Genomic DNA, 64,516 nt, shown 5'->3' on the forward strand with positions numbered 1-64,516 from the left:
TTGCTCATAAAATAATCTAGTTTATCTCTGTAGATCAAACCAAGATGAGGGTCCAAAAACCTATTTTATTAATTTTCCATTTAGCGCCATCATCAGGTCAAAATTGTGTCCAACACCTTGGTTTATGAACAAATACGGAAATATTTTCAATACTCTTTTTTTAAGCTCTTTTTCATTAAAAAAAAAGGCAAAACTTAAATTACATTTAATGATGTACATATGAAAACATCAATAAATTAATATAACAGAACAGAAAATAACTAACCATGACACTTATTAAACTAAACATCATCAGTGAAATACCTGCATTCTCTCTTTCTAGGTGACTTGTTTTGCTCTCGGTAGCAGTCAGTCGAGTTTCTTGGACTGAAAAACAGAAAACGTTTTTTGGAACAGTTAAATTAATTTCTTAAACAATTTCAATAACACAATGAGCTCTGATTTTTCATTAAATATAGCAAAATTATCTTATCCATAACATAGATTTTTAAGAATGTATTATTATACAGACAGACAATTACAGAGCAAACTGTTAACATGCACAACAAATTGTATACAGCATCTTGACTCCCTTCTTTTGACCCAATACACAAAAAATATACTTTAATCACTTCAATCTAACTGTAAAGGACAACATTATGAACACTCAACAGGAAAAGTAACCAGTCTTTACCAGAATTCTCTCTCTGCAGCAGCTGAAGGTGCACCCTAAGCTCCACCACCATGTCTCTCAGAGCCCTCACCTCCGCCCAGATGTCAGGGGTGGTTTGCTTCGTGGTCAGCCCGATCGATTCATCAGCTGTGTCTCCTGGAGCCGTCTCCTGAAACTCTCTGATCTCACCTACCTTGGTGAAACCCTCCCCCTGAGCCCCTGACCCACACAGACAGAGCAGCACCAACAATAAACCACAAACAACCCTCATTGTCCAGTGACACGTCCTGACAAAAGTGCAGTGGTACAGTTGAACTGTCTTATATAGTCTCCAAACTTCAGCTGGCTGAACGAATGGGAAAAACAACATGTGTCTTGTGTTTGATAGTTTGACTCAAGGCCTCAGATGGTTAAATATGATCAGAGTGCTGGTGAGAAAATACAAGCTGCTACAGACTGGTGGAACACTTTAACTATAATACCTTCTCATGCAGTCACAGCTGTGAATACACCCTGTTTATTAATACATGCATAAACAAACTCACTTATCCTAATGCTGAGGCCTTTTAGTGTGACTGAGGATTATTATTATCATCAGAGAAGGGAGTGTAACTTTTTTCTTCACTCTGTCTCACTACTTATCTCATTATAAATTAATATAAAAATGTCCTCGGTTAGAACACTGTGATAATCTTTAACATCTTATGTTATGATTTGTTTTCATATTGTAAATTATTTGTTGAATCATTGAAGCCCACAGAAAGTTAATATGGTCTCCATGTCCCTCTGGTGGCAACCCAAATACATAAACTCAATCTGGACAAAACACAGTCCTTCAGATTGCTGAACTATGGTCAGGGGTCAGAGGTCAGATAATCATGCATACACTCTCATTAGATATGAGATTTCGTTATTTTCTGGTGATCAGTGTAAGACATTAAACAACAAAACCTTCATGGCTGATGAGTTGCCTGAGATTTAATTGACCCCCTGTCATCTGAATCTTTCTGCTGAGTTACAAAGTGCACGCTTCATATTCATATTTAACTTTTAAATTGATTAATGTGCAGCAGATATGAATGCATTAAAGACACAGTAAACAGACATAAGTTAGAACTTTGTTTATCACATGGTTGTCATGTTTATACAACAATTTTCTATTAGGAGGAATTAACTGCATATCCACAAGATAGTGTACATATGTAAGAATCTGAAGTGTTCCTTTCAGATGCCAAGTACACTGCAACATGCTTATGAATGTAGCATGAATATTGTTCAAAGTGCCTCTGAAATATTTTGTCATGAACATTTTAAGTCTTACATTCATATCCATGAATGAAGCTCCACATTTTTAACTTTGGGTCCATAAGAGACTGACATTTCCAAAAGATGAGTAAAATTAGTTATTTGAACATTTTGTATTTCCTTGAGTTGTTTTGTACCTTCGGTGTGATGTCACATCTTCGTTGTCGTGCAATGTGCTATAGTTGTACTTTCTTATAGAGGTAGACAGCACCAGATATGTAGCCGACCTCCTCCTCTGACACCCCTCTCTCCCAGTCCTTCACCTCAGAGACTTCTACACAAGTCCAGAGCCCTTCGGCCTCCATCTGCTTCAGCTCACGCTCCAGGGCGGCTTTGTATTCCACGTTGGTATGGTTACTTCTGGTTGTCATGCAAACGTGGCCACCTGGTGGATTCAGGTCATAGTGATGTGGTGTTTTCGATTGATTAAAACTCACCTACAGTGAGGACGTACTGATTTACTACCAAGAATCAAAACTGCAGTAGAGGCAGCATCAAACCAAAAAACATATTCTCACCTGGTTTGGTGGACTTGCACAACTCTCTGACGACACCAACTGGGACCTGACCAACACTTAGTGCTCCAACGATCACAACCACATCAAACAAAGCTGCAGGAGGAAGTGACGGGGGGAAGATGGTAAGACAGTTTGCAGAAGTAGTGACAACAACAGAAATGATTAAGAATATTAAATAGCCATAATATCATGAAAGATAAAAGATTTTTTCAAAATAAGTCAACAAAGTCGGCTAACCTACCCCACTTGAGGATCACCTACTGAATCACAAAGATGAATACTCCTGTGACATAACTTAAACCATAACATTACCCTTCTGGACAGGGAGTGGCCCCTCTCCCAGCATGGACTGCTTCAGGTCCTGGTATAACCCGCTCTCTCTGGCCAACATCAACATAGCCTCGCTTCCATCAATCCCCACAAAATGTCCAAATCCATGTCTCTTCATCTGTACAACACATTTTGTTTTTAACAGTCATACTGGTCAAATCAACTAAAAACTGATAAGTGACAGGGTTTGTCCTGTTCTAATTTACAAGACCATAAAGGGAAAGGTTTTAAATAATGATCCAAACATGAAAATATATGAAGGGAGAGGAAATTCACTGGAAATACTTCTAAACTGAAACAAACCAGACATCAACACAGAAATCATATTTCATAGAAAAGAATTTACTTAGTCTGGAAACTCTGAGAAGAAGAAGATATAAACATGAAATTACTTATTACTGCGTCACGTCTGTATCTTGTGAGTTACCTGTTTGGCCACCAGTCCTGTGCCACAGGCCACATCCAACACTACAGCTGCTTCCCGATCACCGCTGAAATGGGATGAGATGCTGTTTACTGCCAGACTTGGTCCACGGTAGTCCAGAAGAGCCACATCCTACTCAAAACAGTTTTAAAAAAAGAAACAGTGGCTTTAAGCACAGATAAAGAAGGTAAGCATGAGCACGGCAAATCTTCATTTAGCTAGTGTTAAATGAAATTAGAAGACGCCTTTAATGTCTCCCTGCACAATAATATCAGTTAAACCAATCCTATAATTTAACTAGAGAAAAAAAATATGACCAATATTTTTGCTCTTTTCATCTTATTTTACTTCAATAAAACTCACCTGATCATAGTTCTCTGCCCAGGAGCTGTAGAAGTTGACCTTTTCTCCTGACGTGGTGCCTTCATGAGCTGCTAAAATGGTCGCTTTGACATGTTCAAATGTCTTACTGACAGCTGCCATCAGGCTACTAAAAAAATCTGTTCAAAGAAAGAAAAATACAGAAACAAGAGTAAATATTGACACATATCAGAACATTCATTATTGAGTTGAGTTGACAGAAAACCTTGCGGAGTCGAGGAGAGATGTGAAGGAGGATTCAGATAGATTTAAGAAAAGACGACCAACGTGTACAGACTCCCCCCCCTTCCCACACACACCCACCCACACACACACACACACACACACACATACGCGCGCTCACTAAGCTGCGTAATTATAATGCGACGGCGGTTGTTGTTGACGTCTGCCGTGATGATGCTACGTGAAGATGGACTACAAAAAGCGCGTCTTACACTTCGCCCCGTGCGTTCTTGGCATTTTGGTAACTTTATAAAAAGCTCTTAGGGTGACAGGCTGCTTCATACGCGGTGTTTCATTTCCGCAGGTCTTTCTTTCCTGCTGCTCCCTGTAGGCTGCACATATACGAAAACTGACAATTCACTCAATATCAATTAAACTGTTCAATATTATTTGTTCCTATGTAAAAATAGTGTGAATCTAACTGTTCAGTTATATTTTGCTTATTTAATGTTTCATTATTTTTAAAGGCCTATAGCTTGTTGTTTTTTTAATTGATGCTTCTAACTATAAATGTCGCCGCCGTGGGACTAAAAAAGGATCATCTTCTCTCAAGCGTGGACAATCTATATTATATTACTTATAAGGCAATAAATATTAGCCGCATTCTGAATTTCTACAGTGAATAAAAGATACAAGAAGATATTGGGTATCAGGGTCTTCCCCCAAAACAATTAGGTTTTTGACTCTGCAATTTCACATCAATGTGGACCATTATTATTATTGCTATAGGCCTCAATAAGGCCCAACAAGCTTGAAGAATAAACTTGCTATAGTTAAATAACTATTAAAGTATCTACATATCACAGCCTTCATGAAATGTTTGCCCTGTGAAATCATATTCTGTAAATCAATAGAGCAGATTCATAATACTCTAAAGTATTTTTTCATCATAAGCTATTTGTTCACAAAAAGCTGAGCTAACGCTGAGCCGTATGAATGTGAATCGCTCAGAGAACCTGATATGGGGAGATATATGGAGATATAGAGTGTAGGCAGCTTGTGAGAAGTACTGGTATGGTGAACGGGTGAGTACTGGCCCACTTCAAGCACTGATTAATTAGTTTAATTGCTCTATTACAATCAAATGCATACAATACTACCGGCTTGGCACCAATGTGTGTTCCCTGATGCAATGAGCCTTCCTGCTTTTATTCCCTGGGTTGTCCTGCAAAAATGAGCGGAAAAGATAATAAATGGATAATGAATGGCCAAAGTTTATACATCAGAATCCAAATCAGCTTTATTGGCCATGTATGCATACGCATACATGGATTTGGCTCGGTCAGCAGCTCCTGAGGCAGCTTGTACTTCCTGAGCTGGCGCAGGAAGTACAACCTCTGCTGGGCCTTTTTCAGGATGGTGTTGATGATGGGGGCCCACTTCAGGTACTGGGAGATTGTGGATCGCAGAAACTTGAAGGTCTCCACAGCGGACACAGTGTTGTTGAGTATGGTGAGGGGGGCCAGTGTTGGGGGGCTCCTCCAATCTATGACTCACAGATATGCATCTCATAGAAACATACTTGCAAATCAAATCATATTTGTTTTTGCATAAGTCATGATGTGTATACTTAATTCTGCACCAAAGGTTCCATTCAGCGTGGTGCTGCATTCAGGGCCACATACTACCTCCCCTAAACGCCTGGAAATGCAATATTTCCAACAACCAGTGAAGGCGGCAGGGTCTCAAATTCGTGCACATGCGCAGTTAACTTTATCCCAGGCTGCTATTCGTGTTCCCACCTGTAGAGTGACTTCGGAGTCAAAACAAAAATCTTCTGGAAAGTCCTGATATGTAAAAAGCAAGCTAACCAGCGAAAGCACGTAGGCACAGATAACGTTAGCAAAGTGGTTTCCAACTTTTAAACAACTTTGAATAGCTCCAAAGTAAATCCGTTGGATACATTTCATTATGGAGATCTCTCCAAAGTTCCGCTCTTTCCTCAACTTCTTTTGGTGCGTTTTCGTGGCATAGCTGAAAGGCTAACGTTGTCTAGTAATATCAGTTAGCTTAGCATTGGACTCCCCAACAAGAAGTCCAGCCTCCTGTGAGCCTTGTTGGACGGCAGACGTGTGTAACTTAACTCGCTGGTAATGGGCCTTATCTACATTTAGCTGCATGTTGTGTTTAACTAAGAAGTAAGCTAACGGTAACTGATGCTTTATTCCCTGTAAAAGCTTATTTTCAACTCAAATACCAAATATCAACTGTCAGTTAACGGTGGCTTGAATCTCTCCAAAAAGTTTAAACTTGTGAATAACATTGGAATGTTTTACTGTAGTTACTGGACGCATCCTTCTCTATGTCATGTTTTATCCCGTCTTGAAATACTTAAAATGTGTTTCCACAGGTTCCGTTGACAGCAGCACCCTAAAGATGTCTATCCTAGGATTAAAGAAGAAACAGCCGAAGACTTTCAAAGTCAAAGTAATCACCATGGATGCTGAAATGGAGTTCAGCTGTGAGGTATGGATTCATTTAAGCAAGCTCACTGAAGAATCGCCTGAAATATACTTGTTTTTTTCCATAAGTGCTGATGTGTAGACTTATCCAATGCCTTATGAATTGGTTTTGAAGTTCTAGTACCTGTGCTGAACGTAGAAGACGAGACTTTACTCACATCCACAACCATTCATTGTTTACATTTTACAAACACATACTTAGTGCAATAAGTCGCACGACTTCCTTGGAATCTCATCAGTCAGGGTTTCGCTCAGGGAAATTGTTGAGCAGATGTTGTGCATCTCATTTTGTGATCAATTTAGTTAGAAGATGACATTGTAATTGACAGTCATTAAATACATGGCACATGCTGTGTGAAATTGTGCCTCTGCTTTTTCCTCCTCTGATAAAGAGTATAGATGTTAAGTGAATGTGGTCTTTATTTCAGGCAAGATGGCACACCTCCGCTAAAAGATACTGAACAATCCCTCTAAAATCAGTCAAATCAAGATTTAACACAGCGAGTAAAGCGATATTCTGTTGAAATATAAGCTGATTTTAACAGGAAATAGTTATAGCAGCGCAGCTGCACAACAACACATTGTCTTTCAGCCTCTTAACCCACTGGTCTCTATGACACTTACTGTTGTTCTCAGGTGAAGTGGAAAGGTAAAGACCTGTTTGACTTGGTGTGTCGCACTGTTGGTTTGCGGGAGACCTGGTTCTTTGGACTCAGGTACACGGTAAAGGACACCTACGCCTGGCTGAAACAAGAGAAACGGGTGAGTGAAAAAGTGAACCTGTGAAGAGGATTCAAAAACCCATGATGCAAAGAAATAAATGAATTATGGTTAAAATGGTTTGCACAATGCAGATGATTTGTATGTATTGTCCAGAATTTGAAAGCTCAGGCTAATCTGAACTATGGGGCTGCAACTAATTATGCAACTCACTGTCAGATCAGTCATTTATTGTTTAGTCTCCAAAAAAATACCCATCACAATTTACCAGAGTCCAAGGTGACATATTTAAATTGAGAAACAGCCCAAAAGCAAAATAAATTCAGTTTATGAATTGTTTTAAGTGTTGCAAGTAACTAATTCATCATGATGTCACTAATCCTGGCATAACATTCCAGCTTTAGTGAGAGTCTGGTCTGTTAAACATTATTGTGCACTTTTCTTCTACTCTTTATTTATTTACGCAGGTCTTGGACCAGGAGGTCCCCAAGGACTCCCCCATAACATTTCATTTCCTGGCAAAGTTCTTCCCAGAAAAAGTAGAAGAAGAGCTGGTCCAAGAGATAACTCAGCACCTCTTCTTCTTACAGGTAATGTAACCAAAAACATTTCTTGTAAAATAACCTTTGGCCTAAAGACGCATTGATCAGACTTTTTCAGGGCCGGTACCGATTCGTGGAATTTGGGTATCGATCCGGCACCAATGTTTAATTAACAGGTTTTATTAAACGTCACTTGGATCATCTTTTTACGTCTAAGGCAATATCAGGCTTGACTTAAACAAAATATTACAAAGAAATACATACACTGTAGATATAACGGTGACTGTGTCTAAGTGGAGAGCAGGGCCGCCTTTCAATCAGTGGGTCGGCGGTTCGATCCCCGGCTCCTGCTCTACTAGTCTCATGTCAATGTGTCCTTGAGCAAGACACTTAACCCCAAAATTGCTCCCGTAGCTGTGCCTACGGTGTGTAGATAGATACTGAATTGTAAGTCGCTTTGGATAAAAGCGTCTGCTAAATGACCGTAATGTAATGTAATATAAATGTACTAAATTGTTATTTATTAAAGTGATGGCACCAGATCGCCTCATTGTCGACGATACCCCTTCCAGCCATTTGAGTCAGTATTGGTGAATATCTTCTTGGGCCTCATTGTTTAAAAAAAATAAAATAAATACTTTTAGAGATTGTGGTATCAGTTTTATTTAGGTAGAGAGAATTCATCTCCATGTTTTAGAAAACTGAATTCAAATGTTTTTACATTTCTTCAAATTCTTGTATAGGTGAAAAAACAGATATTAGATGAGGAGATATTCTGTTCTCCTGAAGCATCTGTTTTGTTGGCGTCATATGCCGTCCAGGCCAAGGTAAGAAAGCCATGCAAGGTTAATGTTCTCTCACTATCATGTTTGTCGTATCTCAAAAAACACCGTCCTTTAAAGTCCACCTGAAATTCACAGTTGATGCTTTATGCAAATAAATGATCGGACATTGATTGATCTTTATGCTAAGAAGCCCTCTGTGTATGGACATAACAGCACAGATGGGGCACATTCATACAGGATTAACAAGTGTACAAATAAATGTATCAGATCTATGTTATGGTGCAAAAAAAAATCTGTTTTATTTTCAGTTCGACTTATACGTATATATTTGAAGTTTTGCTAACATGCAACAGTGACATCATTATTTATTTCCTCGTCTCCCCGTCAATTTCATTCACAGTATGGGGACTACGACCCAAACTTTCACAAGCCGGGCTTCCTGGCACAAGATGAGCTTTTGCCAAAAAGAGTAAGTTTACATTACTATGTTTGACATTTGACTTTTGTAGTTCACTTGTATTGATTGTCTGTCTGGGGTACTTTAATGCTACAGCAGGTAGCCAATGTCTGTGTGCGTGAGCGCAGTATATAATGTTTTTCCTGTGTCTGTATTGTAGGTTTTGATGCAATACCAAATGACAGCCGACATGTGGGAAGAGAAAATCACAGCTTGGTATGCAGAGCACAGAGGCATCGCCAGGTAGGGCTGACCCAGAAATTATTCTGAAATCCGGCATGTTAAGAGGAATGAACCCCTTTTTTAAAAAAAAACGTGTCGTCCTAGATTCTTGTGTTAACCGTGTCGTGCTTTGATATCCTCTTCCTTTATTCTTACACTGTCCATACAGAGATGAGGCCGAGATGGAATATTTAAAAATTGCTCAGGACCTCGAGATGTACGGTGTCAGCTACTTTGCTATTACAGTGAGTGTGAATAACTGTGCCTTGATGTTCTGTCAGTTAAAGTACATTTTTGCAACCTTAAACAGTACCGTCATGTTGGTTTGCATTTGTCTTACACATCACATTGACAGCAAAATAAGAGGGACACAGACCTGTTACTTGGAGTGGACGCTCAAGGTCTTCACATCTATAACCCCAACAGCAAACTCAACCCCAACAAATCCTTTCCTTGGAGCGGCATCCGCAACATCTCTTACAGCGAAAAGGAGGTAAATGCAAGCAGTGGTCTCCGGTCTGTCTTCAGTCAGGACCTCACATCACTTTGGAGGAAGTGGAGAAATGAGTGCAATATGAAGTGCAACAACTTTTTTGATAGTTTAGCTGCATGTAAATTCCAAATCCATAATTATTTAGGAAAGTATGCTTGAATATTTCTTTGACTTTAAGTGCAAAAGACAACTTTAAATGCATAAAGCTGTTAAAAACATCTGCAACCGTTCAGTATGGAATTTTCACTCTTAACCAGTTGGCTGTAAAGGCAACAAAGCTGTGCAGTCTGTCGAAACTATGCTAAAAAGTTGTGTAGTGTAGTAGAAACTAACCTTTTTAATGTTCCCATGTTACAGTTCACAATCAAACCCCTGGATAAGAAGAAAGATGTTTTCAAGTTCTACTCCTCTCAACTGCGGGTCAACAAGCTGGTTGGTTGCCTCTTTGTTCATGTGAATGTTCAACGATAACAAAGTTAGATGAGTTATGTGAAGTAAGATATTGCCGATTTGTCTTTAGATCCTGCAGTTGTGCATCGGTAACCACGATCTCTTCATGAGGAGGAGGAAGGTGGACTCCATTGAAGTGCAACAGATGAAGGCTCAAGCCAAAGAGGAGAAGGCACGCAAGAAGGTCAGTGCTCTCTCTCAGCTCCACTACAGTAATAAGAATAACAGATTAGACATGATGTACACCATGCATACATATGTATACTACAGTCAGGGATCCTGGTTGATTGCCTTGGCTTAAATTGAGTTTCCTGGCATCCATCTAGATGGAGCGTCAAATCCTGGCAAGGGAAAAACAGATGAGAGAGGAAGCGGAGCGGGCAAAAGAAGAGATGGAACGAAGACTCTTCCAGCTGCAGGACGAGGCACGACTGGCCAACGACGCGCTGGTGAGAGCTTCATTTTTTGAGTTATTGTTGAATCTCCCAGACTTTAGGTGAGCTCCTGTTTGGGAAGAAAGCTTTGCATTCCTGGTGTTGATTGTCAGGACGATACAGAGCCAGATTTCTCCATCACGCTAAGCTCTAAACTACCTATACTAGTTTGTAAAAATGCTTTTTTTTTTTTTTTAATGTTCCAATGCATTTTCTCTAGTTGCGATCTGAGGAGACCGCAGACCTGCTAGCAGAGAAGGCTCAGATTGCTGAAGAAGAGGCCAAGCTGTTGGCCCACAAGGCTGCAGAAGCTGAGCAGGACAGGCAGAGGTTAGAGGTCACCGCCATGAAGACCAAGGAGGAGAAAAGGCTGATGGAGCAGAAGATGAGGGAGGCAGAGCAGCTGGCTGTGAAACTGGTGGAGCAGTCTGAGAGAAGGTCTGGAATCATCTCAACTGGTGTCACTTAAAGCATTTGTTTTAGTTAGTTAAAAAAAAAAGAAAGTGATATGTATCCGGAATAAGTGAAAGACACACACAGTAGTCTGCTTAGAATACTCCCAACTGTTAACTGCAATTTAATAACAGTGTCTTCAATCAGCCTCAAGCTAACCAGACCTCTTATTCCAGGTTGAAGGAGGCAGATCACCTGAAACAGGACCTGACCGAGGCAAAGGACGCTGAGCGGAGAGCCAAGCAGAAGCTGCTGGAGATCACGAAAACAACATACCCTGTACAGTGATGCTACTGCTGCATGTGTGCCCTTTGTGATGCCTTTGTCATTTCCTTTTGTAATTGTAATTCCTGTAGTAATTGTGTTAGCTCAGGCCATTGATTACCTGCAATCTTTAAAAGTAATTTATATTACATATTTCTAAAGTATGAGCATTTTCCCACAGAAAACAATTCAGCCAGATAAACACACCAAATGAGAAAATATAAGCATGAAAGCAATGTGCACCACCACCAACGGTTAAGTGTTTTGTTATAGATTGGATTTAGTTTTCTTTCATTTTGTGTTGTGACGGAGAATAACAGCTGTCAAAGGGCAGGTCCGGTGCTATACAAAATGTTTAACGTGCATTATGTTAAGCTTCATATCACTATAAATGTTTACTTCTACCTACTTGACATCCGTTTGCCCGTCTTCCAGCTCATAGCAGCCTACTCTGCTCCCCCTGCGCCTCCTGCACCTCCTGAAGCGGCCGACTTGGCATACGAATCGGCACCGTCGCGCCTCGACTTCAAGGACTCTGACATGAAAAGGCTGTCTATGGAGATCGAGAGAGAGAGGTGAGATTAACTCCCCTGCAACAACACTTTTAGAAAGACGGTACACATCTGCTCGTGCGTGATATCTTGACGTGCATTAACGCAGGCTGGAGTACATGGAGAAGAGTAAACACCTGCAGGACCAGCTAAAGGAGCTGAAGACGGAGATCGAGTCTCTGAAGCTGGAGGAGCAGCAGCAACAGGCTGGCGTCTACAGCCTCCGCAATGAGGCGAGGGGATACGTCCAGGAGCCCGCCTACGCACCTCACAGCAACGTACGTATGATCTTTGTATTATTATTACTAATATAAGTTTTACTGATTGGTTACCTGCCAGAATGCTTTAGAGTAAATAACCAGTGAATAGAGCTAATACTGTTAAATGTTTCCCCCGTTTCATCATAATGGGCTCACATGAGTAAACCACAGCCGACTTACTGCATTGGTAACACCAGACTTTCTATTCGCATTACCCAAAGCATTATGGGAACTATAGTGCCAAAAACATTTCTCTTAAATTGAAATAAGACAAAGGTGTCAAAATCCATGATAGATTTAATTTGACAGTATAAGATGTTGACTAGCCTATCAGAATTGTTGTTGTATATGTGAAGCACAAACATTCTCCTCTACAGTTAAATAAGAAAAAAAAATTCAGCCAAAACATCCAACAGTTTAAAGGGTTTCTGCTTTAAATATTCTGTTGTGGGGTGACAAAACATGTAGGATGTGGAGCATATGAAACAGTATTAGCGGCATCAGTAGTCATTTTACTTAACTGCGCACTTTGAGTTGCTCATCACACTGCAAATGCACATTTCTTTGCACCGAGTTAGGCCTCCTTTGCTATTTTAAACTGCTCATACCCATCTTTGTTTTGCAGCGAAACTCTGCGTACATGTCTCAGAGGGCCTACTTTGAAGAAGTGTGATCCTAGTCATGCAGTATGAGGAAGGAGTGCACCGGCTGTCTCAGCATGTTTGGTTATTGTTTTTTTACCTGTTTGAAACTAACGGACAGACACATACACCACGACTGTGTGCTATGGAGAGACTTTAAATGTGTCCTCAACAACAAACAGCCACTAGTTTGGCTGCCTGCACAGGTTGTCTTGCTAGGTTGTACCACCTGCTACACTACAGCACCTTCCACATTTCTTTTTATATATAAATATATAATGAACACACTAATGTGTGTATCCAACACTGATTCAGGGCATGGTGCTGAAGATGGATGCATTATTGAGTTGCTGATGTTTTCTTGTGGTTTTAAGGGATACTTAGCTGTAAGATGTCAGATACAATATCATAACTCAATGACAAGTTAGACATTCATGCCGTAACAACATTTTTGGGACAGGGATTGAGGTTAACGTTTGATACAAACAGGCTTTAGGCAAAAGGTCCTGCATTTACAGTAATTTGGTAAATTACCTTTTCAGGCTGGAAAATATTCTCACAAGTTCTAAATATCCTTACGGTTTTGTTAGTATGGTCATCCTCTTTCAAACCAGCAAAGTGTTTCTCAACCTTTGGAAAGTAGTAAATTAAAAAAAAACAAATGCCCAAATTTCTGACTATACATGTACCAAGCTATTGTTGAATGTAGCTTTGAATGCTAAACACACTTAAAAACAACTCTTGAGCATTAATATTTAATGTGAAAAAGTGACATTGTAATCTTGCGGATTAAAGTAATTTATAAAAGTAGTAATTTCAACACAGAAAAAAGTCCAAATCTGACGAGCTGACGTGTGCAGGGACAGTGTCTAGATGTAAGCGCTGTGTTTGATCTTTCACTTGTTTCTTTGCCATTTCTGTTACTTGGTTCACAGACTTCCTTCACTGTTCACAGCACACAGGTGCCTCTATTGTTTTTAGTGCCTCATCGTGGTAGTTCATAGACATGTATGCATTTACAAGCTTGAGCTCTGCCATTTCAAGTTTTTATATTTTGTACTCTAGACTGTTGATGTGCCTTGAACTTAATTTTTTACTATTATGATTGGAGTTACTACGGTTTTATTTGCTCTCATTGTGCTCATGTGTCTTAGCATTAGGTCCACTTTACATTTGGGGTTAATGCCATACCCTGACTGATTTACAGATTCATGGCATTCCTGTTTTTTTTGTTTTTTTGTTTTTTTTTTCTCGGCTCATGTACTTCTCAGGGTCAGTGTTGGAGACAATCACTGCAGGTAGAATCTAATTGTTTTTCCCTGAGAAACAGTATGGTATCCATTAACTTGTACCTTGTTGAACAGGCTGCTTTTATTTAACTTGGTTAAGTCCAATATTAATTCACACGGTAAAGATGATTGACAGCGGTGTGTGCACTGTATTTAACAAATATAAACTTAGTGAAAGTTTATTCTACTACACTCCTCATTGCATCCTCAAAACGGGAGAGGCTAGATGCAAATTGCACAGCCAGACACTCTGCATGTTGTTTATTTGGACCGGCCTGTCAGACAGACTTCTTCATGGACTGAACAGCGACAAACGATTGGTTCATTTTGCCGCATTGATATATAAATGAGGCCAACATTGGTTTTGTCAAATGTCCAAGTGGAAGTGTCCTTTTTTTTTTTTTTTTTTTTTTAAACCATTGCATAAGTGCTTCAATTTGTATTTTTGACCTTATTTATTTGTCCTATAAATCCTTAAATAACGTCACCATATGTGTTTTCTTGAGCTCATTGTGGGGAGTTAAATGTTTTATTTTTCTAGAATGGGATTTTCTTGCCAAATTCAAGTACTTGTACTCTAGGGGATGCCTTTTGTTTCTCACATGCACAACAAAATTGTGTCAATGATTTGATTTGTCAAATTATTTTGTGCATATAATTTCATTACAACAGTGATCATACAGCAATGTTTTTGTTTTCCTGATGTTTGTGCAGACACAAGTTATTGTCTCATGGACAATGATTTAATCATTCTTGCATAATGTGTCAGTAAATTTAGTAATCTTAACTATTGAGCGAAACATTTCCTCTAAATATGTTTTTTAATAATAGATCATTCTTATGAATTATTTATCTGCATATGAATGTGCATCAAATACACATTTTACAGACAATCCAAATGTCCAATTGGGTGATTGGCTTGGACCGTTGCAGAATAATTAAATCATGTCCAGTAACGGCAATTTGTACAAAATGTCATCTGAGTCAGTCAGTCTGCTCTTTACCACTGAGGTTTGACCATTTGCAATGATCTTGTTGCTGTAGTGCAATTTATAGATGAATTGCAACTCAATATTTTAAAATAACTCAGATGTTCCGAAAAGACCTGTTACAATTGAGGACTGAATGCTTAAATTTAGTGGACAAGTTTACACTTCAGTCTGAATTTAACAAGTATTTGCAAATTAAGCAAATTCATTTGTAACTAATATTACAGTTTGCATGTTCTCCCCATCAGTGTGGGTTCTTTCCGGGTTCTCCGGCTTCCTCCAACAGTCCAAAGACATGCAGCTTAGGTTAATTGATGACTCTAAATTGCCCGTAGGTGTGATTGGTTGTCTGTCCCGACATATCAGCCCTGTAATAGTCTAGTGACCTGTCCAGGGTGACGCATGCCTTCACCTAATGCCAGCTGGGATCACTCCTCCACATTTGAAGTCAAGAAAAAAAAACTAGATGCAGTTGTAGTGGTGAAGTTGGGAAATATTCAGGCTGTATAACAAAGATACAGACAAGTTGTTTTGTAGAAATTGAGAAGACTAATTTTCTTACCTGACCTACGAGAGAGAAACATTTCTCAGTGGGAACAGAGCGACAACTTATCGAAAGTAGTAGAACACTTCTACAACCAGAGACGACAAAACAGCAAGTATAGAACTACTGTATAAAAACTCCAGTATCACAATATATTTGTTCAGTTGACATGGAACAAAAGACAATTCAAGACGCAAGGTAAAACTTTCTCAACAGTTGTTTCACTAATTATCAGAGCCTGATACACAAGATAAAGGTGAGTTTGCAACATGGACACTGATGAGAAGCTGTTCACCCTCTTTATACCTTATAGTGATCTTATCTTGTGTCTCCTTTTCTGTTCATGCTCCCTCCAGCCTTTTTCTTATCAGCCTTGGCCTCTCTAATGGATAAAAATTAGCAGACACTCTGCCAGTTCTCAATTCTGAATGATCAAACGTAACATGATTACATATGCAGTAAAGGTATTCAACCGTGCATTAAAGATATTCAAACATGACATGTAGTTTGTGTGATGTGTAATTTCCCTCACAACATACACAATGCACAGAGGGCAGGGCTGTGCTAGCTGCCTCCAGTCTTTATGCTGAGCTCATCTCACTCTTAGGGAAAACAGTTAATAAGTGCATTCCCCCAAAATGTTGAACTGTAAAGCTTGCTTCAGGCACACAGGTACAGTAGCACCCACAATAAAGTCCCCCTATATCAAGAAAACAGTCAAAGCAATGCACAGTATTGTATCAAGCTACTGTACTTTTACATTTACATTCAAAACACTTTTTATAATTTGGCTGTTTTTTCTGTAAATGTTTTATCTGATTTGTTCTGTTTTGTGTGAACCCAAGATAAGGTGATGGTGGCAGGTGACAAATCATGAAATCTGACAGGGGATTGGTAGAGAAGTGTTCTGTCTCCATCATATCTTCTGTGAAAAGATATGACTATGAATGACCCATACCTTATTTAAAGAAATTACCGAAACCCCAAAGACCCTTTCTCCACATCAGACTGAATGATCCATGACTCTATGGAGAACTGCCCCCGTAGAGTCAGATGTCTGTACTTAGAGCAGAACTTTAACCTAACCTGTTTGTTTTGATCTATATTATTATTCAACTAATTTTTCATAAATTTCAGTTTATTTTACTTTTTTCAAATTAATTTTGAGTCACGAGAAAGGAAAACCTCAGATGGGGTAACTTCTTAGGCTCTTTTGAATCATTGATACCACAAAGCCCTCTTTAATGCCTCATTAATGATGTGTTCTTAAAAGAAGAGTTCACCCCACATTTCCTATCATATCTTTTCAAACTCAGTCTAAACACTGTTTAGAGGACCATAAAGTAATATACATTAGCCATTAGTCTTGTCCTTGAGTACAAAATAAGAGCTTAATGGGTTATTGTTTTTTTTCTTCAGACTCCCAAAAAAATAATACTTATTCAAATCCTGTATATATCTTGAACAGCATGATTCTGGTTTGTTGTGCTAATTGTATTTGTGTCTTAGTAATAACAGGTATACATATTGAAATATATGAAGGGAACCAACCACACAAGGAATAGTACTTTTTTTCTACCACCAAATGGTTTGGCACCTAAAAGTGAAGGAGGCCTTTAAATGAACAGTTGTAAATGAAATGTTATTTATTTATGTAATGAGTGTTGCTTGAGATTGTTTGTTGAAAGAATCACTATGCTCTGTCAATCCTACTTTGAATAAGATGCAGTTGTTCTGGGCTACGATGCCGCTAGTCATGTAGCAAAAAGCATCTCCTTTTTCAGTGGTGACCGTGAAGCAGCTGTCGTGCTGGATGTGGCCTGCGGTACTGGACTGGTGGCAAGGAGGGTAAAATCACAGCTGCAGAACAGACAGAAAACATTCTTGGTTGGTCTAGTGCTGGCTAAAAAAAAAAAAAATTGTAAGAAATAGAAGTTAAGGGGGAAAAAATTAAGAAATGTTCTGTTGGGTTAAAATTCAGGTAAGCGGTATGGATCCCAAACAGGCAGTGATCAGTCTATACAGGGTGTGTACACTATCAGGTCTAAAGTAAATAGTGTAAGACTACATTGTTATTCATGCCCATAATATCGCACTTAATGTCCCATCATTGTATATTATGCCACTTGTAATGATACAGAACTGATGCAGGGCATAAGAGACAGTAGAGAAAGAAAGAAAAAAAGAGAAAGAGACAAACAGATAATGAAAATGTGATCATTGATCGACATGTGAGGCTGACACAGAAATGTACTCCCATCTACAATGTTATACTTTCACTAATGAGAAACATTTAGGCTACTTTGACGAGTTGAACTCTGTAATTCCAATTTTCAAAGAGCTAAAAATATTCCCAGGAGAAGGAGACAAGGCCTATCGTAGTGGATCCACATTTCCTCGACAACCTGAGGGACAGAGAGTGAGATTAACGCAGAAGCCTGTACATTTAAAGCCTCAGAAACAGCACATGACGGACTGCAACATTGCTTATAGTCTCTAACTTTAGGGAAATAACTCAAACTACTGCTTCTTTGTTTATGATGGAATATTTGGTCTTCGACCAGTTACGTGCAAGAATCAAAGATTCTCCATACAGCCCAACGTTTCACCATCACAACTACACAGCGTTCACAAAGCGTGGCGGTCAAAAAGATAGTAATGCTCCTCCGTCCAGCAGCACCCAGTGAAAGTTCCTCCCTCTAGTGTAGCTTCAAGAGCCAAAGCAGCAAGGGTGACAGCTACTGGACTAATTTGGTACCCTACATATACACTTCACTCCAGAAATGGCTTCTGCATTATTGTATACAAAAATATTTGGAGAAATTATATTTTGACACTTTCACAATTTCTTGAAATTTAAACTTTCTTTCCAATTTGATTTGAATTCAAGAGAGAAAGCGAGACGGACATGATCAAACAGGGCAGAACAGAGATGGAATGGAGGCTCCATGGTAAGGTTTTTGTCAATAATGTTTTCGATTAAGTAAGATGCATTTCTGAGTATACATGTGCACATGTGAAAGTGTATCAACCACCTCCTTTTGATTCTGATGTCTGATTCGGCACATATATTTTAAAACTACTGTTTTCGATCCAGGCTTATGTTTTATTGATTTTACAACATGGAATTACTTTTTCTCAAATCAGTTTTCATTATCCAATTGGACCTCAGTGTGATGAAGCAGGATGGTTCTGGACATTTTTGGGGTATTTATGGAAGCACAGCTATGTTGGAGGAGGACCAAAAGAAAGGGCTGTACCTTCTAACTAGGTCTTAATTGTATTTTATGTAGGCTACGTGTTATGTCCATTTTGACATAATGAAACCATTTACCTATCGGCTACACTGCTACCTGCTCTTTTTAAGTGGTTACGTGTTCATGGCGTGTAGAGAAAGTGTTGACAACCTGGAATACAAAGCTGCTCTGGAGCGTGAGCTGAAGCAGATGGAGGAAGAGGGGCTTTGGAATTGTGTAGCTGTCACTGAGGTGGCTCATGTGTACTTCTACATGAAACTGTAGCACAATGCAGCACAGTGATGTGACATACCATATTGTGAGTCAGACAAGCAAATCTAGACGAAATATGCAAGGAGATACAACTACTCAATCTACACTTAAAATGTCAATCGTCGAGATTTTTCTTTTGACCAGTCTTTTACTGACTGACACTGATGTAAATCTGATAAAGGGACATGTACTAATAACTCACAATTGATGGTATTGCCTGTATAGTCTTCCCAAATAAATTCTCTCACACAAATGTGTGCTTTCGTTTGAGGAGTTCAAAGGTAAAATGCAAATGTGATGTGATCTAGCATGTTAAAAACATTGTTTACTGTTGGTATTTGAAAATGTCTAATATAAATCAACTAAATGCATTTGATGTGTGTTGTACTCTTCCTTTGGTATTATTAAAAATACGTGCTGGTAAAAATGTGGTGTCTTGTAGTGATCTCAAGGTTAACCACAATGTGACAGTGTTTGTATTCTTGTGAATCATTTTTACAATCACTGAGCCAGACACAGAACAGATTTCTTGTCCAAAAAGCATCCGTGACATCTGCTTCTCCAAGACTAACAACACTGTTCAATGCTCTGTTTAAATTTTCTGTGTGCAGTGTTTTTACACTTAGTAGGCTTCTTCCCAGGAAATGTTTTGATCTTTAAAATCAATGTACTCAATGTACAGATTAATACAAAGAAAATATGTAATGAAGCAAAAGGCTTACAAGCCAAGAATCCAAAAAAAAAACAGGCAGGAACAGCAGGCAGGTTACAAGTGAACAAAACTCCATGTGAGAACAAAGGACGAACCGACAAAGGGACTGGGGTGGTATAGTGACTGACTATAACGAGGGAAGTGAGAACAGGTGAGCAGGTGGTGAGTGCAGGAGTAAAGAGAGACAGGTGAAACTGATTAGGACAGGACAGACAATCAAGAGGAAGTTAAACCAGACATGAGCTACATGATACTTGAGGAGTAAACTTCAAAATAAAACAGAAAACCGACTAAACAAATACTCAACACCATGACACAACTAGCCTATTTGAAGAACAATGAATCGATGATCCAATGTATATCATTGTGTGATTCTTTAACTCTCATATTGACATCGTTTTCAACTACAGCATAAAAACTTGAACACACGATGACGTTCAAACGGAAAAAGTGACTAAATAAACTGACTCTGATCAGTCATGCATATTAAATGATTTTAATGCAATGCACAAAGGAAATAGAGGAGCTGCAAACAGCTGCCAAAAAACAGCACCAACTGTGGATGATGGTGATACAGCTCCAGGAAAAACTCCAAAAATAACTATTAAGTGTTGGAAAAATATTTTTCTTGATCGTGGAGTTTTATTGGCACCAGCATTCTAAAGTTCTAGTTTGATTGACACCCAATCACATAAATATTTATTTTCTATTAGTGTTAAAGTGTGTTGATTTCTTGTACGCTAATAGCAAAAATTGTGTCCTAAGAAAAACTAAATTTAAGCTAATGGATATATTCAACTGTATATATTTAGTATGTGGCCTGGAATTGGGACAAGCAGGACCTGAAACATGGAATGTTATTTTGATCAGATTTTCTCCACTGACCATGGGATGGCAGCGTTTCACAAAAGTAAGAGACAAGGATGAACATCAATCGAGTGTTTGCATTAAGTTACAGTGGCCTGTACCGCGGGGTCAGTCATGCTGTACACCTAAACATTGTTCAAACTCAGAGAACTTTATTTCATGTTTGTTGGATTACTTCAGTGTGGTTTTATTTATGTTTTATGTTTTATTTTATACTACTCTTTTCTCTATTTCCTCTTTACTTACTGTATGTATGTAAATGTATCCATTGCACAAAGTTCTCTCTAAAATAAAACTTGTGTATTTTGCATTTTAGACAACTGGCAGCATTAGATTAGATAATGATGCTATTGCACATTTAAATAAATAAATGAATAAATAAAACAACACATGTTCCATAAACATGACTCACTGAAACTGAGTTTGAATCCTCTACAAACACACTGTGCCTCTCTCTTCCAACTCTGCACACCTCCGCTGTAAACACACTCTCTGTCAAACCAGTTTTTCATGTAAATTTTAATAGCCAGGAGCTAGAATGAAAGCTCATGCTGTGTTCTTTAAAAGAAAGGCACTTTTCAGCTCATAAGTGACCTGTTAGCATGTGTATACATTTATAAAAGTGAAAAAGACCAGCTCAATCAAATTACAGTCATTTATTGAAAAGTATGAATGAAAATGTACAATTATTTGTCAATAATATCTGTACTAATAAAATAAACACACAATCAAATTTCACAGTTGTGACAAAATCACAATCTAAAAAGTGTAACTATTCATATATTGAAGTTTTTCATGGCTATATATCTCATCAAGTTAGCACATCCTTGGATTAAAACATGCATTGGTATCAATTTAGAGAAGGCTAACATGTGTTGCATATGTCACTTGATGCTATTAAGGTTGCTGCACATCCAGCAGAAACAAACAAGCTAAAAAGTACGAGCTGAAGTTAATGTGGATGGATTCATCCCCATTCATGCATTTAAATAGTGAGAAAAGTTGATACCAGTGTAGTGCCCCACAACATGTCAAAGTTAAAACCAACAATGTTCTTTAAATAAAAAAGATTTTAAAAAAAGACAACAATAGCATACTTCACGTGTACCTGGATTTAGTTTGTTACTGTTTGGTTTTAAGTTCTGTTTTAGTGCACATAAGAATTTAAAACTGCTATTCTCCTGCATATTGTGAATGTAGTCCAGACCTCCTTCTTTCATCTTTTTATCAAAGCAACATGTACAAAGTATAAAGACAGCTATATAAATACAATTAACTACTGTTCCTCAGTAAATTGTCACAAAATAAGTAAACTACTACTGCCAAATAACTCCTATATGTAAAACTTCTGTATTCTGTGTTTAAACACAAGTGTGTATGTGTGTGTGTGTGTGTGTGTGTGTGTGTGTGTGTGTGTGTGTGTGTGTGTGTGTGTCATATCATAGGTATGTTCTTGCTGGATTTGAGGACGCATCCTCATTTTCACTCTCCACTGATAAAATCTCTTCCATTTCTGCTCGTTTCAGCTGAGACTTTGTAGATGGTGCCTCACTGTTTTCAGACTTTGTTGAATCCAGTCTTTTCATCTGAGACTTTGTCGATGGTGCCCATGATCTTTCTGACTCCAGTTTCGAGTCCTGCTCAGGCCCATCCTCCCATGGAGGTCTTGTGTACAGCGGTGGCTTTGTTGATGCTCCATTGTCGCTTTGAGACCTGGGAAGCACCGCTCCGACAGGCTGAGACCTTGCTGGTGGTACTCTGCTGCTTTGAGGACCTGCCTTGCTGGACCCGTTGGAGGAGCGGACCACCAGGTAGCGGACAGAAGGGCTCTTGTCTGTGTTGTGGGCATTGAGGGGGCAATTTGAGCTGATGAACAAACCCCCTCCCAGAATGAGCAGGATGGAAGCTCCCCAGCCAATGTAGAGACAGGCTCCAATCTCCCTCCGCTGAGCATCTATGGAGGCGCTGTAGAACTTCCTCACCACGGACCCGGCCGCCCAGGATGTCGGAATCAAACACAGCAACCCTGTGACAATCAAAACTGCCCCTGCTGCTACAGCCACCTTGCCCTTGACGCCGCCTCCTTCTTCATCCAAAAAGCGAGTGCACTTCCCTCCGATGAAGGCCAGAATGAGGCCTGCGCTGCCCGTGGCGATAGCGAGGACAGTGAGAGCTCTGGCGGCCTGCAGGTCTGCGCTGAGAGCGAGGAGAGACTCGTAAGGTTTACACATGATCTGCCCTGTGCTCTGGACCACGCAGGTCATCCAGATGCCTTCCCAGATGGTCTGGGAGGTGACGATGGTGCTCCCCACGAAGGCCGTGACCCGCCACATGGGCAGTATGCAGCTGATGATGACCCCTGCCCAACCCAGGAGGCACAGGGCGCTGGCCAGCATCTGCATCCCCATGGAGGCCATGACGTAGGGGGGAGGGGGGAAGATCTCTGAAGGTGCTCAAGGAATCCTCACAGACCTTTGAAAAGTGCTCTAATGGTTTTATTCCTGTCTGTGGAGCTTCTTTTGCTTTCACTCCTGATGACTCTTCTCCTCTCTCTTATCTCTCTGTCAGCTTTTCTTTGTCAGTTTTTCTCAAAGTGTGATGTTGCCGTTCTCATTCGCCTCCATTTTTGTGCTTTCCTTCAGCTATTTTGTTCTTGCCACAGTTGCGATGTTGTAAAGTATGTGTCCCAGAAATGCAGAGCCCTGTCTGACTCGTTCAGTTGTCCGTCCAGCCTCCAGTAGCTTGACTCCGGGTGTGTCTCTCCCAGCCTCAGTTCATTTGTTTACAGCATACTTTTCCTTTGTCTTAGTCCCTCCTTCTTCGTATCCCTAACTCCTGTCAGTTTCAACCGCTTCCTCTCTCCCTCTCTCTCCCTGTTCCCTCTCTCTTTATTTCTCCACCTGAGAGTGCTCTTTCTTTTCTGTCACCTGAGCGGCTGTCTGTGTGCTACTGGTCAGGTGTGGATGCACCACACCTACTCTATAGGGAAACAAAAGGGGGAGGAGGCTGATGGAAAAACAGAGAGGGAGAGAATGAGAGTTGTAGCAGCGAAACCGTGACATCATCTATTCCCTCCCTTATCATCTTTGTCTGCCGAGAATATTTTAGTAACGATAAGCTTTGGATGAAGCAGAGAGAATGATAGGCCTCTGGGCATTCAACATGTTTACAAGATGCACACTCATGAGGCGCTGCATTGTTTTCTTTCTGCAGAAGTCAGATTTGATTTGATTCAAAAGTTAACACTTGAGTGAGCTCAGTGTGTGTGTATATGTATACACATCCTCTGGCAACGCTTTTGTGCATGTGAATAATGTGTGCATGCAGAATGTATTTTTGTAACAAAAGGAGCATGTGAAACACAATCTCATGAGAGAAAACCAGTTTCATTCTAGCAGCGCCTACTGCGCAGAGAAACCTGTTTGAAACATGCAAAACCCTCCCCCCCCCCCCCCCCCCCCCACACACACACACACACACACACACGCACACACACGCACACATACACACTACTTAACCTTTTAATACGGCTCAAAATAATCTTTAATTTTGCTGTCCTTCTAAAGTTCAGAGAGATACTTTTGATCAAGGGCGTAGGTTTTGTTTCAACATTGGTGGGGACACATATAAGGCAGGGGGTCTGGGGATCCTCTCACAGGACATTTTGAGTGTCAAACACTTAATTTCCTCCATTCTGATGAATTTCTATGCACCAATTAATGGTGAAAATGTATTTATTTAAAGGAAAACATAAAAATATAAAGGAATATAATGCAGGCGTTCTGTATTGCTTTCAAGTATTTATTCTCATGTATATCAACTTTTCTCACTAAATGTTATCTTTGCTGTGTTAACATGGTTTACTCTTCCCTCCTCTGTATGTTTTTCTTTTAAATGTGCATGTGGCACATTTCCCTTCAATGATAAACAAATCATTTTAATTCATTTATAAAACCCTGGACTTTTGCAGCTTGTGTTTCAGCAAGATATTCATTTCATTTTCAAAACTTTCTACACATGCAAAACACTTCCCACATATCTGTGTTCTCTTAGAAGTCGAGAATAAAGTCGCAATATATTGAGAGTAAAAATTGTAATATTAAATAATGTCGCAAGAAAACACTTCACGCACCTGCTTTTCATGTCTATTCGGTTTTTTTTCCCTCACAGAACGACAAACAAAATTTTCATTTTTTGCATAATACTTGTGTTTAAATCACACAAAAGAAATCTCTTCTTCTTGTGCTTATTTTACCAAGATAAAAAGAGGGAATACTATACACACATTCAAACTCAAAACGTACACAGTTATGACTCAGTCTCTTTGTTTATTTATCAACGTTTCTTTGGCAGGAAGCACACTTTGTCACACAACCTGTTAGTGAGGAATCTTTCAGCTACACTTGACAAACCTGATCCGCTTTACAGCAAGTGTTTTGGCACATGTCATCACTGTAACTGTAATTTTAAAAATGCCGTGACGAGATGGAAAAGGACTTAAGAGAAACGTTGTCTCATATGCTCACAAATACTGTATGTATTCTACTCAAGCAGCTACTGTGAATCAGTCACATAATCAGCAATATTCTAGTGTCATCGAGAAACAATAGAAAGTATCAGGCATTGACACAAAACAGTAACTATACATGCAAGTTTCATAAATATACAATGTGTTTCATATATAGCAGTCATGTTCTGATGTGTCATAGAAAACATGATGTATTAGTGAAGAGGACTAATAGACAGCATGCAAGGAAAACTGTGTGAAAGTGTGATAGTGTTAAATACTAAAACATTGTGTATTCACATATAGAGAATCTTAAAAACTTCACATTTTGGATTTTTATCTATGTTTTTAAGACTAAAACTTGCATCAAACAGACATGCTTAAGTTAGACTCATACTGCAAAAGTTCCTATCTACTTTAACCACATTATAGAGTATTATTCTAAATGGTGGAGTCATCTTCATTGGACAAACAGAAGACGAAACTTTGAAAAAAACGTGTCTCTTTCCAACAGACTGTCCCATTCTTGCTTGCCGCTGAAGATCTAAACGTAGGCCTTGCTGCTGTGCGCAGAGCTAGCCTTAGAGTACTTCACATCATAGTTGTTTTCATTTCTGGGGGGACAGGAGCTGCAGAGGAGGCCCCCACCCAGGAACAGCAGCCCTGCAGACCCCCAGCCGATGTAGAGCGAGGCCCCAAGCTCCCTCTTCTGAGCGTTGGTCATAACAGGGTTGTAGAAATCCCGAATGATGGTGTTGGCGGTCCAGCAGACGGGAATGAGCACCAAAAGGCCAGCGATGATGAAGATGATTCCAGAAGCGATGGCCACTTTGCTCTTTTCCCTTTCGTCATCCACAAAGTTGGTGCACTTGCCCCCGATTACACCGAGAAGGAGCCCAAGGACCCCGGCAATGATGGCGATGATGACTAGTGCTCTGGCAGCCTGCAGGTCTTGAGGTAAGGCCAGGAGAGAGTCATAGACTTTGCACTGCATCTGACCTGTACTCTGGGTCACACAGTTCATCCACAAACCCTCCCAGATCACCTGAGAGGTGACGATGTTGGCACCAATGAAGGCTGTGACTTTCCATGTGGGGAGAGCGCAGATGATGATGCTACCCAAAAAGCCCAAGACGGCCAGGGCCAAACCCAGAATCTGTCGTCCAGCAGACACCATGCTGAATCTCTGTTGGCCTCTTCAAAAAGGTAAGACTGTGTATTGCGGAAAGCTGGAGGGATTTACCCTTGAGACAGACAAAGTAGCAGGTGGAGGTTTTTATTGCCCATTTAGAGGAGAAGCTGACAGTGGATGCTTTACTTACAGGCTTTGCTGTTAAAAAAAAAAATTAGAGGAGGAGTTTGCCGCCGTTGCCTCTCAGCTGAAACTGGTTTGTGAAAAAATCTCACCTGACCAGATTGCTTCTCAACAGACATGCACACAGGCAATAAGGTCAAAACCACTGAAATACAGCACAGATACAAACAATGCTTCTCATCAACACACAAGCGGGATTGTTCTGTAAGTTTAAGAGGGAATTTGAAATCAGTAATGAGCACAGAACAGTGTTTGCTTAATAATTATGCAAAGAGGAACTTACCAAGTGATCAACACAAATGTCACTGTGGTAAGCCTCAGTTTCAGGGTCAGTTTCTACTTTATTCAATTGTTTGGTTCATGTCTGTGAGACCATCCAGTTGTGATTTATTACTCATGTCACTTTTGTTCATGTCACTTTTAAATACAAAATCACTTCTTAAATTCCCGAGTAAAGAAGTTTCTATTAAGAAATCGAAATCCTTCATTCACAGTGAATGTTAAGTCTCAGGTACTCTTCCGATTGGCACGGAACAATAGTTTTGAAATGGCTGCCACACAGAGCACCTGAGTCACACTTCCTGGATGATCACACTGCCTGTCGTTACTAGAAGAGTGTAATGACATTTCAATCAGGAGAGACAAGTGAATGATTAGTAGTTAACATTTATTATGACAGATGATGCGTTAATGAGTTGCACAGAAAATTCTTTGGCGCTTGAACTCGATGAGGAGATTTGTGATCGAGTTGTGATTTCCCTGAGCGGCAAAAGTATAAATCCCCCCGTGGAGTCCAGACACTGGTGGTGATGGTGGCTGATGAGGTTGATAGGATGATGAGGCTGATGAATCTGCGAAGATTGGGCGGAGATGGGGAGGTGGAGGGTTGCGAAACAGCAGCATGAACTACTGAAGGTAGAGAGACGGTCATATTTAAAGACAGACAGCGGCAAGATGATAGGCTAATGATGTCCTTGTGTCTTGTGCTATTGGCTAGAGACCAGCTGATCTAGACAGCTGATATCATGATTGACAGCCCCAAACAATAACAACAAGGAAATAATGTGTGCCTGCATGAGGAGTGATGGCAGATGTATGGTAAATAAGCTAAGGGCTTAGGCATGCATGAGTATAGTCTTCCTGTCTGAACTTACGCTAGAGCTTCATGTTTGTGTTTGAATGCTCACATAACATCATGCCTACAGGGCAATCCCCTCTGGTTCTTCTCCTTGCAGAAGGAGGTCAGCTGCAGAGCACCGCCTGTGGATGTGGTCAGAATTCACCGTGTGGCTGAGTGAAGCAGCAGGTAGTTAGTGAACTGTCCTGCAAAAGTTGTTCTTGAACACAAATCTGAAACTTAAGCACTTTGCTAACTTTGTGGCTCTGACATAGGAAAGCTATAGCTGACCTTCATTCAGTTGAACCATTATATTAAAGTGGAGTTTATCAAACCAAAAAGTAATATGAAGTAAAGATAAAGTCTTTTTCTCAGTCAATATAAAGACGAGCCAGTGCAACGAATCTGAAATTGTCTCTGCTCAATAAAAAGTATTTGTAGTATTTTTTATTTGATTAAATTCCTTTTTTTCTTTTAGAGTCAACTTGATATAATATCATATTTGTCCTTTTAATACATTGCTCGGAAAAACATGCTAAACATGCAATCCTAAATCTGCATTTTGTAATCACAACACTTATCACAACAATATCTCTGGAGGAAGAGAATGAATAGATAATATTTTACCACAGAAAATGTGTTATCTTCACAAATGTGTGCATGTCACTTCTCTTGATAAAGATAAAACAGAAATGGGAAACCCATTAACTCTATTTGATAAAATATGTGTTGAAAGAACAGAGCAACTCTATCAAGTTAAGCCCTTAACATACAGTTTTACCCTTTTATTTCCGCATAAGTAACTTTACAGTTGTTGAAATAATCTTACTTTACACTGTTGATATATGTCATGTATCATCTTTTGCAGTTCTTCATTGAAGTTTATGATGTTTATAAGGTTCAAGACTCCATAAATTAAAAAACAGCATAAAAATATACCAGACACCGAATGTTTTCTGGTATATTTGTAATGACTGGTCCACCAGCTGCTTGTATACCCAGATATCATGAGTAATGAAAAACAATATCAAACTTGATTATATCAAACATTAATGAACTTTAAACAATAAATAAACAGTGACCACTGTTAAGTGATTATTGTGTTCAGTCATTCTCAGAGAAATGATCCATGCAGATTCACAGATCCAGATTTAGGCCATATTGTAAAAATAATCACTGGGCACTGTTGAGGCTCTGCTGGGAAGGTCATGGATCCGATTTGGCTTCATTCCCATGAATAAGCCGTTCCCCTTATCTGGTGTCCCTGATCTGTTTGAGGCATTACGGCCAAATGTCCCCTGCTCAGATCCTGGTTGCGTCCCCTGAGGCTGATTAAACAGCCCACTCTGAGCTTTATTCAGGGAGGTATACTCATGCACTTGGGCGACATGTTCCAACATCCTATTTGGCGTACGTCCGTCAAACATCCTCGAGGTGTTTGGTCCCATGACATCAGACCTCAGAGTGGCCGCGCGGGATACAGCGTCACTGGATTGAGTGTAGGTGTTGTACGGTGCGTAGGAGTAGTAGGGAGGTGGGGTTCTCTCCTTCTCCCCACAGACGAAGCAGATCAGAGCACCGCCGAGGAGGAGCAGCACGGAGGACGCCCAGCCTATGTAGATGGAGGAGCCCACCTCTCTCTTCAGGGCTGCAGTCACCAAGGGGTCATTGTAGATTGAGATGGTTGCTGCTGCGGACCAGCTGACTGCAACCAGGCACAGGATGCCAGCTAAGACACACAGAGCTCCACCCAGCAGACACACCTGTATAAAATGAGGATATCACTGATACTATATAATAATTGATCAGTGATTCTGTGCAGAAGGTTTGGGACTACAATATATATTTAAAATAATTTGGATTGGCCTAAATTGTTTGTTGTTGAAGTATGATAGAGACCATGGCTGTGAATGCTGTCAAAGTGTATTTTTGCTATAGGAGCAGCTAAAGTCAGACATATTCAAACCCCACACATAGAGGCTTTAATTTTCCATTAACACACAGAAATAGATTTACACACACCTTGATATTTCTTTTCTTTTCATTTTTTTTTTTTTTTTAGGTTTTCTGTGTTTGAGTGCCCTCTACCAAGGCAGGATTACCAACCAGGCAGGCTGGTTACTGCCCAAGGACCCCAGACCATCAAAAAAGCCAGGTTCACTGTTGGCAATTCATTTGTGGTAATTTGATGAATTTACACACTTGTTTTGTTATATGTACCGCTAAACACCACCTAAACGGAAATGGAAAAGGCCTTGAGATGGCTCCAGCATTTTTATTTTGAGGCTCTGTTTTGCAGAAGGACCATGTGTGAAAATCTTGAACATTTGATGTTAATCCTACATATAGTGCATATCCAAAATACAGTAGTGTTTCTTCAAAACTAAGTGACATAAAGGATCAATAGCCCACAGCAAATTTTCCCCAGTTTGTTTTGTTTTGAGGACAGTACAATTTTAGGATTAAAAACTGAAATAAAGTCCTTGCTAAAATGTATGTTATTACAGTGTTGCCTAGCAAATCCCAAAACACCCAGCCTGCACGATACAAATACAACATCAGCACCTTTTTTCTGGAGGAAGAGGTGGTCGAAGGCTCTAAGGGATCCAATGGAGCGCCACTACAGTTGACTACGCCTCCTCCGAGGAGGGTGACAATGAAGCCCAGGAGGCCAGCAAGGATGGAGATCAAGGTGAGGGCTCGTCCAGCCTGGATGTCAGAGGTCAAAGTGATGGATGTTGTGTGTGTCTTGCACTGCATCTGACCTGTGGCCTGAAAGACACAGTGTAACCACAGACCATCCCAGATCTAAGACAGAGACAGAGGGAACCATAAGCGAGATTTAAAAATAACTGGACAAGATGTTGATTAAGTTTTGACGTAGGTGAGATGGTCCATAAACTCTGAATTGAGAAGCCGCATATGCTCAGTTATGCTTTGTGTTGGTGCAGAATAAAAAATGTAAAGACTTTTGGTATTTCATTTTTTGGTAAGTTATTTCGTAAGTTAAAGTAAGGTAACTGAGCAACTCAATGTAATCCAGCATTTAACTGTAAAAAAAAATCACTCACATCATATTCACTTCACACTTTCAGATTGATTCTATCCTCCTTATTTTCAGTCTGTAAGGTTAATTTTGTATTTTGTTCTTAATTTCTCTGTGTGTTTAAACTTACCGATTGAGCCGTCACAATATTTGCTCCCACAAAAGACGTCTCACGCCACATAGGCAGTCCACATGTCAAACACACTCCTAAAACACCCATCAGAACCAGTGCCAGACCCCCGATCTGCCTGCCCTGCCCTCCCATTTAAAAATATTCAGTTATGCAGCAATAAACTAAAACCCAAACTGATTTACCAAAAATATATCCGCTGTGCATTTCTCTTGTCTCGTTTTTGATGAAATGGAGAGTGAGCTGCTCGTCTCAGCTTTTATGGTTTGCTGTTACGTTCAGTAGTCAGATGACACAAAGATCAACAGAGATGTGCAAATATGGTGGAGACAGGCAACATGTGAGCTATCTGTAAATATACAGAGAGTATATTCAAACACCTCTGCGTTAGAACCAAATCAGGTTTTTCAGGCTTCATTCTGAATACTGAAAATGGCAAAGAGGGTCTCAAAGCAACATATTTCTCTCTTCTCCTGTCATCATGTATGCAGAGACAAGTAAAATAGTAAAACTGTATGGTTGCAGAGACACATTTCCCTGGCAGTTAAAAAATACAGCTTAATATTATTAATGAACATGACACCAGTGATTTTTAAAGGACTTTAAGTTGTTTATTTTTGCAGCATTCATAGTGTGCACTGCACATACTTAAACAATCACATATATTTAGATCTCTTTTTTTCATCATTAACATCCTAAAATATCACATTTTACAACTATTGGCTCAACCAGACTTCATTTTATCATTCTTCACTTTAAAAAGAACAGCTGTATGTCCTGGTCGTGCAATTTACTGTACACTGTGCGTCACTGTTTTATATTTTACATAGATTACTGTAGTTGTAAAATGTCAATATAGTGCATTTAGCTACGGTTGAAATAAATGTTGAAAAAGAAGCTACAATCAAAAACAAAGTCCATCACAGTAAACACATTACTGCACATTCTCAAATGGTCGCATGGCGTCGACGTGTCTTGTAGCCGATGTACTCTCCTCCTCATCCTCAGCATCGGTAGGTGCTACACAACACCCCTCCTCCAATGATGAGCAGAGCTCCAGATGCCCAGCCCACATATATGGAAGCCCCGAGCTCTCCCCTCCTTTCCGAGGTGGGCTGGGGGTTGTAGAAACCTGTGATGATGTTGTGAGCCGATAAGCTGACAGGAATAATGACCAGGAGCCCTGCTAAAACAAACACCAAACCTCCAGCCAGGCCAATATTAGCTTTGGCCAGCCAGTCCCTTGAAAAGAAGTTGGTGCAGCGGGCCCCGACCACAGTGAGCCCTAAGGCCACCACACTGACAGCGATGGAGACGCAAATCAGAGCCCTGGAAGCCTGCAGATCCTGTGGTAAAGCCAGAATGGAGTCGTAGGCCTTACACTGCGATTGACCTGTACTCTGGATCACACAATTCATCCACAAACCTTCCCAGAAGACCTGAGAGGTGATGATGTTGGCCCCAACAAAGGCGGTCACCTTCCACATAGGCAGTCCACAGATAAGGATGGTGCCAAGAAAGCCGATGATTGCCAAACACACACCAATGAGCTGCGTCTGCATTTTGCCAAAAAAGAGATCCAAGGCATGTATTTAATGTTCGCCAAAAAGTCAAAGACAGCAACGAAATCCACCTTTAGTTGAGCTGAAGATCATTTTAACCACAAGCTTTCACGCGGCTGTAAACACAGCAGTGGTTGTGTTTTGCTGTGTGGTTTTGCACTGCATGTGTGAGAAGGAAGAGCAACAGGGAGTGGACTTTGCTAGTTTGTGGATCAGGTTTCCTGCTTGTCCTGATTCCTGCTCACAATGAATAAGTAGGAGGAGAAAGCTGTAAACAAAAGCGCTCATGTCTGAAAGACTGCTTTGTGACCCAATACAAAAGGTTTAAATCACATATTTTAAATGGATCGGAGCAGCAATTTGAACCGTTTCAGAAAAGGCCAACTTTCACATATCTTCAGATCAGACTTTAAATAAGAAAATGAAATGAATGCATACACTTTAAAAAAAGCATTCTACTTGTACAGAGCTTCAGGGGAATAAAGCACACTGATAAATGGGAGGAAAAAGTAGAGAATATCAACACAACTAATACTCACAAGTGTGATTTAATCTAAAACCATGTGTTGATTATAATACTTAAGAGAAACTAGAAGATTTCTTGAAGTGTCATCCGGGTTTAAGAAATACTGCAGATGAACAAAACTCCACCTGCCAGCATGTTTACAGGAGGATATGTGGCAGATTACCTCTTGGTCAAACTAGTACAGATTAAACAGAATACATGTTCATTAAAGAGCTTTAGAGGTGATGGTAGCAGATTTGGTTACTTTTGGACAGAGCCAGGTTAAGTGTTAGCGCTGAAAACAATTTGACACCAATCTTACGAGAGCATCTGAGGAATGAAACTAGTTTTATATAGCTCTCTCAGAAATGACTATAGACCTCTCATGGAGGACTGACACATTACAATAGGGAAAGCACAGGTGTTAAATTTAATGGTGGTTGAATTCCATTTAGCCACTTTTATTTCAGGTATTCTGCATGCTGGCTCACTGCCACCAGACATTTTAATGGAACGGAGTCATCGTTAGTGTTATTAGTAGCACCCGTGCTTGTCCTATGACAAGTCCAATGCCTTGCTATGTGTATGGGGGGGGAAATCCCGCAGTGAAACGGCAGAACCACCATTTTGAGAATCTTGAGCAGTGAGTCAAAAAAAAAAAAAAAAAAAAAAAGTAAAAGTACTCACGAAAGAGTAAATGAGTGAAGTGATTCAGATACAAGAGCTAGTATTGGGCACGCTAGTTCACAAGTTATTCAGGACCACATGCTTCTCCTACCATGTATAAATTACATTAGTCATTGAGCAGACTCTACTATCCAAAGCAACTTACAATTCAGTATCTATCTATATACCGTAGACTCAGCTACGGGAGCAATTTTGCGGTTAAGTGTCTTGCTCAAGGACACATTGACATGACTAGTGGAGCAGGAGATCGAACCCCCGACCCTCTGAAAGGCGGCCCTGCTCTCCACTTAGCCACGGTCATAAATGTCTAAGACTTACTGAATCAGTTTCACACAACCCTGGCATAACTTCAGATGTTTAACCATAAAGACTTTAGGCTAGAAGTGAATTACTCTAACAGTTAGAGTAAATAAACTGCAAAGTAGTTAAATTTTGACACCAAAGTAAAAGGACTTAGAAAACCAAGCAGGGCACCTATACCAACTAGATTGAAGGAAGCCAAGAGCTAAGGCTTCGTAAAGCCCAAACCACCATTTTAAAATCTTTAAAGTCACCGTCATGCAGACGCCCCACAAACGAGAAATGTCAGTGATTATAATCAAAGTTTAATTTATTAAAAACAAAATCAGTAAAAACACCTTGAAATAAAGTTAAGATCATAAAACATTGCTTTGAAGAATTCAGTTCCCTAGAGCTAGACAAGAAAGCAGCCATTTTAAACATAGGCTCCTCCACTGGCTGCTGAGCGTGGGGCAGAATATTTAGCAGAGTATCCGCTATCGTCACGCCGGCGACAATGGCAGCACAGAAGTACCCCACCAATCAACATGAGTCCTGCTGAGCCCCAACCGATGAACAGCGCCGCTCCGAGCTCCCTCCTCTGAGAGTCGATCATCATGGGGTTGTAGAAGTTTCTGATGACCACGTGCGCAGACCAGGACACAGGGATCAGGCACAAGATACCACCGACAATGAAGAAGACCCCCGCAGCAATTGCTACCCTGCTCTTGGCCTCTTCATCTTCAATGCAGTTGGTGCATTTTCCTCCAGCAATAGAAAGCAGGATTCCCATTAAGGCGACCAGGATGGAGACCACAACCAGGGCCCGGGCCGCCTGCAAATCACGAGGGAGAGCAAGCAGAGAGTCGTAGACCTTGCACTGCATCTGCCCGGTGCTCTGCTTCACACAGTTCATCCACAGGCCCTCCCAAAAGGTCTGCGCCGTCACTATGTTGTTCCCAATGAAAGCAGACACCTTCCACATGGGCAGGGCACAGATGATGATATCGCCCAGAAAGCCGATGGTTGCCAGGAAGACGGCCAACATTTGTAGACCTGCAGATGCCATATTTGTTTCACGCTGAGCAGAAGCAACAAAAGAATACAGGCTCTGAGTGCTCACCTGCAACTCTTATACCCAAATGGTAGGCCCTGGCCTCTCCTGATTGGTTGGTCAAAATTGTTAAAATTGAAAACACCTGTGGTCATTAAGTTAGTCGCATAATTGTTAATCACCCACTGTCAAAAATGTGATTTTGTGAGGGATTTTTGTGAGATTGCAGCTGTTCTCATATCAAATGCTTTGTTTCAAATATAAAAATAAACACTTTCAATAAGTTCTAAAATACCTCAATGCACATCCTTGTTTAAATTATTAACCTGAAATATTCTTCAAATAAATACATTTTTATTTTCGTTATTTGTTCTCTTGATTTGTGACATTTAAGAAAATTCAAAACATTAGAAACGTCTCTGTGGTTTTGGTTTGAAGTGCATGTGATGACTTTAATCTGAGTAAATAGACTTATTTGCAGGTCTTGATTTCATCTGAACTATGAGAAGAAATAAGACTTGGAAGGATGCAGGTGCAACATTCTGCAATACATGGCAACAAAAAATATCTATTTTCCTGTTTTACATTTTTGAAGTATCTATAAAAGACCATGAACAATTTAATTGATGAATGCCTGTTACCACCTTATTTCATGCTCTTTTACCAGAGCAGCAATCAAGCTGAGTGATTCCACCTGTGCTGATCAGCCAGTGAGCATCAGGTGACCTGAGGAGTTCACTACTAATGAGACAGAGCCAGGCTTTTTTTTGCATTAGCCTGCATCACAAAGCCAATCAAGATAAGGACTATCACTGGAAAAGGGGGCGTTTGGTGCAACATTTGACTCTACTACTGCACAAAATAGACCGATCACATGCTAAATATCAATGGTTTTCGAAAAAAAGTGCTAATATTACCAAAAGAAAAATTGAGAGCAGGAAGTTTAGCCTCTGGCCCTCCTCCTCCTCTTTTATGGATAACTTGCGGACCCAAGTAGGCCAGAGCACACGTCGGTTTTACTGCTTCAGGTGACCTTAAATCAAGTAATTAATTTCACTTGCTGATTTATTTCACAGGGAATAGTACACGTGCAACACTCTCTTTCATCCTGTGGCCTCCACCTCTAGACCTTCAACAAAGAAAAGGATAAAGGTTTTTATCTTTTCTTGTAGTCCTGCAATGTTTATTGTTTACATTTAATAGTTAATTTTCTCCTCAGTTAGTTTTATTGACCTTTCTGAACTCATGCCCATACATGATGACGCATAGCTTTTGGTTAATACATCATACTCATTGTTTATTTGTTGTACATTACTTTTTATTTGCAGTGCACGCATTTGGTACATTTCTGTACAGTCACCATTTACTTTGACTTTACATAAGTTTGCTAAGTTCTTCTTGAGTAACCAGCGCTGAGAGTGCCTTTATTTGCTGCATTTCTCCAGGCAGGCTGGAGCAAAAGATTCAACCCCTAAATCCCAGCCTTTAAATACAGGAAGTGGCCAAGTAGAATGTACCAAGTGTCCACTACATCATGGAATTGATTGGTATTTGTAGTTTAGAGATTTGTTTATTTTGTTAGTACATTCATTTGTTTGTGTTTTTTGTTTTGGATACTTTGTGAAATATTTATATTGATTTTTAGTTTAGTTGGTCGTGTTTGTCTTTACCCTTTGTTTCTAAAATGGTTTGATCACCCATATGTTCCCCTTGTCTTCAGTCAAGTCATGTCTTCAAGTCATATTTTGTCTACATTACGTCAGCATGTTACAGGCCTAATTTTGTTGGTAGCATATTGACATTAGCATTTAGCTCCAAAAAACAGTAAGTATACAGCAGCACTAGCATAGCTCCATGACTTTTAGCTGTCTTTTTTGATTTTTCTGCTTGCTTAGTAAGTGGCTTTCAATTTTCACAAACTGTCACTTGCAGCAGTGTTTAAATGTTAAAACTGACTCGGTGTCCTGTGTTCTCGGCCCTTCTGGTGGTTTATTGGTTATTCTGACAATAATTCTACTAAAGATCGTTTGTAATCCTACTTATTGTATATTGTGTATTTGTTTTCCTCCTAAACACGCATGTGAATATAATTTTTCTCTCATTTCTCTATTATATATCTCAACCCCTGGTTGGGAATCACTATGCTTAATCCATTATTGTTTGACATGATTGGTTTGCAGAAAACTTCATGTTCATATTTTAGACAAAGCTTATATTCTGCAATATATTTTTCTACTCCATAAAGTTATGTTTTTTACTTTTCCCAACATCAGGCTTGAACCACACTGTTTGAACCTCAGAGCTCTGCTGGGGCGCCAGAGGGCCTCTTTGTAGGAGAGAAACACCTCTGAACTCAAAGGCAGCATGATGGATGTATACATGTGAGCACTGAAGCCAAAGCCCACCCAGAGGAGGGGGCTACTCAGGGGCATCTGTGAGTCATATAAAACTTCCTCACAGTGGGAGAGCTTTTAGTTGGCAACCCCGTGAAGAACTGATACAGAGCAAGAAAGAGAAGAAGTACCACCAAACTGCAATGGTATCTTTAGGGCTGCAGATTCTGGGCGTCGGGCTGGCGGTGCTTGGATGGATTGGAAACATACTAATCTGTATGCTGCCACTGTGGAAAGTGTCTGCTTTCATCGGGAACAACATCGTGGTGGCTCAGACCATCTGGGAAGGACTGTGGATGACCTGCGTGGTGCAGAGCACCGGCCAGATGCAGTGCAAGGTCTACGACTCCCTGCTGGCCTTGCCTCCGGACCTCCAGGCGGCTCGGGCTATGGTGGTCATCGCCATCCTGTTCTCTCTGTTCGGCCTGCTGCTCTCTGTGGTCGGGGGGAAATGCACCACCTGCGTTGGGGACAAGGTAGCAAAAGCCAAAGTAGCCATCTCCGCAGGCGTTTTCTTCATCCTGAGTGGGGCTCTGTGTCTGGTGACTGTGTCACTGCCTGCCAATACTGTCATAAAGGACTTCTACAACCCCATGGTCCCTGACGCCCAGAGGAGGGAGCTGGGTGCATGTTTGTACATGGGCTGGGGAGCATCAGGACTCCTGCTGATCGGTGGAGCTCTTCTCTGCTGTCAGTGCCCGTCAGGAGGAGACCGCTATAATGGAGCAAAGTACTCTGCGCCCAAATCCACAACGCCCGGGAAGGAATTTGTCTGAGTTGCTGCATTACATGAGGCAGCACTCTTCGAACAGAATCTGACTTTACACACAGTACAAACTTGTTACTTATGAAGTTGTGAACTAATTTTACTAACACATTGTGGGTATGTGACATGTTACAATTATGCAACATGTTAACATGAGTTAAGATTGAAGCTTAGCTCATTTCTTTTTACATTGTTTTGTGTATTAATTTCTATATTAATTTAGTGTTGGACTCTGATGTTTTCATCTCTTATTTACAACATAAGCACTTCAGAAAGAATACTTGTGTGTTTGTTGTGGGATTTATTTGTAATTTTTGTTTTCAGTCAGATAATAAACAGATTTTTTTGGCAACAATGTTTTGATGATATGACATGGTCACATGATGATATGGAACACAACAAAGCAATGTGGTTCAGTAAAAGTTTTCAGATAGTTATTCAATGTTAAATTCCAGGGAGAAATATTGCACTGTTTACACTGCTATAAAGTAACTGTTACTTTAAAGATTAAGATTTTTACACATAAAATGCATTGCATTGTTATAGATTAAACTATCAAAGTTGTTGTATGCTGTACAGATTGTAAAGCTACGTGACTATATGTAATAGTTACATTTAGCTCCACCTCAACCAGCTAAAACATTAAAATGTTGCTTTTACATTCACATCATAATCTAACATGCATATAGCACTGCCACCGGGGATTCTGCAAAGTGAGTACTTTTACATTTGATACTTAAAGTTCTTTTTTTATATTATACTTTCACTACAATTAAGAATCATTTTTAATGCAGGGTTTTTACTTGTAACTATTATTTGGTGTTTCAGCTACTAAGTAAAAGATCTCAATACTTATTCCACTGAAAAAGCGAAAGGTTACAGGGGTGTATATTTTTCTTCTCAGACTGGTTTCAATTGAAAATGTCTGTTTAAAAAAAAAAAAGAAAACCGTTAAAGAGGTTTAGAATATATCAACCTGACAAGAATTGGCAGATGTGCTCTTACTGGACAAAGTGTAAATATCCATTCTTTGGAGATATAAAACAGTTCCTTAGCAACAGGAATCCAAGCATACAAAGCGCACTGTTGTCTCTGGCAGTGACGTCCATTTTATTTAAGACAGAAACTGTAAATAACCGTCTTAATACAAGGGCAGTGATTACACCATGGCAAGCATCTCAAACAAATAAGAGTAAATTCCCAGGAGTCTAGCTCTGGATTCCTGAGTGCCTTATCACTCGTGCTTATTGAGAAGTTCAGTTTCAGTTTTATCACAGTGTTTTTTGCAGGTGAAGAGCAGACATGAGAAAGGATATGAACAAAGAGGCTTTATTTCCGACATCTGAAAGGCAATTGGAAGTCCAACAGTGATCATTATATAGTTGACAAAAATCACATCTGATTTCAACAGCATATTGTTTATTATTAAAATGAGCTTTTGAAAAATCTTTCGTGCAGATGTTTTGGCTTTCACATCTTCTTTGAGCAGCAGATAATATATTGTTTCAGCGTATAGTTTCAGAGAAATGTTACAGGTTTTCAGGTCTTAGATTCACAGATAATTGACAGCATATATTAACCTTTGATGGACACATTTCAAGAAAACAAAAAAAAGAAGAAAACAAACCACCAGACAATTTATGTCAATTTCATTTGTTTTTCTCAATTTAGTAAGTAATTCAAATTCTGAGATTAATTTTCCTAATCAACCAAATAGACAGCTTTCTTGTTAAGTCATCCATAAAATGTAATTTTTAAGAAAGAGATAATTCTGTGCAACTTTTTGGTTAGAGCATTAACTAATTTTAATGAAAATCTTGAGACATTTTATGCTGCAGTTCCAGCCAAAACACTCACACATAGTCAACATTTGAAGATGCGGTTCTCACAGGGGCGAACTTAGCAGGTATGTAGGGTCTTGTGCCATCCTTTGGGGGGCAGTTGTTACAGAGCAGGCCTCCTCCCAGCAGCAGCAGCCCAGCGGAGCCCCAGCCGATATAAAGTGCAGCCCCGAGCTCCCTCCTCTGAGCCGCAATCACCATGGGGTTATAAAAGTCCCTGATCACTGCGTGAGCAGACCACGACACTGGGATCATGATCAGCAAGGCTGTTATTATGAAGATCACTCCGGATACAATGCAGGCTTTGGCTTTGGCCACTTCGTCCTCCATGCAGTTGGTGCACTTTCCTCCAACCACGGCCATGAGGACGCCGAACACCCCGACGATCACAGAGATGACCACCATGGCCCTGGCGGCCTGCAGGTCTTGAGGTAGCGCAAGCATGGAGTCGTACACCTTACACTGCATCTGTCCAGTGCTCTGGACCACGCAGGTCATCCACAAGCCTTCCCAGATCACCTGGGCGGTGACGATGTTCGCCCCAACAAAAGCGGTGACTCTCCACATGGGCATGGCGCAGGTGATGATGGTGCCCAGCCAGCCGATGAAGGCCAGCAGCACACCCATGATCTGGAGGCCCTGAGAAGCCATGATAATGCCACTGCAGCCACGACTCAAAAGGTTGCTCTTACAGAAATGTTCCCGTCTCGAAGATTATTAGATTCTGAATGCATATAAACGCAACAGGGATTGTAATTGCTCTCATATACTCCACGCTCACACCTGCTCGAGGAAGAGTTTGCAGTGCTCTGAGGCTCTGAGGTCCCACTGTGAGTAGATGACTGCCTCCCATTGTGGTTCAAACTTTCAGGGTGGAGTTTGTGGGCTCCCAGACAAAAGAGGAAAGCTGAGACTTGATATCCACAAACCTTGTTCTCTCTCTGTTCATTGTTCCCAGACATACAAGCTTTGTTACCTCAAGCAAGACTTTGAGACTGGGAACAATGACTCCAGATCCCACCTGTGCTCACGCACGCACGCACGCACGCACGCACGCACGCACGCACGCACGCACGCACGCACGCACGCACGCACGCACGCACACACACACACACACACACACACACACACACACACACACACACACATTCAGATCAAGTCTTGAGCAAACACAAACTCTAAAGACTTTAATCGTATCGGTCAAAATAGATTCTTAGAGGAATATATTCATATATTCCTGGCATTATTTACTATCTTAATAATAGAAAAGTTGGTCCTGTGAAGTACAAACAGCTTTGCCCTAAAGGCTCACAGCTTGAACAAAGACCAGTTTCCAACCACCTTGACTGTTTTTTTGCCACACCTAAACCTGATTTACAAGAAAGTCACACAATAGAGGACTCTCAAACGCTGTGAGGGTTTGTTTTAAAATAAAAAAAGGATCCTTGTTTAAACATTTGTGTCACTAAATGTGAAAAAAGTACAATTAATATTAAAAACTGTAAATATTTTGAATTTCAATGATATTAATATTGATGATATTGATATGTTCCATTTTAAGAGCACTGGATGAATTATGTTGGTGAAAATAAAAAGCAAGCACAAAAGATGTCAGATTTTTAAACAAAATATTTATTTACAGTTTAACTGGTACATCGTGAATCTCATACATGGTTTAGAAAGACAACCCACATTCAGCTTTTTCAAATTAGGTTATAGAATATTCATACGACTCAGAAAAGACAAATGACTACTATTCATATCAACAACCATACACATACAAATAACTGTGTTAGCATATACAATTGAATTTACTCCTTGGGTGTGATTCTTTTCTCAATGTTTATTCCCATCAAAGACTCAGGAATACTTTTTGCTCAAGTAACATCCTGGAATATCAACACACACACAACCCAGTAGCACCAGTGCATCTGTCCCAGTAAACATGGCTTTGTGGATCTATTTACAGACTTTCAGATCTGTTTCAGACAAAATCTTTCCCGGACGCTGGTGCTGAAGCCTCTGATCTGGCAGCTTTGTATCTTGCAGTGTAGGAGTCTTCATCCTTAGGAGGGCAGTTGCTGCAGAGTATTCCCCCTCCGATCAACATCAAGGCGCCCGCCCCCCACCCGATGTAGAGCGCCGCACCCAACTCTCTCTTCTGGGCGCTGACCAACAGCGGGTTGTAGAAGTCTTGGATGACGGTGTGGGCCGTCCAGCAAACAGGGACAAGGCAGAGGACCCCAGCTATGATGAACATAACTCCAGCTGCAATGCCCACCTTGGTCTTGGACGAAGGATCCTCCACACAGTTGGTGCATTGCCCCCCGGCTACGCTGAGCAGGATAGCAAAGACGCCCACTATGATGGAGACGATGGTCAGGGCTCGGGCAGCCTGGAGGTCAGTGCTGAGGGCCAGCATGGAGTCGTAGACCTTACACTGCATCTGGCCTGTGCTCTGGTGCACACAGTTCATCCAAATACCTTCCCATGAGGTTTGTGAGGTCACAATGTTGCTGCCGATAAAAGCGGTGACCTTCCACATGGGAAGGGCACACACGACGATGGTGCCAATCCAGCCCAGGATCCCCAGAGCTGCGCCCAGAATCTGTAACCCAGCGGACACCATCGCGGAGAGCTGATTTCTTTGAGTTGCTTCAAATGAAAGTCTTTTTAAACAAATTCCTCTCTAGCAGTGTGGTAAGCCTGGGGGTTGTTTGTCTCTTTCTGTGATGGATGCAAGTCCTTTGTTAGTCAAGTGAGTTTCTTAAATGGGAGAGGATCCAGAGGCGCAGGTACATATGATCGCCTTACTGAGAGAGGAGGGGCCATGGAGGAAAAACAGCTCACCGTCATCAGTCCCTGCTCTTCAGGTCCACAAACCCATAACCTGTTCTCCCTCCCCCAACCGCCCTGCCTGTCTCACTAAGTTTAACAAAAGAAAATGTGAAAATATTGAACACACAATTCTAACACAATATGAGCATCTCATTGAAGAAAAAATGATGGTAACAGAACATTTGTTTAGTTCATCTTCCCTCTTATTCCCCCTCCCCCATTTTCAGTTTCACCTGAAGCAGCAAGAGGGTGGAGTAACGTCCTGAGTGAGAGATGACTCAGTCTGTTTTTAATAACAATACCTTTCTAAGGAAACTTCCGACAGACCAAATATGGTCTGCTGCTCGGTGATTTTGCTGTACAACACCTTCATAAACTACAGATGACATACTGCGAAGAGTCTAAATAAATATTTGGAATGTCTTCACAAAAACTGTGTCCATTTTACCGCATGAAAGATTGTGGTTTCCATTGAAGTCAAGTAAGTTAACAGGTCTCGTGCTTCCTCGTCACTTTTGACGTTTTCAATATTAAATCAATACCACGATCTTTCCCTTGAACAAGCCTTGAGTATTGAAGCATGAAAGTAGTAATAATAATAATTCCGTAATTGCTACGAGCGGAGACGCTATTGCAAGATCAGATATTGTAGGAGAACAAATTTAAAATACATTATCAGTGAACAGTCTTCTGTATGAACATTTTGCAGACATGTTTATTAAAAACATTTCCTCTTTATGTTGATGAAGAAACATAGTCTGGGATAAATCTTGTTTCCTTTTCACATATTTGTTGTTGACTTTATTTTTGTATTCTTTTTTGGGGGGGGGGTCACCTTTATTTATTTAGGAAAGCAATTTCAGGTCTATTTTGCTGCCTGTATAAAATCTTTCTAAATAATTGTATATATAACAAAGGTTGGAAGGTTGAATATCATGTCAACTATTTGATTTGGCTCACAAAATATTTACTCAATTGTAATTTTTTTTAAGACATCCTGTTTCTAAAGCATTTAAAAGCTAATTGTCCGTCTTTGTAAAACGCTAAAACAATAATGCTTTTATCAGTTAAGAATTTGAGACAGTCAAGTCTGAAACGTTCTGAGAGCTCACCTAATGTGGCTCATGATGTGCACGCTTTGATGACGTCATTTTCTGGCATGTGCACACCTCACACCTGTGTCACTACGGCAATCATGCATTAGCCTTACACATTCACACCTGGAATCTGCTGGCCACCGAGCAGCTCCACTGGAGGGGTTAAGGACCTTGCTCAAGGGCAGCTCAAGGGTTATAAAGAGGGAGGGGCAAGCACTGCTTTGCACTCTCACCCAGATTAATCCTGCAGGTCTTGGGGATTGAACAGACGACCTTCCGTTCACAATTTGTTGTTGCAAATTAATTATATGTGAATGTATTTTTGAGAAAAACCTGTTTCTAAGCAATCCTTTTAATGGTCTGTAGATTTTGCCCTCTTCATCTCATTTCTCACTTTGAGCCAGGAAGTGACAGCTGTCTACTTTAAGCTTTAAATAAACACTTTGTATGAAATTTAAATAATTGTGATGTCTTTTAAATATCAGGTATTCTTAAATGATCAACATTACATTATGGTCATTTAGCAGACGCTTTTATCCAAAGCGACTTACAATTCAGTATCTATCTACACACCGTGGACACAGGTACGGGAGCAGTTTTGGGGTTAAGTGTCTTGCTCAAGGTCACATTGACATGAGACTAGTGGAGCAGGAGCTGGGGTTCGAACCACTGACCCTCTGATTTAAAGGTGGCCCTGCTCTCCACTTACCCACGGTCACCCCATCAAGTCTGAAAGTATCATTTATAAATGATACTTTCAGACTTGATAATTTAAGAATTTTAAGAATGTTAAGAAGCAAGAGTAGGAGTCTCCATTACAAACTAACACATTGGCAAATGTTTTTCTGTCAGCTATATACACTCCACAGCTGAGCAACTTGACTAACTCAACCTATTAATACACATGATGTCTCCCTTGTTGAAACTATTGTCTATCCTTTGGGTCAAACTTCGTATGGTTTAGAAGGAGACATGTTGATGTTGGTCACAGTAAATGTGTTGTTAGCTGACGTGTTTATGTTGACAAGCTGCACAACTTTTTTAATGCTCTGGTTTCGCACCCATGTCAAAACATTAAATGATTACTGTAAATGACTGGGGAGGAAATCACACTGACAAAGATCCTTGATCCTTGTCACATTCATCATTATTTTTGATCCATACACAGACAGACACACACACACACACACACACACACACACACACACACACACACACACACACACACACACACACACACACACACAATCTATTCTTTAGATTTGCTCTAAAGCACACAATAAATGTGTACCAAAGAGAAAGAAAAAACAGCTAATTGAGATTTGGTGAGGTGATAAACATATAGCCAGAGGTTGGCACTAGGTGGAACTAGAACTGTATGGAATCATTCAAATCAAAAACTTTATCAGATTGTGTCCAAAATATACAGTCTTGTTTTTTAAAGACGTATCTGTGTAAAAGGCAGAAACATTTATGTGCTTCAGTGTATTTAACAGCAGAGCTTCTTCAATTCTCGATGCTGTTGTCGACAGGTGTGTACACAGAACGTATACTTGCAATTAAAAGGTTTTATTAAGGAAGTGCGAAGCATGTGACCTCTGATAAACGCAGGTCCAATGTGATTTCATGAGGCTCCCTGGGTTTAGATAATTATAGAGTCCCTGAAATGGTGAAATGGGCCTTTAGTCATTTTGTTACTTTAAGTAACAGAATTGCATTTCTCAAAACAAATTGAAAAGTGAAAAGTGAAATAAAGGCTTTGAGAGAAGCTCTGTTATGTGCAGTCTGTGTGTGTTCTGTGAATCAGACTGAGGGCCGATTGTAAGTGTGAACATACAAGGTTGTTTTGTTCATACAAGATCACAGGAAAAGAGATATTTCTGGAAATGGGCGGAGTGGGGAAGGGTCAGTGTTATGATATATGATATATATACTGATAGGTCTGGATTTAGGGACTTCTATGTTGTAACCCTGATATGAAAGAAACCCTGTCTGCTATTCACCGCTCTTCCCAAAGGGAGGCAGCAACTTCTTCTTTCAAAACGTTTACTGTGTGTGTGTGTGTGTGTGTGTGTGTGTGTGTGTGTGTGTGTGTGTGTGTGTGTGTGTGTGTGCGCGTGCGTGCGTGCGCGTGTGTTTGGTGGAGTACACACCTTAATTTCCCTGAAAGTCACTAGTAGGTTTAAACCTGACTAAGAGAAAGCTTTTTTTTAATGCTGTTAGTTTATTGTCATGGAGTCCGGTGTGAACCTATACATTTAATTTCATATGTCCACAATGCAGCAATAAAATACACAACTCTGGTTTTGTTTGGAGGTTTCTGCACAAAGGGAAAGAAGGATGTCTGGGGTGGTGTAGCATCGCCCAGTGTTCAAACAGCTTTTAATGTGTCCATAAATCTTGAAGCAGCCATTAAATCCAAGGCTACTTCTTTCAAAAGACTTATTACTTAGTAACAGAGAGTCCGCTTACAGAGCAGTATCGCCACCGACCAGTGACCTAATAAAGGCTGCCAGTGGAAATCCCCATCTCTCTTTGAAACGGGCAGTTTGAAATGAAAGGCTGGTGATTGGCTAGGAGATATTCCTCCTATATTATTTATTATAAGTGTGATTTTGACTAAAAAGATTGGTGTGTTCATTAGCAAACTGTTTCCATTCTTTAAATATGGGGTGTAACATCTTTAAGAGGTCCTCTCAGGCCAACAGTTTCTATTGAATTAAACTTCCACTATCTCATCTAGATAGACAGTTTAGGAGCTTGTCTTCTTTAATATAATCGAAGAAGAGGTTTCAGTTTCTATTGTAGTTATGTACAAGTTTTATTCTTGTCAACTGTGACTAGTGTGCAATCTACCCCCTCTGGCGGAAAACTTTTTTTTTTAAACAAGACCGTGAAAGTTACTTAAGCATATTTTTACTAAAGTGTTATTTTGAATAATTTGTAGGTTAAATGGATATGCAGGAGAGTACAACAAAGCGTTAGGGCCATTGCAGGTTAAAAAAAAATGGAGCTGGGAAAGGGAGGTGATCTTTAGAGAAAAACAAACAAAGTGACACATTTTATGAGAAAGGACGGCCTCTGAGTGAGGCGAAAGTCCTGAAAGACATAAACTTGTTTTTTGTTTTCCTTCACGTTCATTCTGTGTTCTTTTATGAATATAATAAATACTAATATTGTAGAAAGTACAGTAAAGTAAAAACTTACAACTTCTATCTTTGACTATACACAAAGACATGTCATTTATCTCAGCAAGGATAACACAAAACAACCGTTGAGAAGATGTTCCTCCCAACGCACTGCATTACCATAGTTACAAACTGACACTTCAGTAGCTCTGCCCAACTGTCACTGTGTCAGTGTGAAGGGAAGACAACAGAAAAGTCAAATGACATAACTGCTTTGAGCCACAGATAAATACCCTGCTTAGCCTGCTGCTGAAAACGGCTGTGGATGGATGGAGAGTCAGCTCCAATAATATGTTTTGCAATCGTCGGCTCAAGTTATCGCAGTGTTTAATGGTGGCATCTGTGGTGTGATGAGGTGGATCCAACCTTACAAAGTGAAGTGGTAACAAATATACCCCACTACGTTTCGCTACCATGATTTTGCACTCTATTTTTCAGTTTTTTTGGCATTCATTTATGACTTTATAATTTCTCAAATTTGTGAGGTTTTTTTCTCATAAATTTGCCACTTTAATCTCAGAGAATGTCTACTTTTTTTCTCATGAATTCACGACTTTAATCATGAACATTTCTGAGTTTTTCTGGCAATATTACCCCGTCCCCCAGCTCCGTAGTTATTGTTTTACCTAAAATTGCTTTAATGCACCATTGTATAAGTGCTACAGAAACTGTATCATTAATGACAAAAGTCCCCTATTTCTTCTGCATGAAACCTGTACAAACGTGGACTAACAATGCTCAGTTAACCAGAACACAACAATGCATCAATAACGCTGTAGATTAAGTAGCAGAAACCGCAGCCTGTTGCTCCAGCTATAGTTACGCTATAACTTAGTAGAAATTGGTTACACCCATTACACCATACATGTTAGTTACAAAGTAGACTTAAAATATAAAATGTACAACTCCCCCGAGCAGGTGTGAGTCAGTTACTATCACAACGGAGGGGGAAAAAATTGAAAGAGGAGAGGGATTGATATCAAGAGTCATGAGTGAGACACCATGCTGCATTCACTTGAGATGGGAATTATTGTTGGCACTACTTGGTTAATACTGAAACGTGTGTGTGTGTATATTACAACCATCCTCACAAAACATGTATGTACAGCAGAAGCGATTTATTAATGATTGTTGAATTCCTAATGAGGTAACAGACAAACAGCTTGTATTAAACATCACACTTCTTTTAATTCCTGACCCTTGGTTAATGGTAGTTTTTCTTCCGTTTTACCACTAGGTGATTTTTTTTTGCTACGTTGAATAAAAACACACAAATAATACATGTACTTTAGTTTCAGAGCAGGACAGTATCAGTACTTCCTGGAAGGGTATTTCCGTAACTGTCTTCCCTCCTGTATTCAGGTTAGCACAGTGTGATCAGTGTGTTGGCTGTAGTTGCTGACCCATGCACCTATCTGAATTTCGGTTGGCAGTTGACCAAATAGATAAACCTGTTATATATACAGTCTGCATTCTGAAATACCCTCTCCAAACACACAATAGGATACGATGATATCATTGGTGTTTACTCTGCAGCTGGAGAGAAGGAAGAGCTCACAATTTCACGAATCCACCAACCCACACAAGGAAACAACGGGGAAATGGATAATCACTCTGCTATCTGAAACTCATTTATCAACTCTTGTGAGAGATAGAGCCACCAATGAAACTCCACCAACTGCACAAATATATATGGAGTTGTTACAGTATTCGTAAGCAAAGAGCTGTTTTGATACCATGAAAATTATCTTAATTATTAGCAGTTACCAGGCTGTAAATGTATTTTACGACAAATATATATTTAGCCTGCCCACATCACTAAATTTTTCTAGCAGTTTGATTTGGTGTGATGCTGGTGTCACTAACAACTAAAACAACAACAACAACATAAAACTAACCAATGAGAGCTCTGCAGGCAGCATTGAGAACGGGGATGCCATTCTGGGCCAAGAAACAACGGTTTTCATCAGGTTTGGTCGAACCAGCCGATGTAGGGACAATTTCCAGAGAGGGATAGTGGTCAATGAGAAGTAGAAGGAAAAGTTTTGCATGTCCAGAGCATCACTCGTATCTTTGAGTGAGCTCCTTTGTCTTTACATCGAAGGGGAATCAACGGTAATGAGATCTAAAGGTGTTGTGAAAAAGGTAGCCTGTACACTCATCTCATCTCATCTCATCTTCGTCCGCTTATCCGGGATCGGGTCGCGGGGGCAACAGCTCCAGCAGGGGACCCCAAACTTCCCTTTCCCGGGCCACATCAGCCAGCTCTGACTGGGGGATCCCGAGGCTCTCCCAGGCCAGTTTGGAGATATAGTCCCTCCACCTGGTCCTGGGCCTCCCTCGGGGTCTCCTCCCAGCTGGTCGTGCCTGGAACACCTCCCTAGGGAGGCGCCCAGGTGGCATCCTCACCAGATGCCCGAACCACCTCAACTGGCTCCGTTCCACGCAAAGAAGAAGCAGCGGCTCTACTCCGAGTCCCTCACGGATGACCGAACTTCTCAACCTATCTCTAAGGGAGATGCCAGCCACCCTCCTGAGGAAACCCATTTTGGCCGCTCGTACCCGCGATCTAATTCTTTCCTAGTACAGCCTGTACACTGTACTACCTAAAGACTGCGGAAGATAGCCAAGGCCTTTGGCTTGCCATGACAAAGTGTCTCAAACATTGTTGGGCAAGTCTGCCACGCCATAACAGTCGTGTGGAGAAAATACAGTATTCGTTTTAGAAAATATCTGTATACGTGTAGACAGGGTTTAATTAATTAATTAATTAAAATAAATTGGTTTAGAAACACAACTTCAAATGCTACTTTTGCTCTGTGCAAATAAAAGAGTGTGCACAAGACACTGCTTGCTGGAGTACACACTGTAGTAGTGCTGTTGATCAGCGACTCCAAAGTCAAATATTTCTTGATTAAGCATGCAAACAAAGAATCTGATAGTATTGACAGTCAAATATGATTTGAAATGATTGTTTGTTTCCTTCCTAAATACAAAGATAATCTCAATGAATTGCCTTTCATCAGGCTTTATCTTATCGTGGTTACAGTGTTAACCATTCTTTAGCAGACATGTAATGTTGACTAATGTTGAAGTGTGATAATGTGATCACGTATACCAGATAAAAGTGTCAGAGTGTGATAGTGGCACCGGAGTGATGACTTGGACAAATCACAGTCAACCATGTGGGAGAATATTACATTTAATAGTCCAATATTATGGAGCGCACTGAAATATGTCATTTCATATTTGTTGCTGATTTGATCAGTGTGTCAATGTAAAATCATGAACCAAAACACTTTTCCATTTCTGCATGACATTTCTTACATTTTGGTTAGTAATTTTGTTGTTTGCTGGTTTTATGTTTATCATGTGGAGACTGTCTGATCAAAGACAACCCCATGTTAAAATGTTGAAAAAGGATACTTCTGTTGATTTTACATATTTTTCAACGATAGAGTGCTGCAGGAATGTTTCCTAAAACCTGGAAATGAGTTCCCTCGTCTCGAAGTTAATGGCTTTTTTGAATGGCTTTTTGATTCAAAAATTTGATGTGATTGGATGTCAATACCAATAGTAATTATTATAGTAAGCACATCACTCATGACTTTTGAAGCTGTCAATGGAACCCTGGTGCAGACCAAACAACGGACCCAAGACCGTCTGAAAAGAAGGATCTATCTCTTCTTCCAAGTGGACTCTGGTGTGTTTCGTTTGTGGTGTGAAAGCAAACAAACCAATCACAGCCTGATTTTAAGCATAATTTCAAATGCTTAACTACAAATAAATTCATCAGCTGATCATGAAATCTGTTCAGGACGCAATCCTAAAATTAACCTCAGTGCAGGTCTTTTTTTTCCCTGATTAAAATGTCAAAAGCTGTTCACCATTAAAGATTCAATAGTAATACGCCTCACGTGTGTGTCGTGCGCTCCCCAATGTTCGCAAAACGCGTTTGCCCCACTCATCTAGAAGCATGCAAAGGAACTTTTGTTTGTACAGCCCTGTCGCTACCATTATTTATCGCATTGATTTGCAGTCGAATAACACTAAAAATGCTTATAATCAGTTATCAATCAGGAACATTAAAGAGCAGCATAAACTTCTGTCAGTCACTGGGATTTGACTTTCCCAAGTGAGGATGCAGGATGAGAATGTCCAATAAATGAGTTACCTGTCAGTAAGTAAAACTTTATTCATATTACATTACAAATTCTTTTTTTGTAATAATCCAAAATCCAATGGAAAAGTCCATCCCACTAGCTTTTTTTTATTTTTCTTCTTTGTAATTCCAGTGCAATGCTAACTTTCAGGTTAACCTAAAAAAATACGTAATCCCTGTTTGTGTTGCTATTGTGCTCACCACTCAACCTCACAATCGCCGCCCAGTCTTTGCAGATTCATCAGCTTCATCATTTCATCAGCCTCCTCAGCCTACAGGTATCAGCAGAATCATCAGCCAGAACCACCAGTGTCTGGACTCCATGAGAGGATTAAAGATGTTCTGCCTTGACTTTATTATCACATATCATCTCTTACAAGTAATCATCTTTTTTCATTCACTTGTCTCTCCTGATTGAAATGCGTATTAATCCAGAGCAGAAAATAGTCCCCAGAAAATACACTTTTTACAGAGATTTGAGTTTGCTAGAAACTACAGTGCACAGCTGTTTTAGGAAAGTACTGAGTCCTTTCTTTTTTATAAACTGTACATCTGTGACCCATTTAAAAAAAAGATTTTAATAATTAGTGGGCTTGGTGCTATGTGTCACAAACAGGGAGGAGAGGTCAAAAGCTACTGAAACACATTGTTGGATTTGGTCTTTTCATAGGACTCATGTTTCAGTATAGTTTTTATGTGTTTATCACATTGTTTTTGCTTAAATTTTGGTTGTGTTTTTCCCCAACATGAAAAACAAAACATTGGCAGAAAAAGTTGGTTCACAGAAGTCACATCTATCAAATGTATTTGTAACATTTCTAGTTTGTCATTAACTAGAATTTTACTGTGTGATTACCCATCGCCTGTGTGACCCAGCGGAAATGGTACGTGTTATAAAAACGGCTATATTAAAAACTGTCACATCATGTTTTTGTCGAGGCTATGAAAACATGGCACATCACAACAAAAAAGAATGGAAACAGAAAATATGTAACAGAAAACAGATGGAGAAAGTCTGCTTACATTTAATATGTGCCGAAGTTCTCTTCCTCAGTCTTACTCAAACACAATCCCACGCTATGCAAACACAAACACGCACACACACACACACACACACACACACACACACACACACACACACACACACACAGCTATTAGAATACATGTTTGTATATTCCTTACGGTCTCATGTGGTCACCTATCAACCACATAACAAGCTCTGCTTGGCCACTCATTACCTACTGACAGCAATAAAGCCGACACACCCAGAGCTACCACGGGCAAAAGGTTAAACCATAAAACTACTCCTCATTTAAAAAAACACACACACGAGCACCAACACACCCAGGTGGTAAATGAGGCCAATGCCCAGACCTCACCTGATTGGTTTAGTTTGACGAGTGATGTCATCCCTTAGGAGGGCTTGACCACTTGGTAATAAAACAATGCACAGATAAGGGTCATCGACTACTTAAGAGCAGAAAAACAGAGGAAACAACGTCTGAGCGGAGAAAGCACACTGTGACAAATCAACACTTCTGGATTCAGCGGCAGGTGCAGTAGCTACAGCTTGAGGAGGGGACATACCTGGTGGAAAGAAGGGTCGACAAAGTGGAGCTTGAAGGGCAAAAGCAAGAAGGCCTTTAAGTATTAGCTGGAAAAAAAAGAAAGACAAGGAAGCAAGGAAAACCAAGAGAAAGACAAAATCATATATAGAGGTACCGAGAGGAGAGGAAGGACTAATAAAGGAGCTTTTGATCCAAAAGGGGGCACGCTTGTCTGAGTGCACTATGGTGTCTTTTGGACTCGAACTGGTCGGCATCATTCTGTCAGTGCTCGGCTGGGTGCTGAGTGTGACCAGCTGCGCCTTGCCAATGTGGAAGGTCTCGGCCTTCATTGGCTCCAACATTGTCACAGCTCAGGTGTACTGGGAGGGCCTGTGGATGAACTGCGTGTTCCAGAGCACGGGACAGATGCAGTGTAAGGTCTACGACTCCATGCTGGCTTTACCTCAGGACCTGCAGGCTGCCAGGGCGCTCACCATCGTCTCCATCATCGTGGGGGTGGTGGCTCTCCTCATATCTATGGTTGGAGCAAAGTGCACCAACTGCATCGAGGATGAAGGGGTTAAAGCCAGGGTGATGGCCGCTTCAGGGGGCGCGTTCATCACAGCCGCTCTGACCCAGCTGGTGCCCGTTTCCTGGTCAGCACACACCATCGTGGTTGAGTTCTACAGTCCACTCATCCCCTCTGGTCAGAAGATGGAGATCGGGGCAGCGCTGTATCTAGGCTGGGCTGCTGCGGCCCTGCTGCTGATTGGAGGGTCCATCCTCTGCTGCAGTTGCCCTCCACAGGAAGAGAAACCGAGGTACAGCGTGCACCCTCAGAGTCGTATGGCGTACTCCGCCGCACCGAGGTCAAACGCTCCAAGCTCCTACAACAGGAGGGACTACGTGTGAGGGAAGAGTACAGGGCCGAGGGGGGAGTAGGAGGAAATGTGACCTCCTTCATATTATTTTCACTTGTATCTTGCTTATTTGTACATTGTCAATGAGCACAGAACTGAAGCTAAATAATAATTAATGGTAAAATAGTCAACCAGCTTGAGAATATTAAGGATCATAGATAATTGTAAATCTGCAGGCAGTTTTTTAATACTTAAAAAAAAAATACATTTAAAAGCTCTATACAGATGTTTGATGGTTCTGTTTACATTTACCATTGGTCTAAATCAAGTTTAAGAAGACGTGACCAAATATGGTAACAGAAGTTCACAAATTTTGTCTATGTGGTCAGTTAAGAGACTTTATCCCATATACATATATATATATATATATATATTTATTATTTGTGCTTATAACATTTACGATGCTTTATGAATGCTCCTCATTGTACTGATCAGTGTGTAAATATCAGGTATTATACTGTCAAATTATTATATAAATAGAGACACCTTTGTGACCTAATTTTTTTTGCTATTATTACAAAATACAGTCATAGTGACGGACGTGAAACAGTTGGGCAAAATGGAGCTCACATTGGACTCCAAAGCAAGGTCAACATGGCGGAGTGGACTGTAAAAAAGATGTATGTAAAATAGATATTTGGTTTGGTGACATTTCAATCTCACATTTTCTATCTCAGCGCATTAAGTGGGTGTGTTTAGACATTGTATACTAAGGTTGATGCTTTTATGGCTTTTGATGCATTAACATTGTACGTGTATATCAAGAGAACATTTTGAGTTTACTTTTTGGATGCAAATGTTTTGGTTTTAGATCTACTGAAATTATTGAAATAACTTAAATAATAAAGTAATAAAGATTTTCACTGTGAAACATTATGTGGGCCTAATTTATCCGGGTTCTTGTTAACAATGACAAAGATGATTAACAAATGTTTAAATAATTGAGAGAAAAGGCCATGATAAATAGTGACATATACTTTAGAAATAAAAGTGGAAATTCAAGTAACAGAATTAAGATGAACAAGTTAAAGATATGAGCACATTGTTCAAGAACTGTATTTGTTTTTTTACCTTTTTCGTTTTTTTATCTTTTATAGCATTTTACATAAACAGGATGAAAAAAGGGTGTTGATGTTTTACAGAGTTAATGACAGCTTTGTGCGTCAGAGTTGTGTGTGACAGATGATTCTCTTTTAGATTGTGATGTAAAGGGGAAGTCCTTTCTGTTTGGTGTCTGATCTGCAGAAACCAATCTCTTTCCTCTTTTGAATAGTCAAATTATCCCTCTGTGGTCCGGCAGGTGTGCTCAGGTGGCAGAGCAGCCTGTTAATCCTGCCCCAGGAGCATTACTACACACAACCTATTTCTGCTCCTCTGAACAACACTAAACAAACCTCTTTAACTTAAGTAAAAATACTTCTTCCACCACTGGGTGTTACTATTCAGCACGGTCCCTTATATTCTTAGATGAGTGTAAAAAAGCAATATGTGTAGAAAGGCTCTATTGCAAGTAAAATGACATTAAGTCCTGCATTAAAATGTATTATTATTTGTTAGCATTTGAATGTACTTAAAATATCAAAATGAAAAGTACTCATTATGCAGAGTCAATTTAAAATATTATATATTATATTATTGGATAATAGTAATAGTAATATGTACATCACGTTAATGTCAGCTAGTATTTTAGTTATTTTATTGACTGCAATAAGTCCAAACTTAAACTATAATAATACATCATCATTTATTAGTTGATTTTATATTATATCATCCATCTATATATTATGTCAGCGAACTGAATCCTCTCTAAAATAGTGGAAATATAAAGTATCAAAAAAACGGAAATGCTGAAATAAAGTACAATACCTCAAAATTGTACTTGAGTAAACGCACTGAATTACTTTCCACCACTGGTGACACGATAATGTGTACATATGTACACATGTGTTAGTTTGAGCTTGCATTCTTCCAGTATGATAACATCTGACTTGGTTAAATATGGAGAATATATGTTTACTAGCAAAAACAGAAGCAGCTTCGGCTCTTGTTTTGGTAACACAAGCAGCTGGTCAACACAGGTGTACTGATACAGGTCGCCTTCAGGTTATCGCTGTTATCTCTGCAGTAATGCATCAACTGATGTTGTTACATCAACACGATGGTACGACAAACAGAGCCTCCCTGTTGTTCAGCCTTGGGGATCGTGTGTTGTTGCTTTGTGAGCTCGAGACTCATAATGTGAGGACATTTGTTTCATTCGTGTGTTTGACAAAAACACTGGATCAGCCTGTTGGCGATGAACAGTCGTAGCCCTGTGAGATTTAGGTTTGGAGGTGAGTGATGTCTCCAAAAAAATAAAGAAATTGCCCTGATGTGTAGTCCTTTTGGTAATGACAAATTCATTACCTCAGAGGTGCTTGCTTGTATTTTAAAACCGACACATTTACTGGAAAGGACAGTGCAAATATGTACCAATCATTGTGTTAACAGTTAATGACAAGCTAAAAACAAATGTCCTTTAAAATTTTTACAGAACAAAAAAGAAAAATCCTTATTTTCTAAATTAGTGTAATTTTTTTGATTTATTTGACTAATCTTCAACATGGATTCACATAATACCGCAAGCAAGTTTTTTTTTCTTCTTTTATACAGAATACTCAACCACATGTGTTTCCAGGGATCATTTGGTCAGAGTAAAGAGTTCAACCGATACTGAGAAGATCCCGCTGTCTATATGCTAAAGGTGTCTGAGAATCAGCCTATCATGTTTTCTCTCTGCTCATATTTGCTCTGGGTGCAGTTATTCCGGTTTCCAGCAGAGCTTTTGGGATTGTTTTCCTAACAACGAATCCTGACTGTTTTAAGACTGGGACCAGGAAGTAACGAATAGTATCAGAGGCACAGTCCGAGTGTGTGTGTGTGTGTGTGTGTGTGTGTGTGTGTGTGTGTGTGTGTGTGTGTGTGTGTGTGTGTGTGTATTTGTGTTTCCATGCTTACTCACAACAAGCTTTCCATGTATAGCCAGAGGCTGGAGCTACCTCTCCTACCTGTTTGGCACTGTGGTTAATTAATGCATGCAAGTCAGTGCAGGGAACTACACATAGTTCTTTTTTGGACCATATTAAACAGAACTTCCCGTTCCCTTCTCTCAAGAGACAGCCATCTTACTGGTGGCCAACCCCCACCAAACACAGACACACCCTCCCACCATCACATCCCTCCTCACCCCTCCTGCCTCCAGCTCCCCTCCTCCACTATATGTGCACAGGTGGTGTTCTTTTTTTTTTGTGTAGACGGCCTCCTTTTTGACATCATCACCGGGGGACTCCTCCTCGCTCCCCTGAGGTATAAAGGATCTCTTGGTCCTGTGGCAGCATCTCATAGCAACATCACACCCTCTTACAGGTGCTCACATTTTTCAAGGACGCCAGAACAACAGAGGAGGAGGATCTTCACCATAATCTTAACGTTTTGTTGTAAAATCTGTGGACTCAATTTTAATTTTGTTCTGTCACCAGACCAAGAGCCAGCATGTCAATGGGCATGGAGATCGTGGGCATTGCCCTTGGAGTTATTGGTTTTATCATTGCAATAGTTACATGCGCCCTGCCAATGTGGAAGGTGACGGCTTTCATCGGAGCCAACATCGTCACCGCTCAGACCATCTGGGAGGGTTTATGGATGAACTGTGTCATCCAGAGCACTGGCCAGATGCAGTGCAAGATCTACGACTCGATGCTGGCCATGCCTCAGGAGCTGCAGGCCTCCCGAGCAATGATGATCATCGCCATCATACTCGGGGTGCTGGGGGTCCTGATCTCCATCGTTGGCGCCAAATGCACCAACTGCATCGAAGACGAGCCGTCCAAGGCCAAAGTGATGATCATAGCTGGAATCTTCTTTGTCCTCGGCGGCATTTTGGTCCTCATCCCCGTCTCGTGGACAGCCAGCGTCATCATCCGGGATTTCTACAACCCCATCGTGATCTCAGCGCAGAAGAGGGAGCTCGGGGCATCGCTCTACATCGGCTGGGGAGCGGCTGTCCTGCTCCTGATTGCTGGGGCGATGCTGTGCAGCAGCTGCCCGCCAAAAGAGAAGAAGTACAAGCCGCCCCGGATGGCCTACACCGCCCCGCGCAGCATCAGTGCAGGTGGAGGGTACGACAGGAAAGACTATGTTTGAACGGAAGTGTCTGACAGATTGATTTGGAAAGCAAGATGAAATTCAAATGTTTGTTGCACATGAGTGCTTTTGTGTGTCTGTGTTGTAGTTTGCTGTCTGAAACCACAGGGTGAACCCCACAAAAAGACTCCGAAATGAAGATGTGTGTACAACTATTGATTTTTCTGCTTTGCCTTTGGCTGACATGTTCATTTACAGAACTTTAAGGTTTTGCTCTGCTATTATGCAGCCGGTGTGTCTTGTTAAAAAGGCTCCTATTTTCCTATTTAACTTAATTATTTAGAATTTTCTGAGAACATGTATTTATGCTTTAACTTCTGTGGCATTATGTGAATCTGAAACTGCTTCTGGTGAGTGTGTATCGCTATATCATTAGCTGTCGGCCTGCTGGTGTCGTGTTTCTCTGAAACAGTCAGTTAAAATGCTGTGTGTCGCTGACAATGACAAGGAAAAGCTCACTCTCATTTTACATGGATTTGGTTGTGTGATTGTTCAGTGTGTGTGTGTGTGTGTGTGTGTGTGTGTGTGTGTGTGTGTGTGTGTGTGTGTGTGTGTGTGTGTGTGTGTGTGTGTTTGCATGTAATATTTGCTTAGGAGAGTTTCTACTGAGACTGAAACTAAAGATGGATCCATGATATGGCCTCAGGAAACAACTTTATCTCCCTCCTCACAGTTTCACTGTTTACGGACATCACTGTTTCAGTTGTGACACAAAGACTTTTTATGTGTCTATATATGTGAGTTTATTTTATATTTATGTAATAAAATGTATTTGTAATGTATTCTAACACTCCACTGTGTGTCTGTGTTTGTAATAGATTTCTATTGTGTATATGTTTTACTTCTTTTTTTTTTTTTTTACATCTATCATAAGCAACAGCCTGCATGATCCGCTGTCAAACAAAGAGCCAAAGGTCCTCTTTGTGTGCGTGTGTGTGTGTGTGTCTGGGTGTGTGAGACAGCCTGAGGCAATATGACTAGAGCTGTTGTAGGATGTTTGTTTCCACATCAAAAGGATATGTTTTGTGGTTGATATTTATCAGCTATTTCATCAATTCATATCCATCTCTTTTTAATAAGATTTTGAGTTCAGTTTAACATTTTTTTTTATACTTTAGTGGTCTTTAGCGGATTTATGGAATTTTTTTTCTTTGTTAAATGTTTATAATAGTGCTTGAATTTCAAACCTGTTGAAGATTTCAATAAAAGTCGGACTAAGAGCTTCTGTTCTTCCTCTTTGATCAAGAAAGACGGATTAATCCTTTTTTTTCAGAGTGCTAGAAGAATTAAGGAGGGACATCACAAAGCATGTGCTACCAAACAAACAAGCATCAGTCCAAATCAAATAGTTTAAAAAGCTGAAAGTAGGGTTGGGCTTTGGGAGTTGGGTTTCTTTGTTTAGCAGCGTTACGGGTGAGTTTATTTCATCTCTCAGTTTAGCTAGAGCTTAATAATGCTTAGGTGTGGCAGGTATATCGTAGGCTTTGTTTGGCTAACATATACCTGTCAAAGATGTTAGCCTGTTGGCTACACTGTGGAGAAAAACTATCAACCATCAGAAAGGTCAAATTGGCAGTGAAGATGAGAAAGATTGAGTAAGAGACAGAAAAGGAAGAACACAAACAACCTTGTCCAACAATTGTCCCAATAGTTTTGAAGAAAAGCAGAATATTTGACAAACTGACAAACAACTTGTTTAACTACAAATGCACACGTGTAATGTAAATGCAATCCTGTGTTTTTAAATATTAGTTCTAAAATTAAAATAACAATTAGTAAATATTGCTAATCATCAATTAGCATATTTTTGTTGTGTCTCTGTTGGGTAAGATACAACAGGAAAACCGATGTCGTTGAAATGACTCAAATGAATATCAACATTGTCCTTGTTAATGCAGAGTCAGGAAATGTCACATAAAGGTTTTAAACTACAGAGTCACAACATTTCACAGCCTTGTAAAAAAATAAGATAAATAAATGTTAAATAAATAAAATAAAAAATAAAACCAAAGGTCTTTATCAGCCCTTAAAGGCAGTTCTCTGCCACCAGGTTTTACCAATCAGTCACACACACACACACACACACACACACACACACACCTCGTCATTCCCCTGTAATCACAAAGGACCATGTTCAAAGTGGGTCAGTGAGTGGAATTTGACCAATTCGACAGAAAAGGGTTCCAAAGGGCGTCGTTATGAGTCGTTAGTCAAGTTAACGTCAACCACGCTCTTTTCCTAAAACTAAGTGGTTTTGTTGTCTAAACCCTAACTTCCTGTGAAGATGGGGGGAGAATGTGTTGCAAATTCCTCTATCAACAGAATAATCTCTGTCGACTAAAACCAACAAAGTCACAAATCATGGTATGCATGTTAGTCGATTGGTTAACTGGGATGGGTGTTTTTCAAAATTGTTTGAAATTTATTAAATCAATCATGAAAAAAGTCGTTAGTTGCAGCATTTACTGTATGGCAGCATGTTAGTGCTACCAAAGTATCTAGCTAAATTCCCGTATCATGTTGCGTGCCTGCTCGTGTGCGTGTACAATACAAAGTGCTACTAGTGGTCAAAAACTGCACAGGGTACCTTTAATGAGCTTAAGCATACATTCAATTAATTAAATATAAAGGAAGAAGAAGTAAGACAAGCGATTTCCTCACTGCATTGTCGATCTCCATGTGAAGTTAATCAGCGTGCAGCTGATGTTGTACACTATGAAGTGAACAAAGTGAGAACTAACGCCGCATGACATGGCAGGAAAAAGGAGTTAGAATAAAGGCCATTGTTCACTTAGAGTCCACAGATGTTGTTGATTGAACATTTGAATGTCAACTTCTCTTTCCAGCAGGAACACGTGCAGTTGACAGGTAGCAGATTTCTGACAACAAGATGAGGACCCAACAGCAAAGTCCAACAGGTACCTGATAGAGGCTCTGGAAAGTATAAGCCCAGGTTATCTCTGATTTTTTTAACCTCACTGACTGACGGATTGTAAAGTTGTGTAAAGCAGATAAACAATCTGTTGCAAACACTTCATCAGGCGTGGGTCAATAAACATGTTATATTTGAGATATTATTATTCATTATGAAGCTTAAAGGAGTCAAGGGAGATGTGGTTAGGCAGTACTACCACACAAGGTGCGAGACATGAGATGATAAGCAAAAACAAAATCATCGACTGTATATATCAATTACATATTACATTTTAGTGATAGAGAGTAATCTCTATTTTGTGGATACATATTAATTTGCTCTAAATCTTCTATTTAGAAATAAAGACACAGGTCTCTCTGGTAATATGGAATGAACATGTTGGCTCATGCTGTGATCCATCAGAACCAAAGCTTCAGTAATTCCATGAAAACATTCCTGCGGTAAAGTTTCCACCTCCAGGGAACTAAATGAATGTCAGATATATTCCAGCACCAAAAACACGAACATGACCTGAACCCCCACAGACGACAAATGTTTTAGAAAATTAATTAATTTATCTGAGAAAAAAAGGCACCACAGCCATCAGAGTTTACCAAAACTGTTTTTTTTACCAGCCGTGACAGCGACGTTGGCATTGTTTTCACCTTGTGAGTCTGTCTGTGATCCTAGTCCTAGAGCACCTGTAGACATTTACTGTAGCAGGAAATACCACGGAAGAGGTTACTTTGCCAGGTGTTTGTGTCTGTTTGTGGACAGAATATGTCAATGCGATAGCAACACAAATGTGTAAGATGCAGTCACAAAACTTTGTTCAGGTGTGCAGTTGAGATCAAAATAAAGGCCAGGGTCGATGATGGGTGTGGTTCGAGCAAGGGCACAGGAAGTCGGGAAGTACAAAGTGGGGAAAGGGCCATTGCCCCCCCCCCCACACTTTACGCCCAAGGCCCAATTTGGCATTGCGTCTGGTGTGATCGTATCGCAAGAGGGTCTTCAGTTTTAAGATGCGGTTGTTGTGCACTGACTTCAGTTTTCTGACTCATGACAGTGTTTTTCCCTCAAAGCAGAACATTCCTTTCCTCTACCCAGATAATTTTGAAGCTCTTATCGGGAGCGTTGAGCTGTCTTTTATGACTTAATGAGTCTTCAAACTATTTATATCTGTAAATACAGATACATTGGAGCTGTTGTGAAATACTAAAATAGTGACTAATTGGACAGAAACATTTTGGTACCACCATTTATATCACAAGACGGATAACAAATAAATACCACTTGACTCTGTTTTGATATCAGGATACTGACAACAAATTCTGTGAGAGAAAGAACTTTTCCAGGAAAGTGTCTGACTTTTCTTATATATATATATTTATATCAATACACAATTACCAAGAACCAAAGTGACAACTTTAATTTGAATATTTTGTCCGACCACTGGTCAAATACATCCAGTCTAGCGTATTTTGTTTTTGTCTTCTGTAATTCAGGTTATCCTTTAGTTTACTCGGTGAAAATAAATGATCTCTACATATTGAGACATCAAATCAATCAGAATTTATTGAAAATAAGATGAATTAAAATAAACAAAACAGTTTTAAACAACAACTTTCTTTATGCAAGCACTATATGAAAGTAATCCTCTCCTGTTTAATCAGATAATATATACTCAATATATATATATATATATATATATATATATATATATATATATATATACATAGACATACATACACCATATATATATATATATATATATATATATATATACACACACACACACACACATACACATAGACATACATACACCATATATATATATATACATATATATATATATATATATATATATATATATATATATATATATATATATATATACACACACACACACAATTAATTAATATTAAGGCCCTTTTGAAACCCCCTAAATATTTCCGAATAGATTCTAAATGAAAACAGATAACGGTGGACAAAGGTTATAGGTGAAACAGTCACTGAAAATGTCACAGTGCAACAGTGAAAGCAGAAGTATCAGAGAAGCAGAAGTTAAAATCCTTTGTATTGTAAACCTGCAGTGATTTGATTAATGTCACTGACACCACGAGAGGCAGTTGTGAGTCGACACTCTTAAATGCTCCTGTTGATGTACATTTATTGAGGCAACTTTTTCAACTTCTGCGATCTTCACTTTGGTCTTCTGAATGTTTTTGGGACGACAGTCTGCACTCAAGTTGTTACTGAGGCCTCTCTGTGGCTACAAATCATGACTTAATACATGACAGCAGCATCTTTCATTGAATGTTTATGCGGCAGTTTAGTTAATGATCTTGCACAGTTTTTTCAGCTATAATCAGCATTTATGATTTCATAGTTTCGCTTAGTGGTTTATAAAGTTTACTAGACGTCAAATAAATGACCCCACGTATGATCCCTCTCTAGTCCTTTCCTTTTATGTTTTTTCTTCCTTTGTGATGAGCCTGAGTGCTGCTTAAAATACCGTATGTGTTACACTGTGGCATTATGTATTACTGTGTACTATACTATTGGGTGCGTATATTTCACGTAGTAGATATCAATTTTATTTTATTTTTAGGTTGCTTTTTAAAACATAGCTTTTAGTTCTTTTCGTCCACCATTTTCTCTGTCCAATAACCTAATGAAATAAAATACAAACATGCTGCATAAAGTATGTGGGACAATTTAAGAGGGTCAACTAAAAGAGCATCATTGTTTTGAATAATCAGTCTCCATGAGAATAAAACCAAGTTGTCTGTCTACACATCTATTCACAATAGACAATATAGGAATACATATGTACATGTATGAAGAGCAACAACAAGTTAGCCAAAAGCGTCAATCCTCCGTTATAAGTTTGGGAGTCAAACTAGGCAAATACTTTTCATTTACTTTATTTATAGAATGAGATGTTTAAATCATTCCAGTTAAAAAACTAGAAAAAAACACACACCGCTGACCTGCTTGTAATGCGTGTGTGCATGTGCAGGCACTTTGAAAAGAGCAGGTTGAGAACAAAGACTTTCTTTGCTGTGCTCTGTGTAGCATGAAGAAGAGCTGACGTTAACTGTCTGACGCTCAGCTTCATTTCACAGTAAAGAAGTAAAACCACAGTACTCATGGATGGAGGGCAGAGGCGAAATGTCAGCAAAATCTGACCATCTTCAAGTCAAATAGAAGAACAACTAACTTTAAAACAATCTATGTCTACCGTGACAATGATTTAATTTCATTATCAGTCATAAACAGTCTTTTAATTCTTTTTTTTCTTTATTTGATCAATTTTTATTGAATCTTAGATATTTTTTCATTCATATTTTGAAAAACAATTGGCCTCGTTCCTCCCCTGCATATATCCATCAACTTTTTATTGCAGTTTTAAATGGATATGGATACATTGTATGCATTTTGCCATAATATTTTATAATTGTATGATAAACACTAAATCTGCTGTTGGGTTGCAATTTTCCAGCTGACTGTCAATACAATAGCACTATAATTAACTTTAATTATTTGAAATAAAGCCAGTATTTCAAAAAATTGAATCACTTAAGATTCAAGATATTGTTGACAAGAGTCTATTAGCATCAGAAACATGGTGCTGGAAGTATTTAATACTTGGTTTAAGGAAAACTGGAGCTTTGGCACAATGTTGAATAGGAAAAAGAAGAAAAAAAGCGAACTCATCCACCAATTCCCTTTCCCCCTCTCATTTGGGTTTGTACCGTGCACTCCCCCGGCCTCTGTCTCATGCAATCACTATGGTGACAGCTCACAGCATGCTTTATCCCAGCAGACATCTCTCCCATAGCAATGCATCTTTGCAAGGGAGGCCAGGCTCTCCTGGCCCACAGTCTGATTGTTTTTATGTTCCTGTACATGACAAGAGCCATGCATAAGCACTATCCAAAATAATACAACAACAAAAAAGTAATAAAATACAATACACATAAGTAA

General features: G+C 39.9%; 11 protein-coding genes across 14 annotated transcripts in view; 3 read left to right on the plus strand and 8 right to left on the minus strand.

Moving 5' to 3' along the window:
• Positions 1-1,510, minus strand: part of cbln17 (cerebellin 17) — a 3,265-nt gene extending 1,755 nt beyond the window's left edge. The window contains exons 1-2 of the mRNA XM_068716063.1: positions 674-1,510; positions 304-366 (exon numbers count right to left, since the gene is read on the minus strand). Of these exons, the coding sequence (XP_068572164.1) occupies positions 304-366; positions 674-1,022 (412 nt within the window). The 5' untranslated portion in view covers positions 1,023-1,510. The remainder of the gene's footprint in view (positions 1-303; positions 367-673) is intronic.
• Positions 1,511-1,758: 248 nt separating this feature from the next.
• On the minus strand, positions 1,759-3,897 carry mettl27 (methyltransferase like 27). Of its 2 annotated transcripts, XM_068716065.1 has the most exons (6): positions 3,816-3,895; positions 3,593-3,729; positions 3,233-3,361; positions 2,788-2,923; positions 2,476-2,568; positions 1,759-2,342 (listed from the first exon to the last, which is right to left on the minus strand). In XM_068716065.1, the coding sequence occupies exons 2-6, from the start codon at positions 3,710-3,712 to the stop codon at positions 2,134-2,136; spliced, it is 687 nt and encodes a 228-aa protein (XP_068572166.1). In that variant the 5' UTR covers positions 3,713-3,729; positions 3,816-3,895; the 3' UTR covers positions 1,759-2,133. The 2 variants fall into 2 exon arrangements, with proteins under 2 accessions (XP_068572166.1, XP_068572165.1); XM_068716064.1 differs by having other exon boundaries at positions 3,593-3,897.
• Positions 3,898-5,612: 1,715 nt separating this feature from the next.
• On the plus strand, positions 5,613-14,342 carry nf2b (NF2, moesin-ezrin-radixin like (MERLIN) tumor suppressor b). The gene is made up of 17 exons (XM_068716066.1): positions 5,613-5,922; positions 6,183-6,298; positions 6,931-7,056; positions 7,482-7,604; positions 8,300-8,383; positions 8,742-8,810; positions 8,959-9,041; positions 9,190-9,265; positions 9,376-9,513; positions 9,871-9,945; positions 10,034-10,147; positions 10,290-10,412; positions 10,618-10,835; positions 11,027-11,129; positions 11,550-11,689; positions 11,775-11,943; positions 12,551-14,342. The coding sequence occupies exons 2-17, from the start codon at positions 6,209-6,211 to the stop codon at positions 12,596-12,598; spliced, it is 1,779 nt and encodes a 592-aa protein (XP_068572167.1). The 5' UTR covers positions 5,613-5,922; positions 6,183-6,208; the 3' UTR covers positions 12,599-14,342.
• A 6,775-nt stretch (positions 14,343-21,117) lies between these two features.
• On the minus strand, positions 21,118-23,408 carry LOC137876470 (claudin-4-like). The gene has a single exon (XM_068716069.1). It carries the CDS (start codon positions 22,891-22,893, stop codon positions 21,916-21,918), a length of 978 nt encoding a protein of 325 aa, XP_068572170.1. The 5' UTR covers positions 22,894-23,408; the 3' UTR covers positions 21,118-21,915.
• A 2,100-nt stretch (positions 23,409-25,508) lies between these two features.
• LOC137876472 (claudin-4-like) lies at positions 25,509-26,160 on the minus strand. Its single transcript, XM_068716071.1, has one exon. The coding sequence runs from the start codon at positions 26,158-26,160 to the stop codon at positions 25,528-25,530; it is 633 nt and encodes a 210-aa protein (XP_068572172.1). The 3' UTR covers positions 25,509-25,527.
• Positions 26,161-28,185: 2,025 nt separating this feature from the next.
• On the minus strand, positions 28,186-30,750 carry LOC137876471 (claudin-4-like). Its single transcript, XM_068716070.1, has 3 exons — positions 30,592-30,750; positions 29,981-30,223; positions 28,186-29,178 (listed from the first exon to the last, which is right to left on the minus strand). The coding sequence occupies exons 1-3, from the start codon at positions 30,724-30,726 to the stop codon at positions 28,567-28,569; spliced, it is 990 nt and encodes a 329-aa protein (XP_068572171.1). The 5' UTR covers positions 30,727-30,750; the 3' UTR covers positions 28,186-28,566.
• A 427-nt stretch (positions 30,751-31,177) lies between these two features.
• Positions 31,178-32,307, minus strand: LOC137876475 (claudin-4-like). Its single transcript, XM_068716076.1, has one exon. The coding sequence runs from the start codon at positions 32,151-32,153 to the stop codon at positions 31,596-31,598; it is 558 nt and encodes a 185-aa protein (XP_068572177.1). The 5' UTR covers positions 32,154-32,307; the 3' UTR covers positions 31,178-31,595.
• A 1,630-nt stretch (positions 32,308-33,937) lies between these two features.
• On the minus strand, positions 33,938-34,704 carry LOC137876474 (claudin-like protein ZF-A89). Its single transcript, XM_068716075.1, has one exon. The coding sequence runs from the start codon at positions 34,691-34,693 to the stop codon at positions 34,061-34,063; it is 633 nt and encodes a 210-aa protein (XP_068572176.1). The 5' UTR covers positions 34,694-34,704; the 3' UTR covers positions 33,938-34,060.
• An 847-nt stretch (positions 34,705-35,551) lies between these two features.
• On the plus strand, positions 35,552-38,313 carry LOC137876473 (claudin-4-like). Of its 3 annotated transcripts, XM_068716073.1 has the most exons (3): positions 35,552-35,671; positions 35,755-35,830; positions 36,952-38,313. In XM_068716073.1, the coding sequence occupies exon 3, from the start codon at positions 37,215-37,217 to the stop codon at positions 37,845-37,847; it is 633 nt and encodes a 210-aa protein (XP_068572174.1). In that variant the 5' UTR covers positions 35,552-35,671; positions 35,755-35,830; positions 36,952-37,214; the 3' UTR covers positions 37,848-38,313. The 3 variants fall into 3 exon arrangements, with proteins under 3 accessions (XP_068572174.1, XP_068572173.1, XP_068572175.1); XM_068716072.1 differs by lacking the exon at positions 35,755-35,830 and having other exon boundaries at positions 35,552-35,721; XM_068716074.1 differs by lacking the exon at positions 35,755-35,830 and having other exon boundaries at positions 35,552-35,706.
• A 693-nt stretch (positions 38,314-39,006) lies between these two features.
• Positions 39,007-42,472, minus strand: LOC137876478 (claudin-4-like). The gene is made up of 2 exons (XM_068716078.1): positions 41,832-42,472; positions 39,007-40,339 (listed from the first exon to the last, which is right to left on the minus strand). The coding sequence occupies exons 1-2, from the start codon at positions 42,305-42,307 to the stop codon at positions 39,691-39,693; spliced, it is 1,125 nt and encodes a 374-aa protein (XP_068572179.1). The 5' UTR covers positions 42,308-42,472; the 3' UTR covers positions 39,007-39,690.
• A 9,962-nt stretch (positions 42,473-52,434) lies between these two features.
• LOC137876477 (claudin-4-like) lies at positions 52,435-58,405 on the plus strand. Its single transcript, XM_068716077.1, has 2 exons — positions 52,435-53,241; positions 56,961-58,405. Exons 1-2 carry the CDS (start codon positions 52,754-52,756, stop codon positions 57,610-57,612), a joined length of 1,140 nt encoding a protein of 379 aa, XP_068572178.1. The 5' UTR covers positions 52,435-52,753; the 3' UTR covers positions 57,613-58,405.
• Positions 58,406-64,516: the final 6,111 nt, after the last annotated feature.

The sequence above is a fragment of the Cebidichthys violaceus genome, unplaced genomic scaffold (genome assembly GCF_023349555.1).
Source record: "Cebidichthys violaceus isolate CVI_PGR_0920_01 unplaced genomic scaffold, fCebVio1.0.p SCAF_20, whole genome shotgun sequence".
In the NCBI taxonomy this organism is placed as follows: Eukaryota; Metazoa; Chordata; class Actinopteri; order Perciformes; family Stichaeidae; genus Cebidichthys; species Cebidichthys violaceus.

Excerpts from the sequence above, each read along its gene's own strand:
- nf2b (XM_068716066.1), top strand. The coding sequence starts at position 6,209 with ATGTCTATCCTAGGATTAAAGAAGAAACAGCCGAAGACTTTCAAAGTC. Across the intron at positions 6,299-6,930 it reads AAATGGAGTTCAGCTGTGAG|GTGAAGTGGAAAGGTAAAGA; the intron begins GTATGGATTCAT and ends TGTTGTTCTCAG. Across the intron at positions 9,042-9,189 it reads GAGCACAGAGGCATCGCCAG|AGATGAGGCCGAGATGGAAT; the intron begins GTAGGGCTGACC and ends CTGTCCATACAG.
- LOC137876475 (XM_068716076.1), bottom strand. The coding sequence starts at position 32,153 with ATGCAGACGCAGCTCATTGGTGTGTGTTTGGCAATCATCGGCTTTCTT.
- LOC137876472 (XM_068716071.1), bottom strand. The coding sequence starts at position 26,160 with ATGGTGTCTGCTGGACGACAGATTCTGGGTTTGGCCCTGGCCGTCTTG.
- LOC137876470 (XM_068716069.1), bottom strand. The coding sequence starts at position 22,893 with ATGGCCTCCATGGGGATGCAGATGCTGGCCAGCGCCCTGTGCCTCCTG.
- LOC137876471 (XM_068716070.1), bottom strand. The coding sequence starts at position 30,726 with ATGGGAGGGCAGGGCAGGCAGATCGGGGGTCTGGCACTGGTTCTGATG. Across the intron at positions 30,224-30,591 it reads ATATTGTGACGGCTCAATCG|ATCTGGGATGGTCTGTGGTT; the intron begins GTAAGTTTAAAC and ends TCTCTGTCTTAG. Across the intron at positions 29,179-29,980 it reads CCTCTTCCTCCAGAAAAAAG|GTGTGTCTGCTGGGTGGAGC; the intron begins GTGCTGATGTTG and ends CATTTTATACAG.
- LOC137876478 (XM_068716078.1), bottom strand. The coding sequence starts at position 42,307 with ATGGTGTCCGCTGGGTTACAGATTCTGGGCGCAGCTCTGGGGATCCTG. Across the intron at positions 40,340-41,831 it reads GTCAGCGCCCAGAAGAGAGA|TGGCATTATCATGGCTTCTC; the intron begins GTTGGGTGCGGC and ends TCGTGGCTGCAG.
- mettl27 (XM_068716064.1), bottom strand. The coding sequence starts at position 3,712 with ATGGCAGCTGTCAGTAAGACATTTGAACATGTCAAAGCGACCATTTTA. Across the intron at positions 2,924-3,232 it reads CAGGACTGGTGGCCAAACAG|ATGAAGAGACATGGATTTGG; the intron begins GTAACTCACAAG and ends TGTGTTGTACAG. Across the intron at positions 2,343-2,475 it reads GTGCAAGTCCACCAAACCAG|GTGGCCACGTTTGCATGACA; the intron begins GTGAGAATATGT and ends TGAATCCACCAG.
- LOC137876473 (XM_068716072.1), top strand. The coding sequence starts at position 37,215 with ATGGTATCTTTAGGGCTGCAGATTCTGGGCGTCGGGCTGGCGGTGCTT.
- LOC137876477 (XM_068716077.1), top strand. The coding sequence starts at position 52,754 with ATGGTGTCTTTTGGACTCGAACTGGTCGGCATCATTCTGTCAGTGCTC. Across the intron at positions 53,242-56,960 it reads AAGATGGAGATCGGGGCAGC|CATGTCAATGGGCATGGAGA; the intron begins GCTGTATCTAGG and ends ACCAAGAGCCAG.
- LOC137876474 (XM_068716075.1), bottom strand. The coding sequence starts at position 34,693 with ATGGCATCTGCAGGTCTACAAATGTTGGCCGTCTTCCTGGCAACCATC.